Raw genomic sequence first — 72089 nt, forward strand, 5'->3', positions numbered from 1 at the left:
CCTTGCAATGTTGGTAGTAATATCACCTCTCCCCTGTGGTTACTAAGGACAAAATCCCAGGGTGGCTGTACGGTTCCTACTTTATTGGGAGTAATATCATCCACACACCCCCTGGATAAGAGGAACCATATCACCGAAGAGGTGTCCACCCCCTTCGATATTGTCAGTCATGTCATCTTCTTCCCGCCTGGATATTAGGAACTATACCCCGGGGTTGGGGACGGTGTACACTCACTAGCACAAAAAAAAAAAAAAAAAAGGCAAGAAATGCCCGTTAAAATGATGAGTAACATAACCACATTTATTAAAGAGGGTATTCCAGTATCAAATAGCAAATTCCAAGAATGCAAAAACTGCCATTACTTTTGTACTCACCTTACAATAATTTGTGTGATTTCTTTTTTCTTTGTTAGCCTGGCTTGATAGTTACCAATTTTGTTGATCTTTATGAAGAAACAGCTATTGTTCTATTGAGTTCTTCTGTTGATTTTCTGTTTTCAGTGCCACTGACTTGTCATCTTGTTTTTATTTCATTTGAGTGAATTTGGGTTATATTGTTCCTTTTTTTTTGTTTTTTTGAGACTTAGTCTCGCTCTGTCACCCAGGCGACTTCGCTCTTTCGCACGAGGTCGGGAGATCGAGACCATCCTGGCTAACACGGTGAAACCCCGTCTCCACTAAAAATACAAAACATTAGCCGGGCGTGGTGGCAGGTGCCTGTACTCCCAGCTACTCGGAAGGCTGAGCCAGGAGAATAGCTTGAACCCAGGAGATGGAAACTACAGTGAGTCGAGATCGTGCCACTGCACTCCAGCATAGGTGACAGAGCATGAATCTGTCTCAAGAAAAAAAAAAACATATTAGCAGGGTATGGTGATGCATGCCTGTAATCTCAGCTATTTGGGAGACTGAGGCAGGAGAATTGCTTGAACCAGGACCCGGGAGGTGGAGGTTGAAGTGAGCCGAGATCATGCCACTGCACTCCAGCGTGGGCTACAGAGTGAGACTCTGTCTCAAAAATAAATAAATAAATAAATAAATAATAAAAATTTATTTATATAAATACACACACACACAAATATATTTATATTTGAAGCATTATCCAATGAGAGCAGGTGTTCCGGAAGACCTCATTTAAATACAGAATGGGAATTGGGTGCCCATGTCATACCTGCCAGTTTTTCGTCTTTGCAGCTGGGCTTTTCTCCTCTTCTCTACTGGACTCTACTGTTTCTCACAAGGTGGTCAGAGAGTCTGTCCTGAATCCTACAACAAGGAGATGAGCAGCACAGAGTGACACCAGCAGGAGAACATAAAGATGCGGTGACAGTTGTCCTCCTCCTGCAGAGTCCAGAGCAGTGCACTCCTACCGCTGGTGCCCTAGCTAAGCCTGGGGGCCAACATGTCCGATGATACTCTGGGGGTGCTGCAGTCAGGGTCCCCACAATGGGCACCCAGCCTGTGCCCTTGCACTCTGCATGAGTGTGACCATTGTCACCTCAGAGCCCCTGGGTACAGAGCAATGCATCCTACCAGAGCTGCATGTGAGGAAGGACCACGTGAGTCCCGGGAAAGAGCTGAGGCCCTGCGGGGGTAGGTGGCCAGGACCGAGACCTGATGCCTGTGTGGAGAAGCGTCTGTGAGTGTGAGTGGCACTGTGGGGTCAGTGCCCGGGTTCTATTGCTCCCCCTCCTCAAAGATCAGGGCCCGAGCAGGGGCTGGCGTGTGTGTGGCACCTGGAACTGCACGACCACCACCCATGTGTGAGGCCATCATGGGGACCTGAACACGGTGTCGTCTGCAGACCCCATCCATCCGTCAGCCCCAATTCCTGGCCAGCTTCTGCCAAGGTGAGAGGGTGGAATTTGGAAGGTGGGTGTAAGCTGAAGTCTGTTCCCCAGTGGCTGGAGCCACTTTTTTTTTTTTTTTTTGCCATGACTGATATTTGAAAGTACATGGGTTTCTACTGAAAACACAGCTACCACCTGCATGGCTATGACCAAAATAGTCACATTCATATACACAATTTTGTAGTACTATTTTCAGGTAAACTGTTTTCCAAACACTGACTGCTACACTGAAGTATGTTACATTTTGGGTGAAATTTTTCTAAAAAGAAATAAGTGTCAAGTGACTCTTATTTGTTTCGATCGCTTGTTTTTAAGTTTATGACATGTTAAGATTCCTTCAGAGGACTTAATTACCTCTTCTCAGTGCACATTATCTTATATCTTTCCCAGGTTTCTCGAAGTGATCTTCAATATTCTGGTCTTTCCATTTGTTTCCTAAAATGCAGACCCACAAAATTATCATGAATTATTACAAACTGTAGAAACATTACTAGATTTCATGTTCATTGTACACAGTGCCCATGCCTGATTTCTTCACCACATCATTCCCTTGCCCCATTCCAAATCACAAATAGCACTGATGATAGGGCAATACTCCTGTAATTAAGTGAAATGTGTTGTCATTCTTACCTACAGAAGCCAGTTTCCTGCAGGTTTCCTGCATCACTTCTCTGTAGAGATTCTTCGGAGAAGATTCTAGCAAAACCCATTCCTGCTGGGTAAAGTTCACAGCCACATCCTCAAAAGCCACAGAGTCCTGGAACATTCCACATATGTGGATAGAAGGATGGGTGAGACTGAGAGCACTGGGAATCTATATTCAATTCATAAGCTGTTTACATGATTCTCAAATTTCCAAGCATTTATTCTACGACTTGACTGTCACAACTCTAAACACTGTTCACACATGCTCCCTCCCACACAGCAGTACTAATGCTAGAAGTGAACTATTCAAAAAGGCAACAGCAAAGTAGAAACACCCATCTCATTAGAGAATCCAGGGAGTAAGATGTGCTGCTAGGAGTCACCTTTCAACTTCACTTTGTACATTTCTAGTATCTGTCAAAGTAAAATCCTACCTGATGTGCATAAGTGAGTTAATATTATCAGTCCTGAGTCTACTTATTCTTAAAAATGCCTGCTCGCAAACTTCCATCTTTGTTTGTATTAGTAACTTACATTTTGAAAGGGATTCCACCAACCCAAGTTATAAGAATGACTCACTGCTTCTAAATGCCTTATGCAATATATTTGCCAAAACTTCTTCTGCTGAAGGTCTATTATTTTGTGTCACTGCAGTGGTGCTGAGGGAACCAGATACCAAATCACAGTCTGAACACAAAGTGTTCAATGAGTTTCCCTGGTACACAATATTTTAGATGTGCAGTCACTTGTTTACTGGGGAGTTGAGCCCATTGCATGGGATTACACCAAGAGACAATAGGCTGATTAAATTTAATTGAGTAGTAAATAAAACCAATAATTGATGTCTAACAATACTAATACAACAAATTTTAAAATTTCTAATTCACAATATCAAGGCAGAAAGGAATAAGAGGAAATATGACACACGATTTTTAAAATGACATTAATGTCACCACTTCCAGATGCTATTCCTATGAAATCACATCAATTCCCAAATCAGGTGGTTTTAGGCAAGAAAAACTACTTTTTCATACGTAGTAAAAATGACAAATGTCTAATGATTTTTAGTCATCTAAAAAAGGAGTGATGGCTTGTCTAACATACTTCTAAGATTTTCAAGAGAAAATATTCAGGACAGCACAGTATTAGCAGAGAGATGAGCAAGCAGACCAAGGGGAAGAAAAGTCTTAATGACCCAGCATTTATATGGAAAGTTGATGAATGATAGAGTAGGCACTGTACAATAGAAAAAGAAATCACATGCACTTTAAGATATTAGGCAAACCGGCCGGGCGCGGTGGCTCAAGCCTGTAATCCCAGCATTTTGGGAGGCCGAGACGGGCGGATCACGAGGTCAGGAGATCGAGACCATCCTGGCTAACACGGTGAAACCCCGTCTCTACTAAAAATACAAAAAATTAGCCGGGAGAGGTGGCGGGCGCCTGTAGTCCCAAAAACTCGGGAGGCTGAGGCAGGAGAATGGCGTGAACCCGGGAGGCGGAGCTTGCAGTGAGCTGAGATCCGGCACTGCACTCCAGCCTGGGCGGCAGAGCGAGACTCCGTCTCAAAAAAAAAAAAAAAAAAAAAAAAAGATATTAGGCAAACCAGGCTGGCATCTACTTGGGAAAATGCACTGCATTCTTCTCTATTCCATGAACCATAATCAACTTATTATATATCAAATATGAAAGATAAAACCAGAACAATTTTAGAAGTCACAGGAATTTTTTTTTTTTTTTTTACGAAGGATTAGGCAGAATTTTTTCATGTAAGAAAAAAGTGATAAAGGAACAGACAAAGTCAAACATATTAAAATTTAAGGAGTAAAAAGAAAATAGGCCGGGCGCAGTGGCTCACGTCTGTAATCCCAGCACTTTGGGAGGCTGAGGCGGGTGGATCACAAGGTCAGGAGATCGAGACCATCCTGGCTAAAACGGTGAAACCCCGTCTCTACTAAAAATACAAAAAATTAGCCGGGCGCAGAGGCGGGCGCCTGTGGTCCCAGCTACTCGGGAGGCTGAGGCAGGAGAATGGCGTCGGCCCGGGAGGCGGAGCTTGCAGTGAGCCGAGATCGCGCCACTGCACTCCAGCCTGGGCGACAGATCGAGACTCCGTCTCAAAAAAAAAAAAAAAAAAAAAAAGAAAAGAAAAGAAAATAGAGTGGGCCGGGCATGATGTGTCATGCCTGTAATCCCAGCACCTTGGGAGGCTGAGGCGGGCGATCACCCCAGCTCAGGAGGTTGAGACCGGCCTGGCTAACGTGGCAAAACCCCATCTTTTTGTTGTTTGTTTCTTTGTTTTTTGAGACGGAGTCTCGCATTGTCGCTTGTTCTGCGGTGCAGTGGCAAGATCTTGGCCCACTGCAACCTCCACCTCCTGGCTTCAAGCAATTCTCTTGCCTCAGCCACCCAAGTAGCTGGGATTACAAGTGCCTGCCACCACGCTCAGCTAATTTTTTTCTATTTTTAGTAGAGACAGGGTTTCACCATGTTGGCCAGGCTGCTCTGGAACTCCTGATCTCGTGATCCACACACCTTAGCCTCCCAAAGTGCTGGGATTACAGGCATGAGCCACCGTGCCAGGCCTAAAATCCTGTGTTTACTAAAAACACAAAAATTAGCTGGGTGTGGTGGTGGCCGCCTATAATCCTAGTTACTTAAAAAAAAACAAGCAACAACAACAACAACAAACCCTCAGATATCCAGATAAGAGGATACACATGTTTCCACTGTCATAAATTCTTCACCATCCTACAAGAGGGGAACTGACATTTTGGTGAATCTTTGTAAATGATTAATTTATCTATCACACTTTTATTTCACCAGTAGCATTGACAAAGCTAAGTCCTACAATTCCATTTGAAATTACCCTTAAAAAGAACAGACCTTTAAAACTTACTACACTCATTCTGGGGAAGAAATAAATACAAATTTTTAGCAAGTAAAATACATCATTTTACCTTGCCTCTTTGAAATAGTATTTTTGTCTTTCAAGCTGTACTGACCAAATGTATCTTACAGTCAATTCAGAACTGAAACTCAAATAAGCAGACAAGCCTTTTCAAGGTAACAGACTCAGGGAGAGGCAGTGCTGACTCCAATACAGACCTTTCTAAGTGTCACGGCAGGCCATTCTATCCCTCGGGACACCCATCCTGCTCAGTCAAGTACTCAGTGACCACCTAGGAGGCACTGGCACTGCTCTTTGTCCTCCTGTGTGCCTTCAGTGCATTTTCATATTCAGGTGCTTGCACATCCTCTCTGGGGTGGGTTTTCCTTGTCCTTTGGGACAGTTTTTCTCTCTTCACAAGTCTGAGACAAGCTAGAGAGCAGAAATCATTTCTGTCTTTTCCTCTCAATATCAGCATCCAATTGGCAGACCACCAATGTGTCTCTGAGGAATAAAACCTCGGGCTGGATGAACACTTTTAATGACCTAACTTTAACGACATTACATTGTATTGTCCATTCATTTTAATGTCCTAAAATTTTAATGACCCTCAGGGGTCACCATTTTAGATGAAACTATCCCAGGAGATTCTTCTAAGGCTAAGAGCATCCAGCTGCTCCCCTGAGAGACTCTACTCCCTACCTCAGGCTGTCCTTGGTGGTGAGATGACCCCGGGGCTGATACTCACTAGACCCTCCAATACGCATGGCCACTGTGGGTATCCTGGGTCATCCCCAGACGGTTCTAAAATGCCAGGACTAGGAAAAGACAGGAGGGTGGCTGAGGACACAATGCCCTGTAAACTTTTCACGGGGAGACCTCAACCTAAAGAGATTTTGGTAATATGTACACTTAGGAAAGATGAAAAGAAGAGACGCACGAACATTTTTTTTTTACAATAGAGTGTCGGGTGATTTATTCTCCACTTTCCTCTCATGTAAAATGTTTGGAAACAGAAAAATATTTTGGCCAAGGTGGCTCATGCCTATATTCCTAGCACCTTAGGAGGCCGAGGTGGGAGATCAATTAAGGTCAGGAGTTCAAAACCAACCTAGCCAACATGGCAAAACCCTGTCTCTACTGAAAATATAAAAATTAGCTGGACGTGGTAGTGTGCGCCTATAAGCCCAGCTACTTGGGAGGCTGAGGCAGGAGAATCGCTTAAACCCGTGAGTCAGAGATTGCAGTGATCTGAGACTGTGCCATTGCACTCCAGCCTGGCAACAAGGCGAGACTCTTTCTCAAAAAAAAAAAATATATATATATATATATGAAATATACATTTATAATTATTACATATAGATAGTGTTTTAAGTCAGGGAACTGACTGTAAGTAGAAACAAGAGAAGACAAGGAAAGTTTTTATATTTATATTTATATATAATTATATAAAATTAATATACATAATTATAACATATAAATATATCATATAGGCTGGGCACAGTGGCTTACACCTGTAATCGCAGCAATTCAGGAGGCCGAGGTGGGCAGATCAGCTGAGGTCAGGAGTTCGAGACTAGCCTGACCAACATGGAGAAACCCCATCTCTACTAAAGATACAAAAATTAGCCAGCTGTGGGGGTGCGTGCCTGTAATCCCAGCTACTCAGGAGACTGAGGCAGGAAAATCACTTGAACCCCGGAGGTGGAGGTTGCGGTGAGCCCAGATTGCGTCATTGCACTCCAGCCTGGGCGACAAGGGTTAAACTCTGTCTCAAAATAAATAAATAAATAAATAAATAAATAAATAAATAAATAAAACAATAAATATATATATTTGTGTCTAAATATATAATTATAATACATAAATGTGTATATAAATATACATTTATAATAAACTTATTAATATATGAAATATGTTTATTTCTGAGACAGGGTCTGGCTCTGTCACCCAGGCTGGAGTGCAGTGGCACTATCAGAGCTCATTGGAGCCTTGAACAGATGGCTCAAGCGATCCTCCCACCTCAGCCTCCTGAGTGGCTAGGATTGCATGCACACAACACCATGCCCAGCTAATTTTAAAATTTTTTGTGGAGACAGGGTCTTCCGTTTTTGCCTAAGCTGGTCTTGAACTCCTGGGCTCAAGTGATCTTCCTGCCTCAGGCTTCCAATGTGTTAGACGTGGGTCACCGCATGTGGTCTAATGCATTTGTTAATTTGCGAGTTTATATTATTTAATCTTTTGGAGGACTGAATGTGTTGAACAATCAACTTGCAGAATTCCCAAACAATGGACAGTCAGCTCTCATGTCCTGGTTCAAATCGACCCAGCACACCACGGCTAGAAACCTTTTAGCCAACTTCCACTTATGTCTCCTGGGGCAGGACAATGTCACTTGCCCAACCTCCACTAAGAGGGACTCTGGAAAGGCAAGAAACTATTCTTTTCTCTATAATGGAACCTGACCAGGGAGAAGGCAGCTGGGAGGGCCAGCTGGGCCCTCCAACCAGCAGCGTCCACCATCGACCAACTGCCCTAGAACTACACCGTGCTGGGCATTTGGGGCACTGTTATGAGCAAGAGTTTCTATTTTTCTTCTCATAGGACCTTCATGCTAGTGGCAAGAGACAATGTTTGTTTGTTTTTTTGTTTTTCTTGAGACAGAGTTTTGTTCTTGTCACTCAGGCTGGAGTGCAATGCTGTAATCTCGGCTCACTGCACCTTCTGCCTCCTGGATTTAAGCAATTCTCCTGCCTCAGCCTTCGGAGTAGCTGGGATTACAGGATTGCACCACCACGTCTAGCTAATTTTTGTATTTTTAGTAGAGATGGAGTTTAACCATGTTGGCCAGGCTGGTCTGGAACTCGTGAGCCACTGCACCCAGTCAAGAGAGAGATTTTAAGTCAATAAGTATAATTGTGATGAATGTCAGAAAGAAGAATGTGTGTGAAGGGGAGGGGACCTAAGTTATTGTCTCATATTTTAACACTTTCACAGGCAATAACTAAAAACTTAGAAGCTTAAAACACCACACACCTTTAAGCCAATTTTGGCAAGCTAGGAGTTGAGCACATTTTAGCGGGTCCTGTGCTTGGGATCTCACGCTAAGCAGCTGGGCTGCATCCTCATCTGAGGCTCCGCCAGGGCAGAATCCATTTCCACATCCGCTGAGGTTACTGACAGAATTCATTTCCTCGGACCCGCTTGGCAAGGGCCCAGGTTTTTGCTTCCTTGCCTACGGGGCCCCTCCAAAGGTCCTTTCTCAGCACAGCATCTCCCCACTGCAGCGTCTGCAGGCGGAACCTTTCTCTCTAATGTGCAAAGGTGATGCACCGTGACAGTGACATCCCATTGCTTTTGCCAGGCTCTGTGGGTTAGAGGCCAGTCACCGGTTTTGCTCGTACTCAAGGTCAGGAAGACTGCGCAAGGGCATAGGTCATTGGGGGGTCAGTCACTTTAGGGTGTGGTTGCCACCACTGAACTTGGTGAGAATTTAAGGGTTGGTAGGAGCTGGCCAGGTACAGGGGTGAGGGTGTGTCAGGCAGGGGTGAGGGCACGGAGGGGGATGCAGAGGCCTGCACCCTGGAATGTCCTTTCACTCCCTGAGGTTTTGTTCTCCTGATCCCTGAGTACATCCCAGAACACGGTGGGGCCCTAGCAGGGGAGAGGTAGGGAAGCATGTGTTGTTCATCTGGGGACCTTGTTAGGCAAATCAGATTAGGGGCCAGGCTTTCAGTGGTGCGTGTGAGCGTGGGAGTGAAGAGTGTGCAGGTGTGTGTGGGAAGAGCAATGGGGATGGGGTCAGCCCCAGCCACCATGAAGACATTAACTGTGCATCCACCCATCCCAGCAGCCTCCCTGAGTGAGCGCCTTCAGGGCGCAGGTCCTGTTTTACACATGGAAGTGAATCAGAGTGGGACACTGCCTTGCCTTAGAGAGGTCACACTTCTCCTTCTTTTTTTTTTTTTTTAAATTTGCGACAGAGTCTCAATCTGTTGCCCTGCCTGGAGTGCAGTGGTGTGACCTTGGCTCACTGCAACCTCTGTCTCCCAGGTTCAAGCAATTTTCCTGCCTCAGCCTCCTGGGCAGGGTAGCTGGGATGATAGGCATGGATTACCATGCCTGGCTACTTGTTGTATTTCAGTTTCACCATATTGACCAGGCTGGTCCCAGTCTCCTGGCCCCAAGCGATCTGCCCGCTTCAGCCTCCCAAAGTGCTGTGACTACAGGCATAAGCCACCACACCGGGCGAGAGGTCACACTTCATGCCAAGTGGGAGACAGCCACTCAGACAGCACCCCAGCTGGTGCTGGGAGTGAGGGGTGCTCACCGTCCTAGGAAGGCAGAGGGCTGCATGAGAGGTTCGGGGAGGAAGGACTGGAGGAGGATTTGAGATTTTCACCTGAGCAGCTGGGTGGATGGAGGGGCTGTACACAGAGAATCACAAGAACGTGGATGAGCAGGTTAGGGCACTAATAAAGCACTCTGTTTTGGCCCGCGGAAAATTGGAGATGCTTCCCTGTGTCCAGCTGGGGCTTTGGGAAAGGTCAGGGCTGGGCATCTGACTGGGATAGATGTCTCTGGCAGACAGCAGAGCATGTGGATGGTTTGTGAAGCCCGGAAGGGCATGAGATTTCCTGTGGCAGTGCCCACTGCAAATGGAAGGGCATTTGGCCTGAGCCCAGACATATACAAGTTGGGCAGAGCAGCTATGGAGGTACAGGAAAACCGAGGGTGTGGGGGCACATGAAGCAGGAAGCTCAAATAAGATGAGGACAGAGGTTTTAAAGACGATCAGGGCTGGGGACAGTGGTTCATGCCTGTAATCCCAACACTTTGGGAGGCTGAGAGGAGAGGATAGCTTGAGACCAGGAGTTTGAGGCCACCGTGGCCAACATAGGGAGACCCCATTTTTATAAATAAATAAATACCATTGGTACTTGCATTTCAGGCGGGGAACAGCAAGCACATGAAAGCTCTGAGGCAGGAAAGGGAAGTGATTAGTGCTCGCTCCTGGTTCCTTTATCAGACCTTAAAGAGATGCAGAGACATTTCAGGTACTCCTTGGCCGAGCTCCTTCAGGGAAAGCCTAAGTTCGCTTCTACTTCCCATCTATTAATTTTTTTTTTTGAGACAGAGTCTCACTCTGTCGCCCAGGCTGGAGCGCATGCAGTGGCACCATCTCAGCTCACTGCAACCTCCACCTCCCGGGTTCAAACGATTCTCCTACCTCAGCCTTCCCAGTAGCTGGGACCACAGGTACGCACCACCACGATCGGCTAAGTTTTTGTATTTTAAGCAGAGATGGGGTTTCATCTTGTTGGTCAGGCTGGTTTCGAACTCCTGGCCTCAAGTAATCCACCTGCCGCGGCCCCACAAAGTGCTGGGATTACAAGCGCGAGCCACCGCGCCCGGCCCTACTTCACTCCTAACGCCCACCATACGTGCTTCCAAATGTTTGCTGAATGACAAGGGGAACGAGTGAATGGGACTACGTGACTTCGGGCAGCAGGCAATCCTATTCCTTGGACCTGAGTTTCACTTTTTGTAAAGCAAGCCTGTCTCTCGCTCTCTGTCCTAAAAGCCTGAGTTCTGGGCTTGAGATGAGCGCGTCCTGTAGACCAGACTGCAGGTGGACGTTGAGCCAGGTCTTCTAGGAGGCCAGGATCCAGCCAGCTCTTGGGTCCGGTCCTCCCGCGGGACCCGTTACGCCCAGTCCCAGCGCCGCCCCGCCCAACCTCCATTTGTTCCCCCAAGCCCCGCCCTCTCCGCGCGGCTCGCTCTCCATTGGCCGGGGGGCGGGCCCTGGGCGCCCGGCTCCGCTGGGGGCCGGGTGGCGGGCGGCGGGCGGGGCCGTGTGCACCTGCAGGGTGTGTGTCCCGGCCGCAGCCCTGCGCCAGCTGCAGCTCCTTGATCCGAGCCCGATCCTGAGCGGGAAACACTGGCTGAAGCGGCGTCGGCGGCCCCGCCCCGGAACTCCATTGTTGAGGCTGCCTCGGCTCTGTCGGCTGCTCAGCTGCGCTCCAGTCGGCCCAGGCGCCCCGGCGAGTAGCGAGCGCTGCGAGCCGGCGGCCTGAGGTGAGACCGGGCGACGGGTCTCCGGACCGGGCGGGGGTCTCTGCCCCGGGCGTGGCGGCTCCGAGCTGGGTTCCGCAGGGTCCGAGGTCGGGATCCGAGGTCCTTGCGCCTGGGCTTTGTCTCGGCCTCGGGTGGCACCGGGGGCTTCGCGCCTGCTGCGATACCGCTTGGGCCCGCGCGGGGGTCCCGGTCGCCCTGCGGGTGGGGGCCGGTCCCCACTGCTCCCCGGCTCCCCGCGTCTGCCGCGGAGGGGACTGCATGGACCCGGGCGCTGGCTTCCGAGCCGAGATGGCGTCACTGCACTCCAGCGTGGGCGACCGAGTGAAACTCCCTCTCGAAAAAAAAAAAAAACTTGGCAAAGCGTTTTACCCAGCCTAGGTACGTGTGGTAGAGCCGAGTGAAAGCTTAGAAAAAGATGACTGGAGAACTAGCCCAGCAGAGGAATCAGGTGGGATGTGTTGTTACTGAGTAAGTGAAATTTGTACCTGCTTTCTCCCAGGCCTCGTTGAGTTGTGTACAACAGAGAGCTCAGGTGTTGGGGGCAGTTGACCGGTTGAAGAATGCATTGCTATTATGTGAGGAACATTGGGCTTTGAAAAAGCAGAACTGGATCCACGTTCTTGCCTGGTAACTCTAACTATCATCTAGTTTGTAAAGGGGAATGCAGTTCACTGAAAAATTCTTCGGACAGTGGGGAAAGGATTGGGGTGTCTGCATTGGTTTGTGTAATATAGGTCATATGAAAGAGCATTTAGGCTGGAGGGAGACTTTTCATCTCTATAACTTTATTTTCACAGGACAATTCCATCACGATTTGAAGATTTTTGAGTCAAAACTACATTATTCTGCTATGTGTTTCGGGGCACATTTATACACACAATTTGCTAAAATATTTCAGATGATACAAGAATATATGTGTGGGCCGGGCGCGGTGGCTCAAGCCTGTAATCCCAGTACTTTGGGAGGCCGAGAAGGGCGGATCACGAGGTCAGGAGATCGAGACCATCCTGGCGAACACGGTGAAACCGCGTCTCTGCTAAAAAATACAAAAAACTAGCCGGGCGCGGTGGCGGGCGCCTGTAGTCCCAACTACTCGGGAGGCTGAGGCAGGAGAATGGCGTGAACCCGGGAGGCGGAGCTTGCAGTGAGCTGAGATCCGGCACTGCACTCCAGCCTGGGCGGCAGAGCCAGACTCTGTCTCAAAAAAAAAAGAATATATGTGTGAGCTAAAAAGCTGAAATTTGCATTCCCCCTTCTCTAGAAGTAACCATAGTGAATAGTTAAGTCTGTATTCCAGCTATTTTGTATACTATAAATACACTGTGAACATTTGAGTGTGTATATATATGTATGTTACACACAGTTTTAGAGATGGAATATTGCTCTGTTGCCCATGCTAGTCTCAAACTCCTGGGCTCAAGTGAGCCTGTCGCCTCAGCCTCCCAAAGTTTTGGAATTACGGGCGTGAGCCACCACGCCTGGCCTGCATGAGTATATTTAGTAATTGCTAAATTACTCTGTTCTATACGTGTTTATTGAACTCCCCCATGTGCCAAGCATTGTTCTGAATACCTTATATGCACCAATTCACTTTATTTTTAGGGCAGCTCTATTATTGTGGCCCTTTTACAGTGAGGAAACTGAACCACACAGAGGCTGGGGACGTCGTCTAACATCACACAGCCAGTGCTGTTGGAATTGAGGTTTGAACCCAGACAGCTGGCTTCAGATCTCTTAGCTGTTATCATAGACGGCACACCCAAACCTTAGGGCCGCCTCCCAAGCCTTGCCTCTGATATGGGCTCGCCTGAGCTCTGCGAGAGCTGTGTATGTGAGGTTTCTTTCCTCTTTAAGAACACAAGTCTTGGAATTGTCCCAGACCCTAGTAGGACCTCTTGAGGTCCAAAAACAGGGATTCTTCAAGCCTGCCCGAAGGGCCACATCTCTGATTTAGGTACTTGGAAGGTAGATGTAGAAGAGAGGAATTTTGCCAGAACAAAATGTCAGGATGGCTGAGCTGACTCCGCCAGACGCAGTGGCTCGTGCCTGTAATGCCAGCACTTTGGGAGGCCAAAGCAGGTGGATCACCTGAGGTCGGGATTTCGAGAGCAGCCTGGCCAACAAGTTGAAAGTCCGTCTCTACTAAAAATATAAAAATTAGCTGGGCCTGGTGGCAGGTGCCTGTAATCCCAGGTACTTGGGAGGCTGAGGCAGGAGAATTGCTTGAACCCGGTTGGTAGAGGTGGCAGTGAGCTACTATTACGCCACTGCACTCCAGCTTGGGTGACAGAGTGAGACTCCATCTCAAAAAAAAAAAAAAAAAAAAAAAAAGAAGAAGAATGAGGAAGAGGAATGGCTAGGCTGACTCATAGGGTAGAGGCCGAACAGCAGCTGTAGGAACTTGGCCACTTGGGTGGAAAAGAAGGAAGGAAGAGCTTCACTCATGGCGGTGACCTGCACTGCAGAAACCACACTAAACAGTCCACGTCCTGGAGCCTGGCCACCCCATTTGCTTCTCTTCTCCTTGGGTAGAGGGTATGGGGAGCTTTCTACCCCGGAGGCTGAGGAGCGCAGCTTCTAACCAGGGTAGGCGTTTGTCTGTCCCTGGGAATACAGACAGCATTCTCATAAGCAGCCCAAATACTCCTGAACAGCTTTTTGTAGGGTGGGGCGGGGCGGGGCGGGGCAGAGGGTCATTTTGACTCCTAGGTGCCTTTTCCACTTTCACTGCTGATAACTGTGTTACAGATTAAAGTTTTGTTTTTGATACTGAAGAGGGCTTAAGAGAGTGAGCTATTATGGCACATCTAAGTCTGCTAAAATAGAACCACGGGGTAGTGTAGGAAAATCTCTTCTAAATAATGTATCATATATGGTGAACGTTAGAAGCCATGTGTACCTAAGTTGAAAAATCAAAACATGTCTTGCATTTGGGTGACCCCGGTAAGTCTGGATGCCACTGCGCCTTGTGTAAACACAGGATGCTGAGGTGTAGGGATCAACAGGCTTTTTCTGGACATCTTGCGCTTCTCCCTTGGGGTAAAGTGGGGCGGCAGTAGGAGCGCACAGCTGTTGGGCCCCTGATATTTGTCAGCTGGTTTACATGTGGGATTCCGTTTAATGCAATCTTGGAGGGAAAACTATTTTATTGAACATGAAGATAGAGGCTTAGAGAAGTTAAGAAAATTGTTCAAGGTCACGTCATTTGTTTTGCTTTGTTTTGTTTTGTTTTGTTTTGTTTTGAGACAGAGTTTTGCTCTTGTTGCCCAGGCTGGAGTGCAATGGCGCGATCTCGGCTCGCCACAACCTCTGCTTCCCGGGTTCAAGTGATTCTCCTGCCTCAGCCTCCTGAGTAGCTGGGATGACACACATGTGCCACCACACCAGGCTGATTTTCTTTCTTTCTTTTTTTTTTTTGTTTTGAGACAGAGTCTCGCTCTGTGGCCCAGGCTGGAGTGCAGTGGCCAGATCTCAGCTCACTGCAAGCTCTGTCTCCCGGGTTCACGCCATTCTTCTGCCTCAGCCTCTCGAGTAGCTGGGATTACAGGCGTCCGCCACCTCGCCCGGCTAGTTTTTTGTATTTTTTAGTAGAGACGGGGTTTCACCGTGTTCGCCAGGATGGTCTCGATCTGCTGACCTCGTGATCCACCCGTCTCGGCCTCCCAAAGTGCTGGGATTACAGGCTTGAGCCACCACGCCCTGCCTGATTTTGTATTTTTAGTAGGGACGGGGTTTCTCCATGTTGGTTAGGCTGGCCTTGACTCCCATCCTTGGGTGATCCATCCAACTCGGCCTCCTCAAGTGTTGGGATTACAGGTGTGAGCCACCAGGCCTGGCCAAGGCCACGTAATTTCTTAAGTGGAAAGATGAAGTACTTGATGAACTCAGAAGTTTGACTCAAGGCCCTTGATCTTTCCATAACACGTGGTTCCTTCCCTGGTTGTTCGGAGTGACTAAGAACTCCAGGAAGCTGTGTTTTGTGGAAAGAGGACCTGAGGGGTGTATGGTCTTTCCAGGCTTGGAATCGGCCATGCTGGGCTTCTGAATTGTATAGCTTGGCCATATAGAGAGAAGCCCCTCATTGAAGACTTATTCTTTGGGGGAAATAAAGGAAGGCCGCCCACATGAGACAGGTAGAGGCGACTTTCTCAGAGCTGCTGTGGCAAGGGAGTCGGTACCATCACTTGCGTGTGGCAGAGACTGACATGCAGGTGAGTGGCGGATGAGGAGTGGGAAAACTTCAGGATGGAAAAGAACAGCTCTCAGTGGGGCTGTTGTGGGGGCTGGAGGCGACTGTGCAGAAGTGGGGTGTCCTATGTGATTGGTTAGGGGCATATTTGGCTTTCTCTAAATGATCCTAACTGGAAACAGGGGCCAAAATTAGGGTGGCTGTCAGTTTTGAGTCAAGTCCTGGCCACGTGGGACAGAGTCGTGGTTTAGTTTCTGGGTTGTGGAGAGAGAGCAGTCTGACTTCCTGTCTGATGTGCTAGCCTGGCTGGCCTCCTGGCTGTTGACTGTAGATAGGGGATTGGTTTCCTGGGTGGGCAGCTACAGGTTGTGGTCTGAGTTCTGTCTTTATACATATGATCAGGCATGGTCCGTTTGTATATTCAGTCCCGCATTCTTCTTGTCAGTAAACATATCAAATGACAAATTGGATACATTGGGAACATTTGAGATGTCTGTGTCCCCTGGAGGCAGTTTTCACGTTCACATTTAATCAGAATGAATATAAACAATTGGGCATTTATCTTGAAGATTTAAAATAGGAAATCTTCAACAATACTACCTCGGCGCCATTGCCTCTCTGTCTGTCGTTAGGGAATGTGTTTTTATCCACCGCTGGCTCATCGTCCACCAGTTTCTGGTTGATCCACTTCTCTATATGTCTTGTCTTGTGTGCATCTCATTGTTTGCTAGTGTTAGCTTTCCCCTTCATCAGTGTAATTTATTTGTATAGCATCTGTTGGTAGGAAGTTATTTGTGGAATTTGTGAATGGGAGGGACCTTAGAGGTCTGCTAGGTCAGCCCAGTGATTTTCAAGATAAACGGAAATACAGGGAAATGTTCCAGCTTTTTTGGTGGCAAAATCAGGAATAGAAAGCAGTGTTCTTTGTGCCACAATGTCATTGAAAGGCAGCTCAATGTGGGTCTAAAATGCAGAGTAACTAACTTGCATTTATCTCTGCTGCTGACTCTTGTTATCAGACATTTTAAATTGACCTTAATGTGTTAGCAGAAATATGAAAAGTCCTGACTTGTTTACATATAAGGTACTTCTTTGCCTACTCATTTGGTTGTTTTTTTCAACAGGATTGAAAAGACATTGCTATACACTGAATGTTTATGTCTCCCCCAGATTCTTGTACTGGAGCCCTAACTGCCAGTGTGATGGTATTAGGGGGTAGGACCTTTGGGAAGTGATTAGGGTTAGATGAGGTCATGAGCGTGGGCCCTGGTCTGACAGGATTAGTGCCCTTAGAAGAAGAGAAACCAGGCCGGGTGTGGTGGCTCACACCTGTAATCCCAGCACTTTGGGAGGTCGTGATGGGCAGATCACAAACTCAGGAGATTGAGACCATCGTGAAACCCTGTTTCTACTAAAAATACCAAAATTAGTTGGCTGCGGTGGTACGTGCCTGTAATCCCAGCTACTCGGGAGGCTGAGGCAGGAGAGTTGCTTGAACCAGAGAGTCAGAGGTTGCAGTGAGCTGAGATTGTGCCACTCTACACTCCAGCCTGGTGACAGAGCGAGACTCTGTCTCAAAAAAAGAAAAAAGAGAAAGTAGAGAGCTCCCACTGCCCTGGTGTGAGGAAACAAGAAGAAAGGTGGCTGTCTGCAAGCCAGGAAGAGGTCCCTGTCCCGGCACTGAGTTGGCCAACACTTTGATCCTGGACTTCCAGCCTCCAGAGCTGTGAGAAATAAACTAATGTTTCAACCATACAGCCTATGGTGTTTTTGATGGTATTTGCCTATGGTATTATGGCCATCTGATTTGACTGATACAGAGATGGTTCCAGAATACTGTAGCCTGTTGGCATCTAAGTTGGTGATGCCATGAAAATAAATGTGGTAGTTCATTCCTTTATATAAAGATAGTGCTGTGAGCCCAGGGCCTTTGCTCATGTCTTAGTTGAGTCTTGTTTTCTTATAATAGCTTCCTAAATTCTCTTTTCCCCCTCTAATTTATATTATATATCTGGATTAAATCATATATGGTATGATTTTATACTTTATGTCTATACAAACTTGTAGTGATTTCATTTCATTTGATTTGATTTTTGAGACATGCCCTTGCTCTGTTGCTCAGGCTGGAATGCAGGCGTGCCGTTACAGCTCACTGTAACCCTAAATTCCTGGGCTCAAGTGATCCTCCCGCCTCAGCCTCCTGAGTAGCTGGAACTACAGTTGTGCTATCCTGCCCAGCTAATTTTTAAATTTTTTGTAAGAACAGAGTCTTGCCGTGCTGTCCAGAGTGGTTTCAAACTCCTGGCCTCAAGCAGTCCTCTCGTCTCAGCCTCTCAAAGCACTGGATTACAGGGATGAGCCGCCACACCCGGCCCAGTGATTTTTCATTGTTAAGATCAAGGACGGGTTCCCTGGCTTGGCATTCAAGGCTCATGATCAGGGCGTGATACGCAAGTTTGGGCTTCAGTGTTTCCATTCCCGCCGTCAGCCTCGCGCTCCAGCTTGTTGCCTAAGCCCTGTTCTGAAGCCCAGCCTGAGAGCTGCACTTAGAATTTATACCTTCTCATCTCTTCATCGTCTTCGCCTATGTTCTTATCTCCATCTGGGGCATCATCTCCACACTTCTGCCTCTTTAAATCTTCTCCATCCTTCAAGACTTGAAATACTCACTTCCTTTACATGATCCCCGCTCTGACATCCAAGCTAGAATTAATCTTTCTTCCTTTGAACTCTGATAGTGCTTAATGTTTTTCATCCTTTAATTATACAGCAGTCCTGTGTGTTAGATATTATTATTCTCCCAGTTTTTCATAGTTACTTTGAAAATATTTACTGTAGTCATATTTTGAAGATGTAATATGAGTGACGTTCAAAAGGTCCTGGAGAGTGAAAGGCAGTCCTACTCCCATCACTGCCCTGTGACCACTGTTGCCAGTTTTTGTTTGTTTTTCCAAGGCAGAGTCTTGCTCTGTCACTATGGTGGCGTGATCTCAGCTCACTGCAACCTTCGACTCCCAGGTTCAAGCGGTTCTCCTGCCTCAACCTCCTGAGTAGCTGGGACTACAGGTGTGCACCACCACGCCCAGATAAGTTTTGTATTTTTAGTAGAGACGGGGTTTCACCATGTGGGCCAGGATGGTCTGGATATCTTGGCCTCGTGATCCACCTGCCTCAGCCTCTCAGACTGCTGGGATTACATACGTGAGCCACTGCGCCAAGCCTATGTGTCTTGTTTTTAAAAACACAGATGTTGGCATAAGATAAACACGGTTGTCCACCGGTAAGTATTTAGGTTGTTCCCAACCGTTTCGATTAATCAATGCTGAGTTCTAATTCTTGCATATTTGCGTGAATATGTTCATAGGATGCATTGCTAGAAATGGAATTGTGGGATCCAGGGTTCTGCGCATTTTAAATGTTGATGGGTGTTGCTGGATTCCCTTCCATTAGGGCCATACTGTTATCTCACTGTCAATGTGTAAGGGCGCCTATTTCTATTTCCTTGCCAACAGTTTCTTCTCAGCTGTTTTCTTTGACATCACACACACACAAATAGCACCCTTGTTCCAAAAACATGGACATTCTACATTTCTCCTTAAAGTGTGCGCACACTGACTGAAGCTCTGTGTTGCAGTGATGTGTGCTGCTAGGATTGTGGCTCTGTTTCGAATTTGCTAGCCAGACTATGACTTTCCAGTCAGGTATTTTTTGTTTTGTTCATGCTGTTGCTGAGGTTGCGCTGTGTGAATTTCCCTCCACTGCCCAGCCAGATTTCCTTTCCGGTGGGTGGGCTTAGTGTCTCATCCGGCAGCCCTGTTTCCTAGTGACCTGGGCCGAGTGTCTCATCCAGCAGCCCTGTGTTCTGGTGATCTGGGCTGAGTGTCTCATCTGGCAGCCCTGTTTCCTGGTGATCTGGGCCGAGTGTCTCATCCGGCAGCCCTGTTTCCTGGTGATCTGGGCCGAGTGTCTCATCCGGCAGCCCTGTTTCCTGGTGATCTGGACTGAGTGCCTCCATGGGAAGTTGCACCCATCTTCTCCAGTAGTGCATCTTTTCACAGCAAGCAAAACATTTTCACCACGTTTCTAGCGGGACAGGCACTAGCTCTTTTCTGGGCATCAGGAGACCTGGCTTTGTTCTGGTTCAAGCAACAGCTGGTGAGTTACCAAAGACAAGTCGCATCTGGCCCCTGGTCCTTTGCTTTATAAGTAGAATCACAGTCCGAGTGGGCATCACTGCCCTGGTCTCTATACGGGGCTGAGTGTTGTGGGGATGATGGCTAAATGTCAGGGTGCATTTGCGCCACTAGGGGATTACAGGCCAGCCAAAGACACAGGAGGAAAGCTAACAGCCCCGGGCAGATATACAGAACCAGAGGAGTGTGGAAGGGTGGTTCCAAGCTCCTTGGTGTGATTACAATAAACATTTTATCTCTAAGTCTTGGGCCATTGGACCAACAGAAGAGAGAGCTGGTGTTGAGTTGTAGTGAGAGGTGTGTGGTTCGTGTGCCTGCCGAGCCTGGCTTGGACTCAATTCCATTGAGTCCCATTCCATTTTACCTTCTGTTTCCACCTTTTTCCTGCTCCTGCTTGTTTCTCCAGAAAAAAATGCAATAAATTCCTTTCAAAAACTTTACAAAAGCCATAGATGCTTATTGAAAATAGTTCAAATGCTATGGAAGACAGAAAGATAGTGAGTGTTTTTCTGTTGTGTGTTTGGATGAATGTGTCTTTGGGGTAGTCACGATTAACACTGGGTGTATTTCCTTCCAGATCCTTTCCAGTGTACCTACAAATATATATGTACACATTCTAAAAAACAAAATAGTACCTGATAAACATTGAGTCCCCCCACTCCCACTCAGCAGTCTACATGGACATCCTTTCATGGTGATACGATGAGACCTGATCGACTCCTTTTGTTCGCTGGAGTCGCAGGTAATAATAGCTACAGATAACTCACCTTCAGTGGGCATTTACCATGTGACAGGGTCTGTGCTCCAGGCAGGCTACATGAAGTGGGTCTTAAGGCTGTTTACAACAATGCTATGGGTGAACACAGTAATTGTTAACATTTTGCAAGTGACAGAATTGCAGTAGAGAGAAGCAAAGCTGCTTGCTCCAACTCATGGCACGATTCCCGAGAGAGAGAGAGAGAGAGAGAGAGAGAGAGAGAGAGAGAGAACACTTTTAAAACAATTCTTGTTATAGTAGGTGATTTATGATCATTTCAAGAAATAGTGCATTCAGTGAATACATTTCAGGGTCTGGTACAGTCTGGGAGCTGTTCCTGAAAATGCACTGGGCTAGGGGTAAAAGAGTGGTCCATTGTCCCTGGGCCCCTAGTGCAAGGAGGGAGGTCCCGCGGAGAGGGGACATGGTGAGGAGGTCTCTCTGAACAAACCGTGCAACATCCATTTCTGCTGAGTCTGGTCCGAGGTCTGGTTCTTTTTTTTTTTTTTTTTTGAGACGGAGTCTCGCGCTGTGTCACCCAGGCTGGAGTGCAGTGGCGCGATCTCGGCTCACTGCAAGCTCCGCCTCCCAGGTTCACGCCATTCTCCTGCCTCAGCCTCCGAGTAGCTGGGACTACAGGCGCCCGCCACCACGCCCGGCTAGTTTTTTGTATTTTTAGTAGAGACGGGGTTTCACCATGTTAGCCAGGATGGTCTTGATCTCCTGACCTCGTGATCCACCCGCCTCGGCCTCCCAAAGTGCTGGGATTACAGGCTTGAGCCACCGCGCCCGGCCTGGTTCTTGACATGAACACTTTTCAGAAATACTTGGTTTTGATTTTTATCACGGCTTACCTGAGCAGCCATGGTTTCAAACTGCCTGGAGATGTGGTCTGGCAGGCCAGTGCTCTGCCCATCCTTCCGGCTCCTGCAGGAGGGGAGTCATCCTGGACTAGAGGGCTTCACCTGTAATCAGCTATCTCATAATAAGTGGATTTGATGCTGGTTTCGCTAGGTCAGGAAATTTCCCATTTGGAAGGAAAACTGATACTTGTTTTTGGGTTTTGCTGAGGAGCCACAGGGTTTAGAACAGAGACTGGAAGTTTGTTGAGACGCACGTGAGTGCACTCAAACATCTTCCATGAAACATGGAAATAAACAGTGTTCCAGAGAGGTCCCTGGCTTTGGGATAAAAATATTTCTGTAACAGAATGGCACTGGATGTCTGCTGTATCTTTTTCTCTGCTATTTTGGCAAGTTTTATTTGGGTGTGTGTCTACTGTACAGAAGGTATGACATCAGTTTTTGCCACCAAGTATTTAACAGCTGTTGGTACCTCCTATGTGGGTCACTTTTGTGCCGTGGTTTCTTTGGGGAAATTGTAGGTCTCCTACCCAAAGCACATTGCCCATTTCAAGGTACTCCTGGTTTCTGAACACCTGTGGCAGTGCCTTCCATGTGGGTGAAGCCAGCCGAGAAAGTACCCCTCCCCAGGAGTTGGGGACTCGTGATTGCCAGAGTGAGGAGGCTGGGGATGGACCCTGGACTAGATGCTACCCCCTACCCACCCTTTTTTTCCATTTGTAAGGGACAAGGATCCAGGAAGGAAAGTATCAGCTTACAAAGGCTTTTGTTACAATTAATCGTTCATGTTCTTTCTTTTGGTATCTTATTCTCTGTTTACATTTTTTTAATTTAATTTTTTTTTTGAGACAGAGTCTTGCTCTGTCACCCAGGCTGGAGTGCAGTGGCATGATCTCGGCTCACTCCAACCTCTGCCTCCCAGGTTCAAGTGATTCTTGTGCCTCAGCTTCCTGAGTAACTGCGATTACAGACATGTGCCACCACATCCAGCTAATTTTTATGTTTTTAGTAGAGACAGGGTTTAGCCGTGTCGGTCAGGCTGATCTTGAACTCCTGAACTCAAGTGATCTGCCTGCCTCAGTCTCCCAAAGAGCTGAGAGTACAGGTGTGAGCCACCGCGCCCGGCCGCTGTTTCCATTTTGTAATGCTAGCATCACCCCAGTGTAGGGTGGCTAGGGGTATTTTTCTTTCCTGTTTCTTGGTGTATTTTCCTCTACAGCATTGATCACTCTTTAACATACTTTTTGGTTGTCTGTCTCTACCTACAAAAATATATGTTCCCTGTTATATCACCAGTGCCTGGCACATAGATAGTCAGTCAATATTTGTTAATGGATGAATGAATGAATGGGCTGAAAGAACCTTATTCTTCTTTCTTCTGTCACTTCACACCAAATGCTTTTGGAAAATGCTATGTGAACAGGGATCGTAAGCAGGAGAGGTTACACACATGGCTGTGGGATAGCCCATCATCCTCAGAAGGACGTGGAGTACTTGAGTGGAAATGATACAAGATAACTTCTTCAGGAAATCAGCCAAGTGTCAGAGCTTTTCACATAGGCGTGTGATGTTAGTGTATGTGTGTATGAAGAGCTGTCGTGGCCTAGAATCACGGGCTTTTAGATCCCTTGTACAGATAGAAAAGTAAAGGCAGAGGCCCAGGAATGCTGTAGGCCACCGAGGTAGAGTCCCTGTCTGTCCTTCTCAGTGTCCGGTCACTTCTCACTGCACTCCCCTCTTTACTGCTAAAGCCACCTTCCCTGACTCTGAATGTGTAACCACGAGGGAGAAAATGTACTCCAGGCTCACAGTTTGTGGAGAAAAAGCCCAGCAGCTGAAAATAATGTTCATGAGTTTGTACCTAGAAAAAGTGGCCATTTCCATCATGTCTTTGAATATCCCTGTTTCTCATACATTTTATAAACAAGACAGTAGAAGGAGATTCGGGAACAGCCACTTTCGAACAAGGGGGAAAAAATCAAACCTAGAGCATTCCAGTTCCTGTTTTCTTCTCAGTTTAGTGCTGAGGCACTTTAGCTTCCTGTCTAAGGGACTACTCAAATCTGATTAGAAGCCATTGTGGGCTGGTAATTATCTGTCATTTTAGGAAGACAGATGCAGCACCAACTCTGTTCCCTAATAGCAGGCGTATTAATTTCAAATTTGGATGGCAGGAGAAGCAGATGGCGAGGTGGGATAAGCGTTCAGATGCTTGGTCATTGATAGCTTTTTTCTTCCAGTATCACATGGGGATTTGGGACCCGGGAAGCCCGCTGAGAACTGATGGTTATCTGTCCCCTAACCAGCTGGGTTCTTTTTCCTCCTGAGCTCAGAAAGATTGCTCCTACTGCAGCCAGGGAAGACAGGTTGTTGACTGGTTAGAAATCATGGCAGGTTATTTTCTCCACCCACAGTTCGCAGTTGGAAAGCAGAGCTATCAAAAAGTTGTCTTCTCTGTTGTATTTCAAATCTGGGTGTTAAAAAAATTATGTAAGCAAATTAAGCATTTCTTGAATGGTAGTTGTGTGTGTTCTTGATGCGAATGAGAGGTGCATTCCCCCGTAAAATCCCTGGGACTTTATAGGAGGATGTGAGCCTTAGAACAGAAGTTGGTTTTCTAGATGATCACGTAGACATGATGCTGAGCACTAGACAAAAATGTTGATTGAAGTGATTTAAAAAAATTTTGTCTGAGTTCAGATTTTACACCAATATTTAGAAAATCAGCAAAAGAACTTGTAGGAATTTCTCAGGCATCCAGTTCAGCCCCCTGCGCACATTGTCATAAAATCCGAGTGTGTGTACAGGGAGACGCATTCCTTTCCGTTCTCATCACAAGTCCTTCCCTGGCTCTGCACCTGCCTGTCATGCGTGTCCGTGTGAAGAGACCACCAAACAGGCTTTGTGTGAGCAATAAAGCTTTTGAATCACCTGGGTGCAGGTGGGCTGAGTCCGAAAAGAGAGTCAGGGAAAGGAGATGAGGGTGGGACTGTTTTATAGGGTTTGGGTAGGTAAAGGAAAATTGCAGTCAAAGGTGGGTTGTTCTCTGGCAGGCAGGAGTGGGGGTCACAAGGTGCTCAGTGGGGAAGCTTTTTGAGCCAGAATAAGCCAGGAAAAGGAATTATCATCCCTTAAGATAATATCATCCCTTAAGGCAAGGACCAGCCATTTTCACTTCTTTTGTGGTAGAATGTCATCAGTTAAGGCGGGACAGGGCATTTGCACTTCTTTTTTTTTTTTTTTTTTTTTTTTTGAGACGGAGTCTTGCTCTGTCACCCAGGCTGGAGTGCAGTGGCCAGATCTCAGCTCACTGCAAGCTTGTGATTCTACAGTTACTTCAGGCCATCTGGGTGTATACCTGCAAGTCACAGGGGATGCGGTGGCTCGGATTGGGCTCAGAAGCCTGACATTGGCCTCTTCCCTACCTTCCCTACCTTTTCCCTCCTGTGTGGTTCTCTCACAAAGTGAATGGCCTCAGCCACAGCTTCTCTGCAGCTGCATCAGACTGTGGCGACAGGAGTGGTGGCTGCTGCAGGGCCTGCTGTCCCCACGGAGCCCAGTCTTGCTTGCCGCTGCAGCCTGGTGATCATTTTGCACCAAAAGTATGTAATTCTACAGAATGAGAGCCCACATGCTGGGGTTGGAGGCCTCTTTATCACGGTGCTCTGCATATTTTAATCTTGGGTAGAAAGTATGGGAAAGTATGGGATACATGTGGTTTGATGTCAGAAGGACGTTGTGAACTTGACGTGGACTGAGGATGCTCAGGTGCAACGGGCACCCCGGCTTCATTAAATGAGACTTCCCCATCTCCCTGCCAGGCATGCACAGGTGTATGGCCACATCTTTTGTGTTATCCTTATCTAGAGTGCACCTTGTCGACATGCTTAAAGTTCCATGATGATATTCTGCCTCATAGAGTAGGTCCCAAACCGCATTCAACACAGAAATGTACTCCTGCTATTCTACATAGAAAGTGCTTTCATATACCAAGTGGGAGAGCAGTCCTAAAATCTAGGCTGGAATCACAGAAGGAAGGCTTTGGGAAGCAACAGATTCCCTAATCCAAAGCGGGTTTTTGATGAACCTAGAAACAGGACCAAGAGAAGTGAATTTGCCTAAGGCCCTGACAGTGTCTCACGGTAGCATTTGAACCTAGCAGTTTCTTGACCTATTTCTTTAAATGGTTAGTCATGCTTCCTCTGATTCCTATAGAAACGTATTCCTCATTCATTCTTTTGTTTCAGTGAATTCTTGCGGTGCTACCACGTAACAGTATTTGAGTCAAAATGTGGCAGTGTTGATCCCTTTCCAAGGTTTTTAGTTGCACAGTTTTTCAAAGTTGTGCTCACAGTTTCTTGTTGGTTGCAAGGTGTCCTTTCAGAAGCCAATTGTGTGGTGTATTTACGTTGATTGTTGGAGGTAGTTTGGTTAGAACCTACTTCGAGTGGCTGGCGTGGGCCTGGGGACAATGACAGCTGCCTGCTTCGTGGGCAGAGATGGAGTAATTGCTTCCTGGGAAGTACCATCCTCCTGGCCACACTCTCCAGCCCATTTCGTTTGTGTGGGTTTCCTCGCATCTGCACGTTTCTGGCTTCATGTGAGTCTCATTTATTTTAGCATATGACTTCAGGCTGTGGGGAAGAATGGCCATTTTAGCACAGAGATGCACACAAAGGAACAACTGGCTAAATGTGACTGAAGACATTCTTAGGGCGGTTTCATTTCTTTCATTCTGTAACAGGCAATCTGGGAAGCAATCTGAACATGTGGCCTGCACTGTCACAGCTCCTCCCTGCAGGATTGCAGATGTTTGGAGATTGTAGTGATAACTGTTATCATTGAGAAGGGCATTCTCACAGGCTCTAATCAGTCCGGATTTATTCCGTGTTAATTTGTTAAAGACAACTGTATTTCTAGCCAAATCCATGGGAGACGTTTCTCCTGGCAGTGTTGCTGGGGGTATTCCCGTGGCTTAGTCTTAGGGCAGCGCACGCCTTTGAATACTGCTGAAGCTGTGAGTACCCAAAGCGCACGGGAGTACTTTTGTCATACGGGGTGTTAGTCACTGATACACGTCTCAGTCAGACCTGATGGATTCTTGACCCCTTCCTTTTCTAATTTTTTAATTTTTATTTTTTATTTTTGTTTTTTAAGAGCACAACCCCTCAGGTGGCCACCATGAATCTCTGGTGTTTTCGGTTGGCTGCAGCCTATTTGCCACCTCTGGTTCAAACCTACTCGAAGCCTGATGATGCTTGCCTCGGTTGTTCTGCTGTGTGACCTCCGCGCCCGCAGGGTTCAAGACTGTCAGAGCTCGGAGCCACCTTCACAACTACCAGGGTTTCCGGAACCTCCTTTCTCTAGCCCTGGGGATGGAAGAGATGTCATCAGAAGTGAAGGCTTATTAGGTTTACATGCCATTGATAACGAAGGAGGTTTTCTTTTATATAAGGGGAGCTTCTTATGACGTGCTCTAGTAGGGTAAAGAAGTTTTTGAGGTTTGCTTTCTCTGGAAAGATAATTTGTGATCCTGCTGTTGCTTTCAACAAAAATGGAATTTGCATACCAGTGCATGTTGTATTACTGAGCACTGGCTGACAAACGGTTCTTAACTCGTCATTCACTCCACCACTGTTTCTTGAATGGCATATGTGTGCCAGCTGTAGTAGGAACTTGCTAGACTCTAGGACTAACCCTTATGAAATAGGGGTCCTGGGGGAAGCAAATGCATATAACTATAAAGGTTGGAGGGGATATCAGAGGGGGTGCCTGTAGGTGCAAAACTTTGTTCATTCATTGCCCCATCTAGGAGGTTTTGTGTCTTAGCAGCGTGTTCCATAGCAACACATCCCTCTATCAAAATGTTGATCATATTATTTTGAAATTCTCTGCTTAGGTATGTGTTTTTCCGACTAAGTTTAAAACTGGTTAAGGACAGGCTATGGCGTATGTATTATATATATCTACACACACACACATATATTTATATACATACACATTACCATATAAATAAACAATATATATTTTTATATATATGTTCATATATATATATTTCCCTCTCTATATATACATACACATCACACACACATATATACACACACATATATATGAAATACACACACAGACACACACATACTTCTACTGCCAAGCACAGAAAGTCAAAACTAGGCAAGAGTTCTTTTAGTGTTCATGAAAAAATAGATGTGCTTAGTCGAGAGCGTCCTTAAGTTGCCAGGGGAAAGACAGGATGGATTCACAAAGGGAGATAGTGTTTTTTTGTTTTGTTTTTTTTCTCTTTGTTTAACTCTTGAATTCGAAATAATTCATACTTATTGAAAAGTTGCAAAAGTAGTACAGACAATTCCCATATACTCTTCCCTCAGATTCCCCAAACCTTTCACCCCATTTGTACTTTCTCTCTCTGTGGATATAATTCTTTTTTTTTTCTGAAATATTTGAGAGTGGAAGGTAGAATGCAGGGCAGGGTGAAAGGCGGAAGGAGACAGGTGAGTTGGGAGGCTTTTTTTGTTTTTTTTTAACCTTCTGAGATGGAGTTTCGCTCTTGTCACCCAGGCTGGAGTGCAATGGCAGGATCTCGGCTCACTGTAACCTCTGCCTTCTGAGTTCAAGTGATTCTCCTGCTTCAGTCTCCCGGATAGCTGGGATTACAGGCGCCCACCACCATGCTCGGCTAATGTGTTATATTTTTTGTGGAGGGGTTTCACCATGTTGGTCAGGCTGGTCTTGAGCTCCTGACGTCTGATGATCCACCTGCCTTGGCCTACCAAAGGGCTGGGATTATAGGCGTGAGCCACTGTGCCTGGCGATTGGGAGGCTTTTGCAGTAACCCAGAGCGCTATGATGAGAGCTGGACCTGGTTGGAAATGATAAGAAAGGTGAGAAGTGGTTAGGTCTGGCACATATTTTGAAAGGAGAGTTTAAATGGGTTGGATGACAAGAGAGAGAAAAAGAAGTTTTAAGAATGATGTCAAGGACTTTGGCCTGAGTAACTGGAAGACTAGAGATGCTGTTATTGGGATCGGGAAGACTATGGGAGGAGTGGGTTATAGCAGGGGGAATCTAAAGTGTGTTTTCGGCATGCTAAATTTGAGGTCCAAAAAGGGATGTCAAGAAGTGTTGGCCGGGCGCGGTGGCTCACGCCTGTAATTCCAGCACTTTGGGAGGCTGAGGCGGCAGATCACCTGAGGTCAAGACTTCGAGACCAGCCTGATAATTATTAAAATCGATCATTGATGTTTACTAATTAATCATATTATTGCTTCTAATACTGCCGGGGGTGAACACCTACCTGTGATGTTGTTCCTAATATCCAGGGACAGAGAGCATGATTTTCGTTTCAATACCACAGTAGGGGTACAATCACCCTGTGACACTGATCCTAATATTGAGAGGGGTAGAATATGACATGACTCCCACCATAGCAATGAATGGACAGCCACCCGGTGATATTACTCCTAATATTCACAGAAGCAGCATATGATATTACTCCCAATATCGCAGGGAGGGTACAGCTCTTCTGTGATATGGTTCCTAGTATCTGGAGGAGGAGAGGATGATCATAATTCCAGTATCGCAGGCTGTGTTCACCCACCCTGTGATATTGTTATTACTATCCTGGAAGGGAGAAGATGATATGACTTCCCATAGAGCAGGAGGCGTACACCCAGCCTGGGATATTGTTCCTAATATCCATGGAGAGGAGAGGCTGATATTACTCCCAATATGGCAGGGGGTGTACATCCACCCTGTGATATTCTTCGTAATATTCCAAGGCTGAGAGGTTGATATTACTCCTAGTATCGGAGACACCGTACACCCCCGTGTGATAGTCTTCCTGATATCCGGAAGGGGAGAAGATGGTGCTAATCCCCATATCGCAGCAGGTGAACACCCACTCTGTGATATCTTTCAGAATTTGCGGGGGGAGAGAGGATAATTTCATTCCCAATACTGCAGAAGATGTACAAGCCCCACCCCGTGATATTGTCCTGAATATTCCAAGGCACAGAAGACGATGTTACTCCCAATATCGCAGAAAGTGTCCACCCCCCAGTGATGTTGTTCCCATGATCCAGGAGGGAGGAGGATGATATGACTTTCCACCCTTGAACCCTGCGATGCTCTCACCCTGCAACACCGACACCAGCTCAACCTGACATGGGCCCAGAGGTGCTGGCTGGGGGTGTTGATTGCTTCTCTTTTCTCCCTTGCCAGACTCAGTAGAGGAAGCTGAGACCGAGCAGCCTCGGGAACAAAATAGGTTTTGCCCGTGGCTCAGGCTTCCTCTGGTTATGAGCTGGGCCTTGGAGTAACGCCGGGGGAGGGGACAGAGCTGAGTACGGTGGGCATTGGATGCGGCTGTCACCCCTCTGTGGTGTGGGCCGGGGACTTGAGGGACGTCGCCTGAGGTGGGCCTGAACCTCCCGTCTACTCTGGCACTGGAGGCCGTGGGGTCCCACACTTCTTCCAATGAACATGCTGACCCCCGCCTGGTCCCCGACCGAGGTGGGGCATCCTTTCCACTGCTGGGGCCCACATGTAGCTGTGGGTTCCTTTTTCATGACCTGGAGAAGCTACAGTTCACCCTGTGCTCCGCCTCAGAGATGGGAGGCCACACTGTCCTCAGCGGGTAGCAGAATTCAGAGCCTTAGGTTGCAGGGGCCTCAACTGAGGTCCTTGAAGGGTCTGCTCCTTCCTGAGGGGAGCCAGAGAGGAAGGGAAGGCTGTTGTAGGTTTGCCTCGGGGAGGGGGTAGTTCCACCCTCTGCCAAGGTCTCTGGAGCCAAGGCACGTGGCTCTCCAGCTGCCCCGGAGGCCAGGGTAGTGGCTGGGAGGGGCTGTGTGCCTCCGCCGGGTGGGGGAGATTTCTTAGCTCATCTAGTGTAGTCAAGTCAGACATTTGCCTCGAAATCGTATTTATTTACTTTTTTAATTCCAAGGCTTTACAGATGAATAAGGAGGCAGTTTGTATTGAAAATATTTTTTACGTGTGAGCTTGAAACAGAGAGTCTGTTTCAATCTAGGTTTTTCCTTCCCAGTAATGCCTCCTTTCATCCCAGGTTTTCCGACAGGAAATGCGCTTGTTTGCTCACCTCTGGGAGGGGGATTTGGCTAGGAATCCACCAAAGCCAGCAGGCACCAGTGGGTTGCTTGAGCAGGCTGGCCTTTGTTAACCCTTTAGGAACTGAGGGCTTCAGGTTTTCAGACCATCCAAGGTGAAGGTGGCCACAGGGGCCTGGAAGCTTTCCCATCCTTCCTGCAGGGATGGTCCGTTTCCCTGCACGGAGCTGGGTACATGGGTACAACACCCCTGTCCTGTGCCGTCGGTGGCTTTACCAATTTTGCATAGCAGCTTTTGAGCTGATCCATAGCTCTGATTGGCTGTTGAGGGTTTCATGGATTCCTGTACCGCACCGGGGGGCCCAATATGCTGACAAAAGTTGCATTTGTAGTTGTAGTGCTGCATATACATGGGTCCAGTTAGAAGGCTTTGATTCTTTCTAAAGGGAAAGGCATCTCTGAGGGATCACTGAGCTGACATAGTCTCCTCAAACCATGCTGTGAGGTGGCGACAAAGCAGGACAGAAGGGTGATTTTGTAGGAGAGTCGGGCCACGGGCCTGCGTGTTCTCTGTGTCCCCATAGTGCCGGAGTTCCTCCGTGCTCCAGGCCCCGGGTTTGCATTGCACATAATTCTCAAGGGCTCATGGCAAGCTGCGCCAGGGACACAGAGGGCGGGGATGCGGGGACCCTGCCCCCAGTGGACCAAGGACTCACTGCTGGACTCTAATCTGTCTAGGTGTTCTTGTGACTTGCAGAAATACCTCCGCCTTGCCTGGGCCCGGAGCCACAGGAGACCCTGCCGAAGGTGAAGAATGTTCTGGAACAATGCAAGACCTGCCCAGGCTGCCCCCAGGAGCCAGCGTCCTGGGGTCTCTGTGCGGCATCCAGCAACGTGAGCTTGCAGGACCCCGAGGAGCCCTCCTTCTGCTTGGAAGCTGAGGACGACTGGGAGGACCCGGAGGCCCTGAGCTCACTGCTGCTGTTCCTGAACGCCCCCGGGTACAAGGCCAGCTTCCGTGGCCTGTATGACGTGGTGCTGCCATGGCTGAGTGGCATGTTCTGCAGCTTTAGCAACGAAGAGGAGCTGACTGGGTGCCTGGCACAGGCCCAAGGGGCAGCCAAGAAAGCTGGCCTCCTCATGGCCCTGGCCAGACTCTGTTTCCTTCTGGGGTGGCTGTGCAGCAGGAGACTCAAGCTGTCCCAGGCCCGGGTGTACTTTGAGGAAGCACTGGGGGCCCTGGAGGGCAGCTTTGGGGACCTGTTCCTGGTGGTGGCTGTGTACGCCAACCTGGCCAGCGTTTAAGAGAAGCAGAACCGGGAGAAGTGTACACAGGCGGTTCCCAAAGTTATGGCCCTGCTCCTGGGGACGCCCGGCAACATCTGCAGCACCGAGGTGGAGGGAGAGCTCCTACAGCTGGCGCTGCAGCAGGCGGTGGGTGGCCAGAGCCTGCCGGCCGAGGCCCGGGCCTGCTTCCTGCTGGCCAGACACCATGTGCGCCTCAAGCAGCCCGAGGAGGCCCTGCCCTTCCTAGAGCGGCTGCTGCTTTTGCACAGGGACTCGGGAGCCCCAGAGGCTGCGTGGCTCTCAGACTGCTCCCCACTCCTGGCTGACATCTACTCCTGGCTCCTACTCCTGGCCGCAAGTGCCTGTCCCACCTGGTGCTGAGCTGTGTCAAGGTGGCCTCATTGAGGACACAGGACTCGCCGGCCGGATCGCTGAGAAGCATGAACCTGGTGCTCCAGAACGCCCTCCAGCCCCACAGCCTCCTCACCCAGACTTCCCACTACCTCAGGCGAGCGCTGGCCTCCCTAACCCCGGGCACAGGCCAGGCGCTGCGCGGCCTTCTCCACGCCAGCCTGGCCCAACTGTACAGCCACCGTGGCTACCACGGCCCAGCCATCACCTTCATGACGCAGGCGGTGGAAGCCAGTGCTGTTGCCGGAGTCCGTGCCATCGTGGACTGCCTGGTGGGCCTGGCCTGGCTGCACGTGCTTCATGGACAGAGCCCTGTGGCCCTGAACTTCCTGCAGTCTGTCCAGGACGCAGTGGTGGCCAGCGAGGACCAGGAGGGTGTGATTGCCAACATGGTGGCCGTGGCTCTGAAGAGGACGGGCCGGACGAGGCAGGCAGCCGAGGGCTACTACTGTGCCTCACGTGTGGCTTGGGACCTGGGCCAGCGGAGGAACCAGGCAGTAGTGCTGGCCAACTTCAGGACCCTGTGCCTGCCCTGCAGGGAGTGTGGCCGGGACTTCACCCACGTGCTCCTGTAGCTGGGCCACCTCTGCACCCGCCAGGGCCTGGCCCAGCAGGGCAAGGGCTACTATGAGTGAGCCCTTCTGGTCGCCGTGGAGATGGGCCATGTGGAGAGTGAGTGCCCCAGTTCCTCCTGCGCACCTTCTGGGGCCACTCGGGTCAGGGCACACTTGGGGTTTGTGATTCAGAAACAAGTGGTGGTTTTTCCACCATCGAAAGTGCTGAGTCATGGCCAGCAGCAGATGTTGGCAAGCGCCCTGGAGACAGGCGGTTCCCATGCAGGGCCAGGCCCTCTGTGCCCTTCTGAGGCAGCCAGCTCCTCCTGGTTTGCCCAGGGACCATCTTGCCTTGAGCACTGAAAGTCCTGCATGCTGGGAATTCCTAGACATAACCCTGGGATCAAGACAGGATCTGCTGCGCTGGGACTTGGGGCCCCTCCATGAGCCAGGCCCTGAACGCCAGTTCTTGTGCCCGTGTTATCTGCTTGGTATGTCGGCAGCCTGCGCACCTGTCATCCCACTTCACAGAGGACACGGGCGGGTGATTGCCCAAAGCCGCAGAGTAGTTCATGCAAAAGCAGCTCGTTGTGCAGAGTGTGCCAGGCCCCACCCACAAATGGGGCTTGTGGGGTCCGCGGGTGACAGAGACTGAGCGTGGGAATGTGAGCTTCAGGCCACAGAAGCCGCAAAAGGGTGAGTGGCGTGATGGTGGGGCAGCACTTGGCCCCGGGTTAGGGAAGCCTCTTTTATCTAGGACCAGAGGGTTGAGAGGATTTAGTCTAGTAATAGGTGGTGGATGAGGGGCTGGTGGTGGGGGAGGGGCTGGTGGTGTAGCCTGTGTGAATGCCCAGGGGTGAGCGAGTGGGGGTGAGTGAGTGGGGTTGAGTGGGTTGTGAGCGGGGTTGAGTGGGGTGTGAGCGGGGGTGAGTGGGGTGTGAGAGGGGGTGAGTGGGGTGTGAGCGGGGGTGAGTGGGGTGTGAGTGGGGGTGAGTGAGTGGGGTTGAGTGGGTTGTGAGCGGGGGTGAGTGGGGTGTGAGCGGGGGTGAGTGGGGTGTGAGTGGGGGTGAGTGAGTGGGGTTGAGTGGGTTGTGAGCGGGGTTGAGTGGGGTGAGCGGGGGTGAGTGGGGTGTGAGTGGGGGTGAGTGAGTGGGGGTGAGTGAGCGGGAGTGTGAGCGGGGATGAGTGGGGTGTGAGCGGGGGTGAGTGAGCAGGGCTTATGCAGGGAGGTGCAGAGTTGGGAGTGGGTGGGTTGGGTGCTGGATGGTGAGCTCTTCTGGAGAGCTAAGCAGGGCCTGAGGCCTCAGACTGTGGCTTGGCCTTTTCCCCAAGAGCACTGGGGAGCCATGGAGTGCTATGGAACAGTCACTGCAGACTGAGCAGTGAACGGACAGTAGGTGGGCAGGGCTGTCCGAAATCTAGGCCACAGAGGATAGATGAGGAAGTTGAGTCCAGGGAAATGGCTGAGACAAGGGATACTGTTGTGGGTCCCCTCTGCCTTGCAGCACTTTGGCCATCCTCCCAGGATGGACGTCATGGCACAGTGAAACCACTCAGAGGTGCCTCCTGTTGCCTGGACCAGAGCCCTAGGGGCTGTGGTCAAATCTGCCCATTTCCCAGCGCAGGCCTGGCACCCACTCCTGGCCCTAGGAGGGATGAGATTTTGGAAAGGACCGTGTGAAGGGGCCCCGGTCCCACACATCTGCCCAAGGAGGGTTGGGGGGTTCAGACCCAGGCTTCTTCCCCAGGGGCATTCTCTGACTGGAAGGAGACCCTGCAGGAACCCAGTGCCCCAGCCCCCACTGCAGCCTCCGGTGGCTCCTGGCACAATGGCCTGTGGCACCTCCTCGTACGAGGCCCTCCCCCGGGTGCTGGGGGATTCAGACTTGGAAATGCAGGCCAGGGAACGGGGATCATGCTTCCCTGTCTCCCCACCCTGGGCTGATCGGTCGAGGAGACCGAGGGCGGGGCTGATACCCCACGTGCTTACCTGGGGTCATTTTTGAGTCACTTTCCGTAGTTTGTGTCCTTCTAGGAGTTTGGCTGTTGTGTCTAGATGGTCAGATTTGTTGGTGTACGATTGTTCGTAGTGTTTTCATGGAATCCTTTTATTTCTGTCAGGTTGGCAATAATGTTTCCTCTCTCATTTCTGATTTGAGAAACTTGGGTTCTTATTTATTTATTTATTTATTTATTTATTTATTTATTTATATTAGAGATGGGGTCTCATCATGTTCCCCCAGGCTGGTCTTGAATGCTGGCCTCAGCGATCCTTCCCCCTAGGCCTCACAAAGCGCTGGGATGACAGGCGTGAGCCATGGTGCTCAGTCTGATTTTAGTCATTTGTGTCCTATCTTTCTTTTCTTGGTCAGTCTGGTGAAAGATTTGTCAATTTTGTTATTATTTTCAAAAAACCCACTTTTGGTTCTGTTGACTATCTCTTTTGTTTTTCCATTCTCTGTATTTTTACTTCCCGTTTCCACTCTTATGTTTATTATTTTCTCCCTTTTATTCGCTTTGGGTTTAGTTCATTCTTTTTTTAGTTTCTCAAGGTGGAAGGTTAGGTTTTTGATTTCAGATTTTTCTTCTTTCTTTGAATGTAGACATTTACAGTAATAAATTTCCCTTTCAGCACTGCCTTAACTGCATCTTGGAATTTTTGATGGGCTGTGCTATTTTTTTTTTTTTTTTTTTTAAAGACAGAGTTTTGCTCTATTGCCCAGGCTGGGGTGCAGTGGTGCAATCTTGGCTCACTGCAACTTCTACCCAGGTTCAAGCCATTCTCATGCCTCAGCCTCCCGAGTAGCTGGGATTACAGACGTGCACCACCCCACCCGGCTAATTTTTGTATTTTTTTTTTTTTTGTAGAGACGAGGTTTCACCGTGTTTCCCAGGCTGATCTCAAACTCCTGGACTCAAGCGATCCTCCCACCTCGGCCTCCCACAGTGCTGGGATGACAGGCGTGAGCCACTGCGCTGGCCCGGGCTGTGCATTTGTTTGCATTCTTCTCAAATTAGTTTTCGGTTTCCCTGATGGTCTCTTTGACTCACTGGTTGTGTAGGAGTGTGTAGTTTCCACATATTTTTGAATTTCCCACATTTCCTTCACTGTCGATTTCCAGTTTCATGCCAGTACAGCTGAAGAACACCTCTGCTTTGGTCTCAGTCCTTCTCCATTCACTGAGGCTCGTTTTGTGGCCTGGCACATGGTCCGTCATGGGGAATGTCCCGTGGGTGCTCGAGAGGACTGTGTATTCAGCTGTTGTTGGGTGGCGTGTGTGACAGATGTCCATTCGGCGTACCTGGTTTCCTGTGTGAATCTCCGGAATGTTTCTGACACTAGAAAATCAGAAGCTTTCCACCGTTCCCAGCACACTGGCTTTGGGAGAGGCCAGTGAGCCTGTGGGTTTGGAGACTGGTTGCATCAGAGAAGCATGTGTGGGAACGCCAGGGGCTGGCTTTGAATCCCATTCCCCCAACATGATGCCGTGTGTGGCAGACATGACGCTTGGCTTTGCTCTCTCAGGGTTCCATCTGCGACAGCGGCTACTTGTGCCCCTGGCCTCATCAGCTCAGGCTGAAGGCGGCCCTGGTCCTAGCCAGAGGGGCTTTGTGAAGCAGAAATAGATGGCCTGGTGCGGGGGCTGAGACTGGCCAGGACCTCGGCCCTGGGAGTTGTAAAGAAGGCCGGCCTGTACCATGAGCATCTGCACCAAGCTGTGCCCATTTCACGGTGTGCTTGGCATCTATCCTGGCACAGGTGCATGGCCTGTCTGCGCTCAGGCTCCCCGCCTATGGGGCCCAGGCTCACAGAGGTGTGAAGGAGGCAAGCACGGCGCAGGGGCCTCCGAGCCCAGCCAGCCTCGCTTCGATGCTGGGAGACTAACTAACATCTTGCATTTTGTCTTCTGCCCAGGCCAGCTGCGGACCGTCCAGCGGCTGTGCTACTTCTACAGCGTCGTCATGCCCAGGAAGGCCCAGTGTGTCATCTACCATGAGCTCCAGCTCTCCCTGGCCCGCAAGGTGGCCGACAAGGTGCTGGAGAGGGCAGCTCCTGGAGACCATCAGTCAGCTCTACCTGTCCCTGGACACCGAGCGGTGAGGGCTGGCTTTGCAGTGGTGGGGGTGGGGGACAGGGCAGGGAGGGGGGCACAAGGAAGCTGGCCCAGGGCCCCAGCAGCCCCTCTCCTTTTGATCATTTGGTTCCTTGGCATCAGATGCTTTGAGCTGGCGGCTCTGGGGTCGTCCCAGGGCTGCTGCTAGCCCATGAGTCCCAGCTTGAGCCTCCCTTGTTGGGTCAAAGGTCATCTCCACCCCAGCAGAGGCAGTAGGTGCACTCTGGACTGTTCTTCCTACTATGGTGGCTTTTGTCATCTGACCTGTGCCTGCCCCGAGTCCCCGAGTCTTCACTCCTGGCCTTCATCTGTCCCCTTAAAAGTGACCACAGCAGCCACCTGTGGCTTCTCTCCCACAGAAGACAGAGCCAATTGTGTCACCTGCTTCCCTGGGGCAGGGTTTCAAGGTCTCACATCCCATATGTGGCCCACTCGACTTCCCCTGAGCATCCTGACCTGGTGGGGTAACCGTGGCCCTGGCCACCCGACCCACAGGGCCTAGTGACATTGCTGCAGTCACACCCCCTGGAATGTTGGACTTACTGAGAGAGCAGGGAAGGAGCCAGATTCCATGGGGACCTGGGAGACTGGCTCCAGTCTTGGCCTCAGGTTCACAGAGGGAAAATGGGCCAGTGTGCTAGAGCAATGTTTCTCAAAGTGTAGTCCCTGGACCAGTAGAGCAGCATCCATGTCACCTAGGAGCTTGTGGCAAGTGGGAGTTCTAGGGCCTGCCCCAGGCCTGTGGAGCCGGAAGGTCTGGGGGGCAAAGCCAGCAAGCTATAAGGGCAGGCCTCCGGGTGACTGTGATGCCTGCACACCTTGAGAACCATCGGCCTAGATAGCCTCTGAACACTAACGGCTCCTGGTGCGTCTGGAGAAGACACCGGCCATGTCTGGGAGGCAGGGGAGATGGACTAGCACACTCCTCCTGCCACAGGGCAGCATGATGCTCGACTCCCTCAGAAGGATGTCCTTCATCTTTTCCATGCCGTGTGTGTTCACCCTGGCCCTCCCAGCAGCCTGGGAAGGGCAGAACACTGCACACACAAGAGGGCCGTTCCCAGTCTGCACATGCCAGATTCATCTGTCACCAGACCCACGGGAGGAGGCAGACTGGTTCCAGGAGGATGAGAGCCCTTGTTCTGACACCTGTGTCTGATTCCAGGCCCTACAGATCCGCTCTGGACCACACCAAACGAAGTCTGGGGATTTTCATTGACCTCCAGAAGAAAGAGAAGGAGGCGCATGCCTGGCTGCAAGCAGGGAAGATCTATTACATCCTGCAGCAGAGCGAGCTGGTGGACCTGTACATCCAGGTGAGCGGCAAGGGATGCAGGAGGGCCCCTGTGCTATTCACTCTCTGTCCATCCATCCATCCGTTCATCCTTCCATCATCTATTTACCTGTTCATCCTTCCATCCATCCATCCATCCATCCATCCATCCATCTGTCCCTTCATCCATCCATCATTCTTCCATCCTTTTATCATCCATCTATTCACCCGTCTGTCCATCCATTCACCTGTCCTTCCGCCCATCCATTCATCCTTCCATCATCTATCTGTTTACCTGTTCATCCTTCCATCCATCCGTCCATTATCCATTCATCCATCCATCCATTCTTCCATCATCTTCCCATATACCTGTGGGTCCTTCCTTCCATCCATCCATCCATCCATCCATCCATCCATCCATCCATCCATCCATCATCCATCCATTCACCTGTTCATTTTCCCACCCATCCATCCATCCATCCATCCATCCATCATCCATCCCTCCGTCCATCCATCCATCTATCATCCATCCATCCATTCACCTGTCCATCCATCCATTCACCTGTTCGTCCATCCATTCATCCTTCCATCTATCTTTCCATCATCCATCCAACTGTTCATCCTCCTATCCATCCATCCATCCATCATTCTTCTGTTCACCTCTTTGTCCATCCATTCACCTCTTCGTCCATCCATCCATCCATCCATCCTTCCATCCATCCATCCTTCCGTCCATCCATCCTTCCATCCATCTTTCCAATATCCATCCAACCATCTTCCATCCATCCATGATCCATCCATTCACCTGTCCATCCATCCATCCATTCAGTCATCATCCGTCCTTTTATCATCCATCCTTTTATCATCCATCCATCCATTCATTCACCTGTTCATCCATCCCTCCATCCATTCTTCCATCCTTCCATCATCCATTCACCTGTTCATTCTTCCATCCATCCATCATCCATCCTTCTATCATCCATCCATTCACCTGTTCATCCTTCCATTCATCCATCCATCATCCATCCATCCATCCAACCATCCATCCATTAGTCCATCCATCATTCATGCATTCCTTTATCATCCATTCATTCAGCCACCATCCATCCATCCACCTGTTCGTCCATTCATCCATCCATCCTTCCATCATCCATCCATTCACCTGTTTATCCTTCCATCCATCCATCCTTCATCCATCTATCCATTTATCCATTCATCCATATATCCATCCATTCATCTATCATCTATCTATCCTTCCATCATCCATCCATTCACTTCCTGTTCATCCTTCCATCCATCCATTTATCCATTCATTCATCCATCCATCCTTCCATCATCCATCCATCTTTCCATCATGCATCCTTCCATCATCCATCCATTCATCTGTTCATCTTTCCATCCATCCATCATCCATTCAGCCATCATCCATCCATCTGTCTATTCATCCATCCATCCTTTTATCATTCATCCTCCATCCATTTATCATCCATCCATTCGCCCGTCTATCCATCCATTCACCTGTTCATCCATCCATCCGTCCATTCATCCTTCCATCAACCATCCATCCACCTGTTCATCCTTCCGTCCATCTACCATTCATCCATCCACCATCCATCCATCATCCATCCATCCATCCATTTATCCATTCATCCATTTATCCATTCGTCCATGTATCCATCCATCATCCATCCATCCTTCCATCAACCATCTACTCACCACCTGTTCATCCTTCCATCCATCCATCATTCATCCATCTATCCATTTATCCATTCATCCCTCCATCCTTCCATCATCCATCCATTCATCTGTTCATCCTTCCATCCATCCATCATCTATCCATCCATCCATCCATCCATCCATCCATCCATCCATCATCCATCCCTCCATCATCCATCTGTCCATTCATCCATCTGTCCATTCATCCATCCATCATTCATCCATCCTTTTATCCATTCACCCGTCTATCCATCCATTCACCTGTTGTTCCATCCATCTGTCCATTCATCCTTCCATCATCCATCCATTCACCTGTTCATCCTTCCATCCATCCATCATCCATCCACATATCTATTTATCCATTCATCCATCCATCATCTATCCATGCTTCCATTATCCATTCATGCTTCCATCATCCATCCATCCACCTGTTCATCCTTCCATCCATCCATCGTCCATCCACCCATCCATTCATCCATCCTTCCATCATCCATCCATCCCTCCATCATCCATCTGTCCATTCATCCATCTGTCCATTCATCCATCCATCATTCATCCATCCTTTTATCCATTCATCCGTCTATCCATCCATTCACTTGTTGTTCCATCCATCTGTCCATTCATCCTTCCATCATCCATCCATTCACCTGTTCATCCTTCCATCCATCCATCATCCATCCACATATCTATTGATCCATTCATCCATCCATCATCTATCCATGCTTCCATTATCCATTCATGCTTCCATCATCCATCCATCCACCTGTTCATCCTTCCATCCATCCATCGTCCATCCACCCATCCATTCATCCATCCTTCCATCATCCATCCATCCTTCCATCATCCATCCTTTCTCCCATCCATCCATTCACCATTCGTCCATCCATCAATCATTCATCCATCCACCCACCAGTCTACCTATTAATCCATCCCTCCATTCATTTTTCTGTCCATTTGTTTATCTATACATTCGTCTGTCCACCATCTATGCATCCACATGTACATACATCATCTACCCTCCACCCATCCATACATTATCTACCCACCCATACATACAGACAGACATACACACATCATTCCACCCACCCACCCGCCCATCCATCCATCCATCCATTCATCCATTCATCCATCCAAGCATTAATCTATCCACATACCCATCCATCCGTCCATGTGTCTACGTCTCCTCATCCATTCATCCATCCATCCACTCATTCCTAAGCCACTGCAGAGCACCTGTGGTGTGCCTTTTCCCTCCCTCCAACTGGTTCCTTCACATCCTCCCCCAGTGGCCAGCATCTTCTCCCTGAGGGCAGAGGCGTGGCCCCTCACAGTGCACAGCACCTACTGGTATACAGCACATGCTCAAATAATGTGACCACTCAGTTAACACACAGAAGAACTTGCTCCAAGCGACATGTGGCACATCTCCTTACAAAATGAATCTATCATAGTGGCTGTTTTCAGAGGCTTTCCCAAACACAGTGTGATCTGGAACAAATTGTGAAGCCCACGAGCCTGGTGAAGCTTTCATTATTGAGCACCTGCTGTATACTTCCTTGAGCTGAGGAGAGGGATCAAGAGCTCATGGTCAAGAGGGGACCAGGCCCACCCACAAACACTGCTGCTGTGGCAGGGATGTAGCAACGCAGAAAGGAGCCAGTGGCTGGGCTCCCAGCAATCTGGGGGCCACGGAGACTGGTTTGAGTGCAGGGGGAGTGGGCTAGGGCTAGCCCTAGTGGTAGGATTCATAGGTGTCGGGCTCCTGGGCTGCAGCTGCTCAGTCACCTCCTGGCACTCAGGTGCATCAGTTCATTGTCCTCATGCCAGTGGTGGGGGCAGCCCTGATGCACAGGGTCTGAAAAATGCTCAGGTGTACCTGGAGTGTGTGAGAGGAAGGAGGCTGGCAAAGGTGCGCGTAGCCACCTCGCCAGGTGTGGGTCTTGAGGAAACTGCTGTCTCCTTTCAGGTGGCACAGAATGTGGCCCTGTACACAGGCGACCCCAGCCTGGGGCTGCAGCTGTTTGAGGCAGCCGGAGACATCTTCTTCAATGGGGCCTGGGAGCGGGAGGAAGGCATGTCCTTCTACCGGGTGAGCTGGCCTGTGGGCTGATGTGGGTGGGCCTCAGGGGGGCACCTGGAGGGCTGAGGCCTCCCACCTGGAGGCAGGGCCACCCATGCACATGATTAGTTTCCAAGTGGTCTTACCGGGAATGATATTGACCGTGCCCCTGCCCGGGACAAATGCTCAGGGCCTGGACGTGACAATGGCTCTACCCTTGTACCTGACGACCTCCAGCAACTATGAGTGGGAAATCCTGTCCCCATCTTCCAGATGAGGAAACTGAGGCTTAGAGAGGCACAGGGACATGTCAAAGGACACACAGCATGTCAGTGGGAGGCCCAGGTCTGCGTGCACCCCGAAGTGGCACGGCTTCTCCCTTCCTCTGAGCTCACGGTGTGGCTCGGCCCTGGGCACAGATAAATGTGGTGTTTTTAGAGCAGAGAGGAGTGCTGGCTCCCCCCAGTCAGACCCCCGGGGCCCAGGTGGGAGAGGCTGGTCTGAGGCTGTCGGGTGTAGCTGGATGGGCCTCGGGTGACTCTTCAGCCCCCAACTTGGGTGTCTGAACTGTGTGTTAACCCAGAGCACAGAGCTGTGTCGAGGTGCAGGGGTAGCTGGGGCGTGGGAAGCTCCAAGCACATGTTTGAGCTCTGAGGAGGGCGCTGGGCAAGGTGGGTGCTTCGGGAAACCTGGCCCCACCTGCCTGTGTGGTAGGACCTGGCCCTGCCCCTGCAGTGACTACGGGCAACCATAAGGCGGAGCTGCAGCTACAGCTGTGCTAGAAGCTGGTGGCACTCCTGGCCACACTGGAGAAGCCCCAGGAGGGCTTGGAGTTTGCCCACATGGCCCTAGCACTCAGCATCACTCTGGGTAAGTCCCCTGAGCCCCCACCCTGCCAGGACCCACACTTTGCCAGAGCCTAGCCTCCAGGTCTGCAGGCCAGGAGCTGAAACAGCTGCTGGATTTTCCTGGTCTCCTGTCCAGGCAGGCAGATCTGCCCAACTGGCTTCCTCGTCCGGCCGTGGGGCACAGCCCGGGGTCTCTCACACAGTGCAGAGCTCCCTGCCTGACTGAGCTCTGCTTCCTCTACCTGTTCCCGCTGCTGACCACAAGGGCCGCCCAGTGTGCCCTCTGCCTTCCAGACATGCCAGGCATCTCGTTGGTCCCTGTATGTGCCAGGCTGAGTGGCACATTCCCTTTCTCTTGTGCCCTTCCCACCCTTATCAACCACATGGCTCTCTGGCTGATAAAATCCAAGTTCCCCTTCCAGCAGCCTGCCCCTTAAGGCCGGGCATCCCCTGGTGCTGTGCCAGGGTTGTCTGTCCCCCTCCAGAGACAGGGAACCCTATGCAGGCCACATGCCCCAGCCCCTTGTGCCCCGTGGCCCAGTACACAGTAGGTGCGCAGCTGACTCCCCGAGGTAGGGGTCTCTGATCGTGACACACCCCAGAGGAGTTGGATGTCACGTCTGTGGGTTGCCTGGAGCCAGGGTGCCCGGGAGCACCTGGACTGCATGGCTTTTGGGCTCCCCTGGTGAAAACCAGTGAGCAAAGGCAGGTGGCTATGTGTAGGCACAGAGCTGGGCCATCCAAGTCCAACTTTACCAAAGCCTCACAGTAGACAGGGGCAGGCCTTATTAGTTCTGCTTTGCAGATGGGAAAGTGAGTCTGGGAACCTGGAAGGGAATGGCCAGAGCTGCCCAGGTGACCACAGGTGCCTGGCGGCAAGCCAGGTGTGCTGCCTGGAGTCTGCATACCTGCTCCGGAGGGGCCTGTGCCCTCCCTGCCCCAGGGAGCCACATCCTCACACCTGCCCCTTTGGCCTGTACCCCAGGGGACCGGCTGAACGAGCGCGTGGCCTACCAACGGCTGGCCACCCTGCACCACCGGCTGAGCCAAGGCAAGCTGGCGGAGCACTTCTACCTCAAGGCCCTGTAGCTCTGCCACTCGCCGCTGGAGTTCAAAAAGGAGACCCTCTACTACGTGAAGGTGTACCTGGTGCTCGGTGACATCATCTTCTATGACCTGAAGGTGGGTGGGAGGGGCAGGACTCGGGGTGTTCCCGGCCCCCTTGCAGTGGGATCTCCACCCAGAACCCAGAGGCCTGGGTTCCAGCCTTCCTTAGGAATGGCCCAGTGGCCTCCCTGGAGCTCTGCACCCAGCAGAGGAGAGGAGGAGCCGGCAAGGTTAGCAGACACAACCCAGCTCCCAAGATGGCCAGGCCCCACCCTCAGGAACTCAGTCTCAGCCAGGGAGGCTGACACATGAGTGGGCAATGGTGGCCTCTGGGTAAAGAAGGGGGATTGTAGTCAAGGTGGCCCTCCTGGAGGAGGTGACACCAAAGCTGAGTCTTGACAGTCAAGTGTCAAGTTGCATTTAAGAAAGAAGACAGGGTCGGGAGAAGGATATTTCGGAGGACGGCATCATCCTCACATTGAATCCACGTTGCAAGATCCAACCCAAATACTGGCGCCTCCTCTAGGAAGCCTGTGCAGGGTGTCAGGCTGCACTGAGCAACTCCTTCCTGGAGTCCTGAGACACCTTGAATCTTCACATGACCCAGGAAGGGTGGGGTAGGACCAGTGTCTTACCATTGGGTTCACAGACAGGGAAACCCCAGCTCAGGGCAGGTGCAGTGGGGCGGGGCCCCAGCCAGCCAGGCCGAGGACTTGCTGGGTCGGGTGTGTCTCGAGGGGAGGTGCTGTGCTCCCTCTGCCCCCAGCCCTGCAGGGGTGGAGAGCTGGGACTGGCAGACTCAGACCTGGGGTGTCTCCACCCCTCTGCCCAGCAGGCACCGCCCCTCCTCAGCATCGCACCGGCACCGTGTCAGTGCTCCTTATGGGCTGAGGGGCCAGGACGCTCCAGTCCAGGGTCCGAGATCTTGGGGGCCTTAGAACAACATGAGGAGCTGGGGCAGCCCTAAGACCCCGCCCCGTATCCCCCACCGCAGGCCTGGGGCTGCCCGGGAGGCCCCCGCCCAGTGCTGGTGACACCTGCTGGTCAGAAGTGGTCCCTGTGGCCTCCCAAGTCCCAGCCAGACAGGGAGGTGTCAGGTGTCAGGCCCAGAGGGACGCTGCTCACCGCTCAGGGGCTCGCCTGGGACCCAGGGGGACGGGCCTGCCAGAAGAGGCCTTTATCTCTCTTGGTCAAGCCTGCCGCCCACTCCGCCTGTCCAGGAGAAAGGAAAGGGCCAAGTAATACCTGAGAGGCCAAAGTCCACGGTTGGGGTCGAGGGACAGAGGGCCTCCTTCACCTCCTTCCCACGCACAGCCCTCTGGGCCTCATCGTGACTATGCTGTCAGCGCAGGCCAGCTTCCCACAGGGAGGCCCCCTTGGAATTCCGCAAGGGCGGCTGTCTTTCCAAGGCTATACCCTCCTCCTTGTATAGGAGGCTCTGGACCCAGGGCCCAGAGGAGTGGGAGAAAAAGCCGGGCTGGATGGAGCCTGGAAGGCTGGCAGAGAGGCAGGGGTAAGTGGGCATCTTTGCCAATTGCCTCTAAAATGGGGTCCCCTTTAGTCTACACGTGAGAGTGAGCCCTGGAATAGAGTGGATTATGTGTGTCCTGGCTCAGCCCGCCACTCACTAGCTGCTGCACACACTACAGGCACATGGAAATGTACACGCAAATGCACACGGGCACAGGCACACACACACACAGGCGCACACACAAGGACATACACAGGCACACAAACACGCACAGGTACATGCCCAGGCACACGCAGAGACTTATGCGTTGGCTGGCTCCTTCCTGTTTCGTTGGGAAGCCCCCACCCCTTCAGGAAGCCTTTGCCTTCCACCCCCGGCTGAGTCTGGGGCCTCCTGGGCCCCCCACAGGCTCCTGGGCTTCCCTCTGCCACAGCCCGGGCCACCCTGTGTGGTCAGTGTTCACTCCCAGGTCCCTCAGACTGGGAGCAAGGACGTTAGGCTCAGTCACGCACCCAGCACAGAGTCCAGTGTTCGGCTGGGCCGGGGGCATTGGATGAGCGGTGGCGGTGACTCGGGGCCTTCTCACGCTCCTGCTCCGTGTGTGGGGCGGGGCAGTGAGGGAATGGACTGCTGCATCTTGGACTTGGTCATTGGCCCTGGGAGCCATCTTGAGGTGGTAAAGAGGGACAGGCCAGGCATGGGTCTTAGAGAGGTTCCTTGGGTGACCCCCATGTGGAGGAGGCGCCTGGGGAGAAGCCGGGTGGGGGATGGGAGGGTGAAGGAGGAGGTCTGGGAGGCGGCATCCCAACCCAGGGATGGTGAGTCTGAGCCAAAGACGCATTGAAAATGGGAGTGGATGTCTGGGGAGTCACACTCCGTCAATATTTCAGGGAACATTGCCAGAGAGGACCCCTGTGAGATGGTTTTGTACCTGGCCTGGCCCGTGGAGGGCCTGGAAATGGTCAGCATGGACAGGGGCCAGAGGGGAGCCTGGGTCACTCAACACCGTGGCCCTGCTGTGACTTGGAGCCACGGGTCCTGCATGGAACTCTCAGAGCAGGCAGGATCTGCCCTGACCTCAGCCCATGGGGAAAGGCCACTGCCTGCAGAGAGGGTGGGACTGGGGCAGGAGGCTTGGGGTGAGTGGGGCGTAGGGACAGTCAGGAAGGCTTCCAGGGGTGTCAGGGTCGTCCCCACCTCCTGCAGCTGAGACCACAGCAGTGTCACCGGCTTCGGGGCTCATGGGGTGAGCCAATGGCTGGACATGTGGAATGACCTGGAGACAGGAACGGCCTCTGGGAAGACGGGCTCCGAGTCCCCTTTTTGCTGAGCATGGCCTGTCCCCTTCAGGACCCGTTTGATGCAGCCGGGTACTACCAGCTGGCACTGGCATCCACCGTGGACGTGGGCAACAAGAAGGCACAGCTGAAGATCTACACGCGGCTGGCCACCATCTCCCACAACTTCCTCCTGGACCGCAAGAATTCGCTCTTCTTCTACCAGAAGGCCAGGACCTTCGCCACACAGCTCAACGTCCGCAGGGTCAACCTACCTCCTCTGCCACTCTGCGGGTGGGCTCCCTTATTGGCCCCCAGCCACCCTTGCTGAGGACAGCATCCGAGGGAGTGGGTTTTGTGCAAGGAGGATGGTCTCCTGCCTCTCCTGGTGTCTCCCGTGGCTCATTTTCTGGGTAATGGAAACATGAAAGCAGGGTTCAAATAGCAATAAATTTTTTTTTGCAATAACATACCCAAGTCCCCAGGGCATCCTTCCCTGTGTGTTTCCTGGGCTGTGTCTAGGGGCCAGCTCCTTCCCTGGTGGCAGCCCTCTGATCTTGGGGATGAGAAGGACCGTGAGCCTGGGCCAGGTCACCATGAGCCTCGGTTTCCTCGGTGGCCAGAGGGGAGACGGTGGTGGAACTCCCTGGGCAGCTCCCTGTTCTCCCTGCTCAGAGCTTTTGCTGTGGGTCTCGTGCCACCGTTGCCTTTAACGTTCAGGGCACTGTGCCCAGATGTGGGGGCTGCTAGTGTCCCTGTTCACCATTGAAGAAACAGAGGCACAGAGAGGTTAGCTGACTGGCCCACCGTCACACAGCAGGTAGGGGCGGAGACGCAGAGCCCAGTACACTGACCACCACACCACCCTGCCAGCCTGCAGCCAGGAAGGTGTCCCCCATTAGGACCCAAGGGCAGCTCGTGGACTTCTCTTGTGGTGTCAGGAGAGCCACAGGCCAGTGAGGGTAGCCCTGGGGATCCCTCGACTCAGTGTCCTCTGCTCCCAGACTTGGTTGAGCCAAGCCTGGCCAGTTCCACCTCTGGCCACTGGTCAGCCCTGCTGGAAGTGAGATGCAGGGATCCCCGCCTGTGTAGACGCTGCTACCCAGTATTGAAAGCCTTATCTGGGCTGCCCCCCAGCGGTCCCCACATACCCCTCCCTTTCCGGCCCCCGGCCCTCATCCCAGTCCCAGGAATCCCAGGTTTTCCTTCTTGGAATCTCTTGGCCCCAGGGAACCCGGCTCACACGGTCTCTTTGCCAGTTTACACAAGGAGACCGAGGTCCAGAGACTGTGGGTGTCCCACGTGATTCTCACATACACTGCACTCTCCCAGGCCCCTCTTTTAAACACTTTAAAGGAGGTGACTTTCACATCGCATGCAATTAACTATTTCAACGCGAATAATGTGGTGGCATTTGTGCATCCACAGTCCTGTGCAACCACTCACGCCATCTAGTCTCAAAATGAATTCATCTCCCCAGAAGAAACCTCCCATCCTCACTAAGCAGTTACCCCTCCTTGGTATCCCCCAAGCCCCTCGTTGAATGGAAGGGGAAACTGAGGCCCGGAGAGAGACTTGCCAGTGGGTGGAGCTCTGATAATAAGGAATCAGGCACCCATCTGCTGGTTCAATCCTGGCTTGGTTTTCCACCCAGCAGAGGTGACAGAGCCGGGAGGTTCTGGGAGCGCCACAGGAGAGCCCCATGCTTGCAGCCAGAGCCCTGCCCCGAGCCTGCCCACCAGGGGGCAGCAGAGAGCTTTCCAGAACCGGCCGCGGGACTGGCGGGAAGCAGCGGGTCAGAGCTGCTGACAAACCTCAGGTGGACGCCAGATCGCTGTCTCTGTGGGTTGGGTTTGGGAATTGGAGGGGAGGCCGCCTGATTGGAAACGTGAAGACAGCACGGCCTGGCTGGAGCAGCCGGAAGCGCCGTCACGTTGACTGAGGACACAGACTTCCTGCCCGCTGGGCCGGGCCTGCAGCCATTCTTCTCGGGGTGGGGTCCGCACGTCCGGCTTGCTCTCGGCCCCCGACCTGCCTCAGAGTCCGGGGGGGCTTTGGAACTCTGCCTCGCCATCTCCACCCACCCTGGCTGGTGCCATGAGGGGCCTGGATCCTGGGATCCTGTTCCTCTTGGGCAGCAGAGACTGGGGGACCAGAGGAGATGATGGGTCTTCAAGCCCCACATTCAAACCCCAGCCCACCACTGACAGTCTGGGGTTTCGGGATGAGGGAGTTGATGTCTCTGAGCCCCAGTTTTGTCACCACTAAAATGAGGCCGACATACTGGGGCAGAGTGCCAGCCCCCGGGCTAACAGAGGCCTCTTTCCTACTGACAATACTCCTTACTCCTAGGAACAGCTCCAACCACCACACACTAGGGAACACTCAACCCAGGCCAACTTGTCAGAGGCACGAGAACCAGAGCGACTCCATCTTGAATGGGGGCTGGGTAAAGGGAGGCTGAGACCTGCTGGGCCGCATTCCCAGGAGGCTAGGCATTCCTAGTCACAGGATGAGATAGGAGGTCGGCACAAGATACAGGTCATAAAGACCTTGCTGATAAAGCAGGTTGCAGTAAAGAAGCCGGGCAAAGCCCACCAAACACAAGATGGCCACGAGAGTGACCTCTGATTGTCCTCACGGCTCATTATGTGCTAATTCTAATGCATTGGCTGCTACAAGACACTCCCACCAGCGCCATGGCAGTTTACAGATGCCATGGCAACATCTGGAGGTTACCCTACATGGTCTCAGAAGGGAGGGCAGAAACTCAGTTCTGGGAATTGCCCACCCCTTTCCTGGAACATTCATGAATAGTCCAACCCTTGTTTGGCGTATGATCAAGAAATAACCATGAAAATGGGCAACCAGCGGCCTTTGGGGCCACTCTGCCTATGGAGCAGCCATTCTTTCTTTTCTTTTCTTTTTCTTTTGAGATGGAGTCTTGCTCTGTTGGCCGAACTAGAATGCAGTGGCATGATCTTGGCTCACTACAACCTCCACCTCCTGGGTTCAAGCGATTCTCCTGCCTCAGCCTTCCTAGTAGCTGGGATTACAGGCACCTGCCACCACTCCCAGTTAATTTTTTGTATTTTAGTGGCGACAGTGTTTTGCTGTGTTGGACCAGGCTGGTCTCGAACTTCTCACCTCAGGTGATCCACCTGCCTCGGCATCCCAAAGTTATAGGATTCCAGGAGTGAGCCACTGCGCCCGGCCAGAGTAGCCACTCTTTTATTCCTTTTCTTTCCTAATAAACTTGCTTTCACTTTATGGACTCGCCCCAAATTCTTTCTTCTGTGAGATCCAAGAAACCTCTCTTGGGATCTGGATCGGAACCACTTTCCAGTAACAAACTTGCTTAACCTCTCAGACCCTTCGTCTCTTCATCTGTAACCAAAGACAAAGCCTCCCCCGAGGTTCCAAAAGTGTGGAGAGAACGCATGGGAAACGAGGGGCACAGAGTTGGTGTGCAGAGCCAATATCACAGACTGGGTGTCAAGCGACTGTCATACTGGAAGTAATATCATGCTCTCCCCCACAAGTTATGAGGATCAATATCACAGGGGGGCGTGTACCTTCTCCGGTAGTGGGAGTAGTATCATCATCTCTTCCTTTAGATGACAGGAACGATGTCACAGGGTGGGTGGACACCCCGTGTGTTTCTGGAAGCAATGTCATTCTCTCTTCTTCTAGGTTTTATGATTCACATCACAGGTGGGGTGTACACCCCTTGTTATACTGGATGGAGTCTCATCCTCCTTCAACCTATAACTTTAGAACAATATCCCTTGGGGGTTGTGTATCTCTTCAATACTGGTAGTAATACCATCTTCTCCTTTCCTGGATATAAGAATATCACAGGAGGGGTGTACACCCCTTGCAATGTTGGTAGTAATATCACCTCTCCCCTGTGGTTATTAAGGACAAAATCCCAGGGTGGCTGTACGGTTTCTACTTTATTGGGAGTAATATCATCCATTCACCCCCTGGATAAGAGGAACCATATCACGGAAGAGGTGTCCACCCCTTCGATATTGTCAGCCATGTCATCTTCTTCCCGCCTGGATGTTAGGAACGATACCCCAGGGTTGGGGGCGGTGTACACCCACTGCGATATCGAAAGTAAAACCAGCCTCTTTCCCGCTGGATAGTAGGAACTCTATCACAGGTGTGTGTGCACCTTCTGGGATATTGGCAGTACTATCAGCCTCCACCCCGCTGCATATCAGGAACAACATACAGGGGGCAGGGTGGTTACACCGCCTGCGATATTAAGAGCAGTACTCTTTTCTTTCCCCTGTACAGTAGGAACTACATCACAGGGGTCTGTACACCTTCAGCGATATTGGGATTCATGTTACCCTCTCCCCCATTGAATGTCAAAAACGATATCACAGAAGGGTGTACACCCCCTACGATATGGCCAGTAACATCATCGTCTCTACCTTTGGATACTAGGAACAACATCACAGAGGGTGTGACACTCCCCTGCAATATTGGGCATAATGTTATCCTCTCTTCCCCTGGATATTAGAAACGATATCCCTGGTGGAGGGAGGTGGAGTACATGAAGAACAACATCACTAGGTGGGTGTACTCCCCCTTCGATATTGGGTGTAGTATCATCCTCTCTTGCCTAGGATATTACGAAGAATATCACAGGAGGGGTGTACAGCCACAGCCCCTGCGTTATTGGGAGTAATAGCGTCTTCTCCCACTCTAGATATAAGGAACAATATCCCAGGGTTTGTGTACATCCCTTGCGATATTGGGCATATTGTCATCGTCACACGACGTGAATATTGGGTGCAGTGTCTCAGGGGGGTGTACACCTTCTTCAATACTGGGAGTAATATCATCCTCTCCCCTCAGGATCGTAGGCTAAATATCGAAGGGGTTTTACAACTCGTGCGATATGGGCAGTAATATCATCCTATCCCCACCCGGATGTTGGGAACTATATCACAGGCGGCTGTACACTTCTTGGCATACTGGGAGTCTTATTATCCTCTCCCATCATGGATATTATGAAAAATATTAGAAACGAGGTGTACACCCGCTGAGATATTGAGAGTAATATTATGCTCTCCTCCTCGCGATATTACGAACAATATCGCAGGAGGTGTGTACAACCGCTGCGATATTGGGAGTAATATCATTCTCTCCCCTTAAATATAAGAAACAATATCACAGGAGGATGTACCCCCCTGTGATACCGGGAGTCATATCTTGTTATTCGGAAAAATAGCACAGTGGGTGTGTAAAATCCCTGCGATATTGTCACCAGTATTACCTTCTCCATCCCAGGATATAGGGAACAATATCACAATGGGATGTACACCCCTGTGATATTGGGGATAATAACTTCCTCTTCCCGGCTGGCTATTAGTAATATCTTCCTCTCCCCGGCTGGATGTGAGGGAAAATATCACAGTGGAGGTCCAGGCCCCTTGCGATATTGGGAGTAATATCATCCTCTCGCACACTGGATAGAAAGAACAAGATGACCGAAAGGATGAAGACACACTGCGGTAGTTTTCATAATGTCATCCTCTACCCCCTGGTTATTAGGAAAACCATCATAGAGGAGTGTACACTTTCTGCGATATTGGGAGTACTATCATGTTCACCCCGCCGGATATCAGGAACAAGTCTATTAATTATTAATATTAATAAATATAATAATAATTAATAATAATCATTCACAATGATAATGACAATAAATATACTAACTATTAATACTCACTTAAATTTTAAGGATTAGAATGAATTAATAAATTTAACACTATTAATAATAAAATAATGATATCAACAATTAATATTACTTAAATCAATTCTAAGCGATACAGGCAATGAAACAATGATTAACATTAAGAATTAATATTAATCAATGACATATTATTAAAAATTAATTTTTGGCATCCATCATCATCTACTCAAAAAATTATCAATAGTAATGGAAAAATATTAATTGATAGTATTATTGATAATTATTACAATTGATTCTTGATATTTAAAAAATAATTATATCATTGTTCCCTGAGGAATACACTGAAGATACACACCCGTCTGTGAAGGAGTTAATTATGTCTGGAGGGAGAGACGACACTACTTACAATATAATAAACAGGCTGTGAGAACACCATGGTTCGCAATAGCCAAGGGGGGGAGAGAGGGGGTGGCTATTGGTCCCCACCTCGCGGGGGGTGGCTCACCCCCCTGCGAGGTGGCTCCCAATAGCCAAGGGGGGGAGAGAGGGGGTGGCTATTGGTCCCCACCTCGCAGGGGGGTGGCTCACCCCCCTGCGAGGTGGCTCCCAATAGCCAAGGGGGGGAGAGAGGGGGTGGCTATTGGTCCCCACCTCGCAGGGGGGTGGCTCACCCCCCTGCGAGGTGGCTCCCAATAGCCAAGGGGGGAGAGAGGGGGTGGCTATTGGTCCCCACCTCGCAGGGGGGTGGCTCACCCCCCTGCGAGGTGGCTCCCAATAGCCAAGGGGGGGAGAGAGGGGGTGGCTATTGGTCCCCACCTCGCAGGGGGGTGGCTCACCCCCCTGCGAGGTGGCTCCCAATAGCCAAGGGGGGGAGAGAGGGGGTGGCTATTGGTCCCCACCTCGCAGGGGGGTGGCTCACCCCCCTGCGAGGTGGCTCCCAATAGCCAAGGGGGGGAGAGAGGGGGTGGCTATTGGTCCCCACCTCGCAGGGGGGTGGCTCACCCCCCTGCGAGGTGGCTCCCAATAGCCAAGGGGGGGAGAGAGGGGGTGGCTATTGGTCCCCACCTCGCAGGGGGGTGGCTCACCCCCCTGCGAGGTGGCTCCCAATAGCCAAGGGGGGGAGAGAGGGGGTGGCTATTGGTCCCCACCTCGCAGGGGGGTGGCTCACCCCCCTGCGAGGTGGCTCCCAATAGCCAAGGGGGGGAGAGAGGGGGTGGCTATTGGTCCCCACCTCGCAGGGGGGTGGCTCACCCCCCTGCGAGGTGGCTCCCAATAGCCAAGGGGGGGAGAGAGGGGGTGGCTATTGGTCCCCACCTCGCAGGGGGGTGGCTCACCCCCCTGCGAGGTGGCTCCCAATAGCCAAGGGGGGGAGAGAGGGGGTGGCTATTGGTCCCCACCTCGCAGGGGGGTGGCTCACCCCCCTGCGAGGTGGCTCCCAATAGCCAAGGGGGGGAGAGAGGGGGTGGCTATTGGTCCCCACCTCGCAGGGGGGTGGCTCACCCCCCTGCGAGGTGGCTCCCAATAGCCAAGGGGGGGAGAGAGGGGGTGGCTATTGGTCCCCACCTCGCAGGGGGGTGGCTCACCCCCCTGCGAGGTGGCTCCCAATAGCCAAGGGGGGGAGAGAGGGGGTGGCTATTGGTCCCCACCTCGCAGGGGGGTGGCTCACCCCCCTGCGAGGTGGCTCCCAATAGCCAAGGGGGGGAGAGAGGGGGTGGCTATTGGTCCCCACCTCGCAGGGGGGTGGCTCACCCCCCTGCGAGGTGGCTCCCAATAGCCAAGGGGGGGAGAGAGGGGGTGGCTATTGGTCCCCACCTCGCAGGGGGGTGGCTCACCCCCCTGCGAGGTGGCTCCCAATAGCCAAGGGGGGGAGAGAGGGGGTGGCTATTGGTCCCCACCTCGCAGGGGGGTGGCTCACCCCCCTGCGAGGTGGCTCCCAATAGCCAAGGGGGGGAGAGAGGGGGTGGCTATTGGTCCCCACCTCGCAGGGGGGTGGCTCACCCCCCTGCGAGGTGGCTCCCAATAGCCAAGGGGGGGAGAGAGGGGGTGGCTATTGGTCCCCACCTCGCAGGGGGGTGGCTCACCCCCCTGCGAGGTGGCTCCCAATAGCCAAGGGGGGGAGAGAGGGGGTGGCTATTGGTCCCCACCTCGCAGGGGGGTGGCTCACCCCCCTGCGAGGTGGCTCCCAATAGCCAAGGGGGGGAGAGAGGGGGGTGGCTATTGGTCCCCACCTCGCAGGGGGGTGGCTCACCCCCCTGCGAGGTGGCTCCCAATAGCCAAGGGGGGGAGAGAGGGGGTGGCTATTGGTCCCCACCTCGCAGGGGGGTGGCTCACCCCCCTGCGAGGTGGCTCCCAATAGCCAAGGGGGGGAGAGAGGGGGTGGCTATTGGTCCCCACCTCGCAGGGGGGTGGCTCACCCCCCTGCGAGGTGGCTCCCAATAGCCAAGGGGGGGAGAGAGGGGGTGGCTATTGGTCCCCACCTCGCAGGGGGGTGGCTCACCCCCCTGCGAGGTGGCTCCCAATAGCCAAGGGGGGGAGAGAGGGGGGTGGCTATTGGTCCCCACCTCGCAGGGGGGGTGGCTCACCCCCCTGCGAGGTGGCTCCCAATAGCCAAGGGGGGGGAGAGAGGGGGTGGCTATTGGTCCCCACCTCGCAGGGGGGTGGCTCACCCCCCTGCGAGGTGGCTCCCAATAGCCAAGGGGGGGAGAGAGGGGGTGGCTATTGGTCCCCACCTCGCAGGGGGGTGGCTCACCCCCCTGCGAGGTGGCTCCCAATAGCCAAGGGGGGGAGAGAGGGGGTGGCTATTGGTCCCCACCTCGCAGGGGGGTGGCTCACCCCCCTGCGAGGTGGCTCCCAATAGCCAAGGGGGGGAGAGAGGGGGTGGCTATTGGTCCCCACCTCGCAGGGGGGTGGCTCACCCCCCTGCGAGGTGGCTCCCAATAGCCAAGGGGGGGAGAGAGGGGGTGGCTATTGGTCCCCACCTCGCAGGGGGGTGGCTCACCCCCCTGCGAGGTGGCTCCCAATAGCCAAGGGGGGGAGAGAGGGGGTGGCTATTGGTCCCCCACCTCGCAGGGGGGTGGCTCACCCCCCTGCGAGGTGGCTCCCAATAGCCAAGGGGGGGAGAGAGGGGGTGGCTATTGGTCCCCACCTCGCGGGGGGTGGCTCACCCCCCTGCCTTATTGCGAGTAATGTCAGCCTGTCCTCTCCATTGATATTAGGAACACACTTCCAGGCTGGGTGTACGCCTCCTGCTCTATGGGGAGTCATATCATCCTCTCCCTTCCAGCATATTAATAACAATGTCACAGGGCGGGTGAACGCAGCCTGCGATGCTGGAATTATTATTATCCACTCTCTCTCCGGATACTAGTAACCATATCGCATAAGAGCTGTACCCTCCCTGGGATATTGGGAGTAATATCATACGCCTCTTCCGTGAATATTAGGAGCAATATCACCGAGTGGCTGTCCATTCGTTGTTATGTTGGGTGACATGTCATCCTCTTTCCCCCTAGATATTAGGATTAATGTCTCAGCGTGATTGTACACCTACTGTGATATTAAAACTAGTATCATGATCTCCGTGCCTGGATATTCGGAATGACATCACAGGTAGGTGCACACCCCATGCGGTATTAGGAATAATAATATGATTAATTATTAAACATAAATGATCGATTTTAATAATTATCAATGACACTATTAATTAGTAAGATACCATTATTAATTTTGGATAACTGTTTTACATATGTGATTATACACACTTAAAATTACTTATTAATATTAATGTCAGTTAACAATATTATTAGTACTTAATATGAATCATTATTTTATTACCAACATCTCTTAGTAATGATTTAAGCAACATTATTTGCTGATATCATTATTTCATTATTAATAATGATATGACTATTAATTATTAATACTAATCATTAACATTTTTAACCTGTCTCAATTTTACTATCTTTACTATGATTATTAATATCAAATATTATTATTAATTTTTATTATATTTATTAATATTAATAATTAATGGACTTGTTCCTGATATCCGGCGGGGAGATGATATTACTCCTATTTTCGAGGAAAGTGTTCACCTCTGTATGATGTTGTTCCTAATAGCCAGGGGGTAGAGGATAACATTATTGAAACTATCGCAGTGGTTGTCTGTCCCCTTGGTGGTCTTGTTTCTTATATCCTGGGTGGGAGAGGATTATATGATTCCCAATATCGCAGTGGGATAGTGTCAAAATCCCGTCTTGAGGGTTAGGAACCCAGAAAGGTCACCACACCTGGTGAAATGGGGGGTTGAGACTCCTTGCCTTGGATCTCTGGCTCCAGGACTGATGTCCATTGGGACATAGCCAGGCCAGCATCCTGGGGACGGCTGCATTCCCTGCCTGGGGAACCTTGCTCCCAGTTAGGAGTCACTGGAGTTGAGGCCCCTAATGGATTGTGGAAGGCACAGGCGTAGAATGGAGGTAGCCCTATCATACGGGCCTGTGTAGACAGACCCCAGAAAACAAGCATTGAGGTCAGACTCTTGTCTGAAGCTGGCCACCTGAAAGTATTTGGGCTCTGGGGTGTGATGAGGGCCTGGTTTCAGGGAGCAAAGTGTGCTCGTTTGGACACGCAGGAGGTTCTCTGCAGCTCTCTCAGGTACAGGATATGTTGCTAAGTATATACTTTTAAAATCCCTAGGAGGAGGGGACACTCAGAAGGGGCCCTAAAGCCAAGGGCAAAGCCCAGCCTTTCCACCTCCCCAGCTGAAGAGAGGCTGGAGGACAATTCTCCGGAGTTTCCTAACAAAGAAGAGAAAAAAGAAATCAAAAAGACCTGGAGGATAGGCAAGTTAATGAGGGCTGACTGGGATTACCCTGCCTAATCCTCAAAACAAGCCTTCCCTATCTGTCCTCTGGGCCAGGTGAGGAAACAGGTCACAGTAGGACATTCAGACCCTGGGCAGGCAGCTGGCAGCCTGGAGCCCAGGAGGTCCAAACAGACTGTCCCAACCCCAGCCCTTAGCCAGGAGCGGCTCCGCCCACAGCTCATTCACTGCTAAATCAGGCCAACTGGGCTACCCGCCCTTCCCCAATCCCCCTCGCTCACCGTTCAACAGCCTCCCTGCTCCTGCCTGCCAGACTGCAGATGGCAGTGCACGCCCCCTTCATTCTGGACTCTCAGCTGCCCACCAGGCCACCCCTCTCTGCCAGGCCACCTGGAGCCTGGCCGTGTGCATGCGGGATGGGCAGCACCTGGAATACTTGGGCCGGCTTGGCTGGGGGCTGCGTTTCCTGTGCAGGGTGGAGTTACCGCTCCATCCCATTCCCTGGCCACTGCCAGGCCTTGACCACCAGTAGCCCCACATCCAGGAGGTATCGACGTGTTCACCTTTGATTGGCAGTGGGCATGCAATCCTGGGGCAGACCCCTTAGAATCCCAGGTATGAGAAAGCTAGGTGAGGGCAAGCGTGGCATCAGAGTGAAGGGGGCCTGCCCCTCCACACCTGTGGGTATTTCTCTAAAGGTGGAGATGAGAGACGGAGAAAAGAAATCAGACACAGTGACAAAGTCTAGAGGAAGAAAAGTGGGCCCAGGGGACCTGTGCTCAGCATATGGAGGACCCACACCATCTTCCGGCACTGGTCTCTGCAGTTCCCTCTGTATTTACTGATCACTGTCTCTACTATCTCGGCAAGGGGGATGTGGCAGGACTACAGGCTACATAATATTAATATTATTTATTAATATTAAGAATTAATGGACTTGTTCCTGATATCCGGCGGGGAGAAGATGATATTACTCCCAACATCGAAGAAAGTGTACACCTCTCTATGATGTTATTCCTGATAGCCAGGGCGTATAGTATAGTCCCTCCCAAGTAGCTGTGACTACAGAGGTGCACCACCACATCCAGCTATTTATTTTGTGTTCTTGATATAGATGGGTTTTGACATGTTGTCCAGGCTGGTATAGAACTCCTGAACTCAAGTGATCTGCCCACCCCCGTCTCCCAAAACGCTGGGATTACAGGCATGAGCCACTGCACCAGGCCCAAATACATTCTGATATGCTATTTAAACTAGAGGCAAGATTCACCTGGAGTCTCCGGGGGAAAAAGCCTGAAATTGTGTAAAGAGCATGAATTTTGGATTTCAGAAGCTCTAAACTTCTGAAACTATTTCCTTCCCCTCCTCCTCCTCCCCCTCCTGCGGCAGAGGCGGCGGCTGCTGCTGCTGCTGCTGCTGCTTCTTCTTCTGCCTCTTCTTCCTCTTCTTCCTATTCTCCTTCTCCTCCTCCTCCTCCTCCTCCTCCTCTTCCTTCTCCTCCTCCTCCTCCTCCTCCTCTTCCTCCTCTTCCTCCCCCTCCTCCTCCTCCTCCTCCTCCTCCTCCTTCTTCTTCTTCTTCTTCTTCTTCTTCTCCTTCTTTTTGAGACAGAGTCTCATTCTGTCACCCAAGCTAGAGTGCAGTGGCATGATCTTGGCTCACTCTAAACTCTAACCTCCACCTCCTGGGTTCAAGTGATTCTCCTGCCTCAGCCTCCCAAGTAGCTGGGATTACGGGCACCCGCCACCACAGCTGGCTAATTCTTGTATTGTTAGTAGAGATAGGGTTTCACCATGTTGGCCAGGCTGGTCTCGAACTCCTGACCTCAGGTGCTCTATCTACCTTGGCCTCCCAAAGTGCTGGGAGCCACTGCGCCCGGCCCCATTGAGCCGCTGCACCTGGCCCCATGTCCTTATGCTTAAAGTGAGAATAAATAACATCTAGTAGTTAGAGTTGCACGAAGATTACATGAGTAAACATATAAAGCACACACTTAATATCTGACGTTTAATAGATGTTTCTGTAATTTTTTTTTTTTTCTTTTGAGACGGAGTCTTACTCTGTCACCCAGACTGGAGTGCAGTGGCGCGATCTTGGCTCACTGTAACCTCTGCCTCTTGCATTCACATCATTCTCCTGCCTCAGCCTCCGAAGTAGCTGGGACAACAGGCATCTGCCACCATACCCAGCTAATTTTTTGTATTTTTAGTAGAGACGGGGTTTCTCCATGTTAGTCAGGATGATCTCTATCTCCTGACCTCGTCATCTGCCCACTTCGGTCTCCCAAAGTGCTGGGATTACAGGCATGACCGGCCTTCTGTAATGTTAATTGCATTCTTTTTCACTTCCACACCTTACAATAAACCCACCTGATAAAAGGAGAGAAGCATAAAAATTCCATGCCGACAAAAGTCCTTATCTGGGCCAACTACCACCAGACCTAAACTGTTTACAAAAGCCAAACATTTAAGGGGTAGATAAATTGATTGATTAAAAGAAAATAAGGGAATAAAATTTTCACTTATTAAGAATTACCATTTTGAGTCTGGGCGCAGTGACTCATGCCTGTAATCCCAGCACTTTGGGAGGCCAAGGCAGGTGGATCGCCTGAGGTCAGGAGTTGGAGACTAGCCTGGCCAACATGGTGAAACCCCATCTCTACTAAAAATACAAAAAAACAATTAGCTGGGTGTGGTGGTGGGTGCCCGTAATCCCAGCTACTTGGGAGGCTGAGGCAGGAGAATCACTTGAAGCCGGGAGGCAGAGGAGGTTGCAGTGAGCCAAGATTGTTTCATTGTGTTCCAGCCTGTGCAACAAGAATAAAACTTCATCTCAAAAAAAAGAATTGTTATTTTGGATGGCCACGGTGGCTCATGCCTGTAATCTCAGCAGTTTGGGAGGCCAAGGCGGGTGAATCACTTGAGTCCACGAGTTCGAGACCATCTAGGCAACATAGTGAGAACCCACCTCTGCTAAAAATACAAAAAAATATTTAGCTGGGTGTGGTGGCACACGCCTGTGGTCCCAGCTACTTCAGAGGCTGAGGCATGAGAATCACTTGAGCCCAGGAGGCAGAGGTTGCAGTGAGTGGAGATCACACCCCTGCAGTCCAGCCTGGGCAATAGAGTGAGGCCGTATCTCAAAAATAAATAAATAATAAAAAACAAAAAAAGAATTGCCATTTGGCTTAGGTATTAGCCAAAATGGGCTTTATGCATATTAATTGTGTACTTCGTTACCAGGAATATTTTTCTGGAGATGGAATCATCATTTGTTTTGCTGAATCTCCTTTTGGGCAGTGCTCAATAGGGCAGTCTCGCCCCTGCACCTGTGGCAAGAGGTGGTGGCTTGACTGGGGGCTGCAGAATCTGCTCTTCAGGACGGCTCACTCACATGGCCAGCAAGGAGGTGCTGGCTCCCAACTCAGAGTTCAGGGGGTTCAGGGGCTGGGAGGAACATGGAGTGGGCCTCTCCACAGACGGGATTTCTCAGGGTGCGTGACTGGATTCTAAGAGTGAGCATTCCAGGAGAATGTCAGAAAGCTGTGTTACCTTCTATTTTATTTTATTTTTTCAGACAGAGTTTTGCTCTTGTTGCCCAGACTGGAGTGCAATGGCCAGATCTCGACTCGCTGCAAACTCGGCCTCCCGGGTTCAAGCCATTATCCTGCCTCAGCCTCCCAAGTAGCTGGGATTACAAGCGCTCGTGACCATGTCCAGCTAATTTTTGTATTTTTAGTAGAGAAGGACTTTCACCATGTTGGCCGGACTGATCTCGAACTCCTGACCTCAAGTGATCCACTTGCCTCGTCCTTCCAACGTGCTGGGATTACAGGCATGAGCTACTGCGCCCAGCCTGTATTGCCTTTTATGACCTAGCCTGAGAAGAAAACATAGCCTCGCCTCTCACTGGGAGACTGTTGAAGTCACGTGGAAGAAGAACATGTGGAACCGGTGCTGTTGTTGCAGCGGTTTTTGGAAAATGCTGCTGGCCACAGAATACTGACCATCTGGGCCAGGAAATGAAGTGCCTGGCAGCTTATGGTGTGCTTCACGTGGAACACAGGCTGAAATGGGAAGGATATGGGTCCTGCAGAGTGGATGTGGTGATTCCGAGGCCCTTCTACAAGTGGAGGTGGGTGGGACACTCAGCTAAGTTGGAGGCTGGCTTCAGGAGGTTGGGAGCATTTTCCTCAAGCATCTTATGGTGGTATTAGTAACTCGGCCAGCTTCCAAATCTAGTCATAACATTGTGTGTCTTTGAATTCCCCTGCGATCCTCAGGGGATCAAGTATTCTTTCTGTTTCCTGTCCTTGGCTATTGTGTGATAGTAGCTGTACTATTGATCCAAGCGCTGTCACTCTGCCCACCAGAGAAAGGTGCATTTAGGCATATGACTTAATACTTTCACGGGATAATTCTTAAAAAATAAGAATAATGCTAACATTAACTGTTTACTCAACCGAGTGCTGAGGGTTTCCTATGCAGTGTCTGTCTCATTTAGTTCTCAAGAGGATTCTAAGAACCGGGCACTAGCATCGTCTCTATTTCACGGGTAGGAAACTGCGTTTTAGAGATGTGAAGGAATTGGCAAGGTTCAGGAGTCTCCGATCCAAGGCTGATTGCAGTACCTCTTAGCTGTACCATCTTATTATGGCTAAATCTATAATTTCATTAACGTAACGCATATTTATTAGCCCCTATTAGGAGTGAGCGTTGTTCTAAGCACTAAGAATACATTTGTGAACGAAAGAGATAAAGTCTATAATGTCACGAAGCTTACAATAAAATAGCAGGTCACATGTTATGACGACATTACATGAGAGTGATGCTTGATAATGACTTTATGTCGATAACTGAGTGACAAGAAAAAGCCCTTCATGGCTAAGGCTGGGGGAAGAGCAATTCTGGCTGGTGTTGAGATAAACTTAGGTACATTTAAATTTTGAAAAGTGTATTTCAGCAGAGAGTGGTTCATGAATCAGGGGGCACAAGAATCCAAGAAGTTCAGGGCTCCACTAGGGTAATGTGCAAGAGCAAAACCTTCCTAAGGTGTTCTCAGAAGCAAGACGAAGACAATCTATCTGACTGGTTACATTGGAAAGTCCCTAGTTAAAGGTGAGTTGGAAGTTTCTGAGCAGTAAAGTCCCTAGTTAGGGTTGGTTGCTGACTTCTGAGTGATTAAGCTGAAGTTTCATCCTTTACATGGGCTTTAGTTTGCTTCCTGAGAAACCCATGGCCCTGAAGCTGTTTCAGCCTAATGTTCTCCAAAATCAAGTCTTTTAACACTGGGCACAGCAAATACGCAAAGGTCTAGAGGTGGGAAGGAGTTTGGGTAATGGGTCAAAGGGAGATTCATACAAGATGTAGGGAGGGAGGGCAAAGACCTTGTAAGCCAGGGTAAAGATTTGGGGGTTTATTCTAAGTTTATGGGACCCCCCATAAGGTGGACCATCCATAAAGGACCAAGGGCACTTTTGAGATTTCAAGCAGGGAAATGACCTGACCTGAATAGAAACATCACTCCGGTTGTTGTACAGAGGAAGGATTGTAGAGAAATGTGTGGACGCAGCGGCACCAGCTAGGAGCTGAGAGATGGTAGTTTAGTGAAGTTGGTGAGAAAAGAACAGATATGGAAAATGTGTTTATAGACAATCTATAGAGGATCCGAACTGTTGGACGTGACCATAGTTTGGATAATGGTGGTAAAGAAAGGAATCAAAGATAATATGTGGGTTCTTCAGTTGAGTAAGCGAGTAAATGTTGGTGTTTGTTACTGAAGTAGGGAAGACAGAGGCAGCAGCAGGTTTGGAGGAAATGGAGAGGTCTGATTTTCTTGGATTTGTTTGTTGGCTCTGACACCCAGGCTGGAGCTGCTCTCCATCATAGCTCACTACAGCCTCGAACTTCTGGGCTCAAGCAATCCTCTTCCCTCAGCCTTTTGAGTAGCTAGGACTATAGGCACATGCCACCACACCCTATTTTTGTTGTTTTTGCTGTAAAGATAGGGTTTTGTTATGTGGCCCAGGCTGGTCTTGAACTCTAGACCTCAAGCAATCCTCCCTTCTTAATCTCCCAAAGTGTTGGAATTATAGATGTGAGCCACCTCACCCAACCAAAGTTCAGTTTCAAATGTGTTCATATGTTACCTGTTAGGCATCCAGATGAAAATGTCAACTTAATAGGTGAATCAGAAGTCAGGACAAAGAGTAGAGCAGAGCTAAAAGTATACATAAAGAAGTCATTGGCATATAGATATTATTTGAAGCCATTGGAGTAGAGAAGAATGAAGTATAAATAGAGAAGGAACCCCAACACGGAGTCTTGAGCACTCCAACACATAGAAGCAAAACAAAGAAGAAATAAGCAAAGAAAATTGAAAAAGAGGGGCCGGGCACGGGGGCTCATGCCTGTAATCCCAGCACTTTGGGAGGCCGAGGCAGGAGAATAGGAAGAACCCGGGAGGCGGAGCTTGTAGTGAACTGAGATTGCGTCACTGCACTCCAGCCGGGGCGACAGAGCGAGTCTCCATCTAAAAAAAAATAAATAAATAAACAAAATAAAAATAAGAATAAAAAAATGGCCAGGTGCAGTGGCTCATGCCTGTAATCCCAGCACTTTGGAAGATTGAGGAAGGTGCATCACAAGGTCAGGAGATCGAAACCATCCTGGCTAACACGGTGAAACCCTGTCTCTACTAAAATACAAAAAATTAGCCAGGCATGTTGGCAGCTTCCTGTAGTCCAAGCTACTCGGGAGGCTGAGGCAGGAGAATGGGGTGAACCCAGGAGGTGGAGCTTGCAGTGAGCCGAGATCGCACCACTGCACCCCAGCCTGGGTGACACAGCAAGACTCCATCTCAAAAACAAACAAACAATCAGAAAACAAAAACACAAACAAACAAACAAGAAAATTGAAAAGCAATGGCCAGGCTGGGTGCAGCGACTCTTACCTGTAATCCTAGCACTTTGGGAGGCTGAGGCAGGAGGATTGCTTGAACCAGGACCTGGGAGGCAGAGGTTGCAGTGAGCCGAGATCATGCCACTGCACTCCAACGTGGGCTACAGAGCGAGACTCTGTCTCAGAAAAAAAGAAAAAATACAAAAAATACATATATATATATATTTGGAGTATTATCCAATGAGAGCAGGTGTTCCGGAAAACCTCATTTACATACAGAATCTGAACGGGGGCTCAAGTCACATCTGCCAGTTTCTCATCTTTGCAGCTGGGCTTTTCTCCTCTTCTCTGCCGGACTCTGCTGTTTCCCACAAGGTGTTCAGAGAGTCTGCCCTGAATCCTACAACCAGGAGACGAGAAACACAGAGTGACAGTTGTCCTCCTCCTGAACAGTCCAGAGCCATGCACTCCTACCGCTGGTGCCCTAGCTAAGCCTAGGGGCCAGTATACCTGAGGATAGTCTGGGAGTGCTGCAGTCAGGGTCCCCACAATGGGCACCCAGCCTGTGCCCTTGCACTCTGCATGACCATGGCCATTGTCACCTCAGAGCCCCTGGGTACAGAGCAATGCATCCTACCAGAGCTGCATGTGAAGAAAGACCACGTGAGTCCTGGGAAAGAGCTGAGGCCCTGCAGGGGGAAGTGGCCAGGACCGAGACCTGATGCCTGTGTGGAGAATCATCTGTGGGTGTGAGTGGCACTGTGGGGCCAGAGCCTGGGATCTGCTGCACCCCCTCCTCAAAAATCAGGCCCCGAGCAGGGGCTGGCGTGTGTGTGGCACCTGGAACTGCAGGGCCACCACCCATGTGTGAGGCCATCATGGGGACCTGAACACGGTGTCTTCTGCAGACCCCACCCATCCATCAGCCCCAATTCCTGACCAGCTTTGGCCAAGGTGAGAGGGTGGAATTTGGAAGGTGGGTGTAAGCTGAAGCCTGTCCCCCGGTGGCTGACATACAGCGGTGACACTCTCTGTGTGGGGGGAAGAAAGAGAGATCAGACCGTTACTGTGTCTATGTAGAAAGACGAAGACATAAGAAAGTCCATTTTGATCTGTACTGAGAAAAATTCTTCTGCCTTGAGATGCTGTTAATCTGTAACCCCAGCCCCAGCCCTGTGCTCACAGAGGCATGTGCTGTATTGGCTCAAGGTTGAATGGATTTAGGGCTGTGCAGGACATGCCTTAGTGAAAATGTGCTTGCAGGCAGTATGCTTGGTAAAAGTCATCGCCATTCTCCGGTCTTGAGTACCCAGGGACACAGTGCACTGCGAAAAGCCTCAGGGATCTCTGCCCAAGAAAGCCTGGGTGTTGTCCAAGGTTTCTCCCCCCTGAGGCAGCCTGAGATATGGCCCCGTGGGAAGGGAAAGACCTGACCGTCCCCCAGCCCGACCCCCGTAAAGAGTCTGTGCTGAGGAGGATTAGTGGAAGAGGAAGGCCTTTTTGCAGTTGATATAAGAGGAAGGCATCTGTCTCCTGCTCATCCCTCGTAATGAAATGTCTCGGGGTAAAACCTGACCATACATTCTATTTACTGAGATAGGAGAAAACCGCCTTATGGCTGGAGGCGAGACATGCTGGCGGCAATGCTGCTCTTTAGTGCACGGAGATGTTGGTGTAAAATCAAACATCAATCTGGCCGACGTGCACATCGAGGCACAGCACTTTTCCTTACACTTATTGATGGCACACAGTCCTTTGCTCACATGTTTTCCTGCTGACTCTCCCCACCACCACTACCCTGTAGTCCTGCCACATCCCCCTTGCCGAGATAGTAGAGACAGTGATCAGTAAATACAGAGGGAACTGCAGAGACCAGTGCCGGAAGATGGTGTGGGTCCTCCATATGCTGAGCACAGGTCCCCTGGGCCCACTTTTCTTCCTCTAGACTTTGTCACTGTGTCTGATTTCTTTTCTCCGTCTCTCATCTCCACCTTTCGAGAAATACCCACAGGTGTGGAGGGGCAGGCCCCCTTCACTCTGATGCCACGCTTGCCCTCACCTAGCTTTCTCATACCTGGGATTCTAAGGGGTCTGCCCCAGGATTGCATGCCCACTGCCAATCAAAGGTGAACACGTCGATACCTCCTGGATGTGGGGCTACTGGTGGTCAAGGCCTGGCAGTGGCCAGGGAATGGGATGGAGCGGTAACTCCACCCTGCACAGGAAACGCAGCCCCCAGCCAAGCCGGCCCAAGTATTCCAGGTGCTGCCCATCCCGCATGCACACGGCCAGGCTCCAGGTGGCCTGGCAGAGAGGGATGGCCTGGTGGGCAGCTGAGAGTCCAGAATGAAGGGGGCGTGCACTGCCATCTGCAGTCTGGCAGGCAGGAGCAGGGAGGCTGTTGAACGGTGAGCGAGGGGGATTGGGGAAGGGCGGGTAGCCCAGTTGGCCTGATTTAGCAGTGAATGAGCTGTGGGCGGAGCCGCTCCTGGCTAAGGGCTGGGGTTGGGACAGTCTGTTTGGACCTCCTGGGCTCCAGGCTGCCAGCTGCCTGCCCAGGGTCTGAATGTCCTACTGTGACCTGTTTCCTCACCTGGCCCAGAGGACAGATAGGGAAGGCTTGTTTTGAGGATTAGGCAGGGTAATCCCAGTCAGCCCTCATTAACTTGCCTATCCTCCAGGTCTTTTTGATTTCTTTTTTCTCTTCTTTGTTAGGAAACTCCGGAGAATTGTCCTCCAGCCTCTCTTCAGCTGGGGAGGTGGAAAGGCTGGGCTTTGCCCTTGGCTTTAGGGCCCCTTCTGAGTGTCCCCTCCTCCTAGGGATTTTAAAAGTATATACTTAGCAACATATCCTGTACCTGAGAGAGCTGCAGAGAACCTCCTGCGTGTCCAAACGAGCACACTTTGCTCCCTGAAACCAGGCCCTCATCACACCCCAGAGCCCAAATACTTTCAGGTGGCCAGCTTCAGACAAGAGTCTGACCTCAATGCTTGTTTTCTGGGGTCTGTCTACACAGGCCCGTATGATAGGGCTACCTCCATTCTACGCCTGTGCCTTCCACAATCCATTAGGGGCCTCAACTCCAGTGACTCCTAACTGGGAGCAAGGTTCCCCAGGCAGGGAATGCAGCCGTCCCCAGGATGCTGGCCTGGCTGTGTCCCAATGGACATCAGTCCTGGAGCCAGAGATCCAAGGCAAGGAGTCTCAACCCCCCATTTCACCAGGTGTGGTGACCTTTCTGGGTTCCTAACCCTCAAGACGGGATTTTGACACTATCCCACTGCGATATTGGGAATCATATAATCCTCTCCCACCCAGGATATAAGAAACAAGACCACCAAGGGGATAGACAACCACTGCGATAGTTTCAATAATGTTATCCTCTACCCCCTGGCTATTAGGAACAACATCATACAGAGGTGAACACTTTCCTCGAAAATAGGAGTAATATCATCTCCCCGCCGGATATCAGGAACAAGTCCATTAATTATTAATATTAATAAATATAATAAAAATTAATAATAATATTTGATATTAATAATCATAGTAAAGATAGTAAAATTGAGACAGGTTAAAAATGTTAATGATTAGTATTAATAATTAATAGTCATATCATTATTAATAATGAAATAATGATATCAGCAAATAATGTTGCTTAAATCATTACTAAGAGATGTTGGTAATAAAATAATGATTCATATTAAGTACTAATAATATTGTTAACTGACATTAATATTAATAAGTAATTTTAAGTGTGTATAATCACATATGTAAAACAGTTATCCAAAATTAATAATGGTATCTTACTAATTAATAGTGTCATTGATAATTATTAAAATCGATCATTTATGTTTAATAATTAATCATATTATTATTCCTAATACCGCATGGGGTGTGCACCTACCTGTGATGTCATTCCGAATATCCAGGCACGGAGATCATGATACTAGTTTTAATATCACAGTAGGTGTACAATCACGCTGAGACATTAATCCTAATATCTAGGGGGAAACAGGATGACATGTCACCCAACATAACAACGAATGGACAGCCACTCGGTGATATTGTTCCTAATATTCACGGAAGAGGCGTATGATATTACTCCCAATATCCCAGGGAGGGTACAGCTCTTATGCGATATGGTTACTAGTATCCGGAGAGAGAGTGGATAATAATAATTCCAGCATCGCAGGCTGCGTTCACCCGCCCTGTGACATTGTTATTAATATGCTGGAAGGGAGAGGATGATATGACTCCCCATAGAGCAGGAGGCGTACACCCAGCCTGGGAGTGTGTTCCTAATATCAATGGAGAGGACAGGCTGACATTACTCGCAATAAGGCAGGGGGGTGAGCCACCCCCCGCGAGGTGGGGACCAATAGCCACCCCCTCTCTCCCCCCCTTGGCTATTGGGAGCCACCTCGCAGGGGGGTGAGCCACCCCCCTGCGAGGTGGGGACCAATAGCCACCCCCTCTCTCCCCCCCTTGGCTATTGGGAGCCACCTCGCAGGGGGGTGAGCCACCCCCCTGCGAGGTGGGGACCAATAGCCACCCCCTCTCTCCCCCCCTTGGCTATTGGGAGCCACCTCGCAGGGGGGTGAGCCACCCCCCTGCGAGGTGGGGACCAATAGCCACCCCCTCTCTCCCCCCCTTGGCTATTGGGAGCCACCTCGCAGGGGGGTGAGCCACCCCCCTGCGAGGTGGGGACCAATAGCCACCCCCCTCTCTCCCCCCCTTGGCTATTGGGAGCCACCTCGCAGGGGGGTGAGCCACCCCCCTGCGAGGTGGGGACCAATAGCCACCCCCTCTCTCCCCCCCCTTGGCTATTGGGAGCCACCTCGCAGGGGGGTGAGCCACCCCCCTGCGAGGTGGGGACCAATAGCCACCCCCTCTCTCCCCCCCTTGGCTATTGGGAGCCACCTCGCAGGGGGGTGAGCCACCCCCCTGCGAGGTGGGGACCAATAGCCACCCCCTCTCTCCCCCCCTTGGCTATTGGGAGCCACCTCGCAGGGGGGTGAGCCACCCCCCTGCGAGGTGGGGACCAATAGCCACCCCCTCTCTCCCCCCCTTGGCTATTGGGAGCCACCTCGCAGGGGGGTGAGCCACCCCCCTGCGAGGTGGGGACCAATAGCCACCCCCTCTCTCCCCCCCTTGGCTATTGGGAGCCACCTCGCAGGGGGGTGAGCCACCCCCCTGCGAGGTGGGGACCAATAGCCACCCCCTCTCTCCCCCCCCTTGGCTATTGGGAGCCACCTCGCAGGGGGGTGAGCCACCCCCCTGCGAGGTGGGGACCAATAGCCACCCCCTCTCTCCCCCCCTTGGCTATTGGGAGCCACCTCGCAGGGGGGTGAGCCACCCCCCTGCGAGGTGGGGACCAATAGCCACCCCCTCTCTCCCCCCCTTGGCTATTGGGAGCCACCTCGCAGGGGGGTGAGCCACCCCCCTGCGAGGTGGGGACCAATAGCCACCCCCTCTCTCCCCCCCTTGGCTATTGGGAGCCACCTCGCAGGGGGGTGAGCCACCCCCCTGCGAGGTGGGGACCAATAGCCACCCCCTCTCTCCCCCCCTTGGCTATTGGGAGCCACCTCGCAGGGGGGTGAGCCACCCCCCTGCGAGGTGGGGACCAATAGCCACCCCCTCTCTCCCCCCCTTGGCTATTGGGAGCCACCTCGCAGGGGGGTGAGCCACCCCCCTGCGAGGTGGGGACCAATAGCCACCCCCTCTCTCCCCCCCTTGGCTATTGGGAGCCACCTCGCAGGGGGGTGAGCCACCCCCCTGCGAGGTGGGGACCAATAGCCACCCCCTCTCTCCCCCCCTTGGCTATTGGGAGCCACCTCGCAGGGGGGTGAGCCACCCCCCTGCGAGGTGGGGACCAATAGCCACCCCCTCTCTCCCCCCCTTGGCTATTGGGAGCCACCTCGCAGGGGGGTGAGCCACCCCCCTGCGAGGTGGGGACCAATAGCCACCCCCTCTCTCCCCCCCTTGGCTATTGGGAGCCACCTCGCAGGGGGGTGAGCCACCCCCCTGCGAGGTGGGGACCAATAGCCACCCCCTCTCTCCCCCCCTTGGCTATTGGGAGCCACCTCGCAGGGGGGTGAGCCACCCCCCTGCGAGGTGGGGACCAATAGCCACCCCCTCTCTCCCCCCCTTGGCTATTGGGAGCCACCTCGCAGGGGGGTGAGCCACCCCCCTGCGAGGTGGGGACCAATAGCCACCCCCTCTCTCCCCCCCTTGGCTATTGGGAGCCACCTCGCAGGGGGGTGAGCCACCCCCCTGCGAGGTGGGGACCAATAGCCACCCCCTCTCTCCCCCCCTTGGCTATTGGGAGCCACCTCGCAGGGGGGTGAGCCACCCCCCTGCGAGGTGGGGACCAATAGCCACCCCCTCTCTCCCCCCCTTGGCTATTGGGAGCCACCTCGCAGGGGGGTGAGCCACCCCCCTGCGAGGTGGGGACCAATAGCCACCCCCTCTCTCCCCCCCTTGGCTATTGGGAGCCACCTCGCAGGGGGGTGAGCCACCCCCCTGCGAGGTGGGGACCAATAGCCACCCCCTCTCTCCCCCCCTTGGCTATTGGGAGCCACCTCGCAGGGGGGTGAGCCACCCCCCTGCGAGGTGGGGACCAATAGCCACCCCCTCTCTCCCCCCCTTGGCTATTGGGAGCCACCTCGCAGGGGGGTGAGCCACCCCCCTGCGAGGTGGGGACCAATAGCCACCCCCTCTCTCCCCCCCTTGGCTATTGGGAGCCACCTCGCAGGGGGGTGAGCCACCCCCCTGCGAGGTGGGGACCAATAGCCACCCCCTCTCTCCCCCCCTTGGCTATTGGGAGCCACCTCGCAGGGGGGTGAGCCACCCCCCGCGAGGTGGGGACCAATAGCCACCCCCTCTCTCCCCCCCTTGGCTATTGCGAACCATGGTGTTCTCACAGCCTGTTTATTATATTGTAAGTAGTGTCGTCTCTCCCTCCAGACATAATTAACTCCTTCACAGACGGGTGTGTATCTTCAGTGTATTCCTCAGGGAACAATGATATAATTATTTTTTAAATATCAAGAATCAATTGTAATAATTATCAATAATACTATCAATTAATATTTTTCCATTACTATTGATAATTTTTTGAGTAGATGATGATGGATGCCAAAAATTAATTTTTAATAATATGTCATTGATTAATATTAATTCTTAATGTTAATCATTGTTTCATTGCCTGTATCGCTTAGAATTGATTTAAGTAATATTAATTGTTGATATCATTATTTTATTATTAATAGTGTTAAATTTATTAATTCATTCTAATCCTTAAAATTTAAGTGAGTATTAATAGTTAGTATATTTATTGTCATTATCATTGTGAATGATTATTATTAATTATTATTATATTTATTAATATTAATAATTAATAGACTTGTTCCTGATATCCGGCGGGGTGAACATGATAGTACTCCCAATATCGCAGAAAGTGTACACTCCTCTATGATGGTTTTCCTAATAACCAGGGGGTAGAGGATGACATTATGAAAACTACCGCAGTGTGTCTTCATCCTTTCGGTCATCTTGTTCTTTCTATCCAGTGTGCGAGAGGATGATATTACTCCCAATATCGCAAGGGGCCTGGACCTCCACTGTGATATTTTCCCTCACATCCAGCCGGGGAGAGGAAGATATTACTAATAGCCAGCCGGGAAGAGGAAGTTATTATCCCCAATATCACAGGGGTGTACATCCCATTGTGATATTGTTCCCTATATCCTGGGATGGAGAAGGTAATACTGGTGACAATATCGCAGGGATTTTACACACCCACTGTGCTATTTTTCCGAATAACAAGATATGACTCCCGGTATCACAGGGGGGTACATCCTCCTGTGATATTGTTTCTTATATTTAAGGGGAGAGAATGATATTACTCCCAATATCGCAGCGGTTGTACACACCTCCTGCGATATTGTTCGTAATATCGCGAGGAGGAGAGCATAATATTACTCTCAATA

At 50.9% G+C, this 72089-nt stretch overlaps 1 pseudogene; it reads left to right on the forward strand.

Annotated features, from left to right (window-relative positions):
- The first annotated feature begins 15586 nt into the window (after positions 1–15586).
- LOC139361159 (SH3 domain and tetratricopeptide repeat-containing protein 1-like) lies at positions 15587–47135 on the forward strand (annotated as a pseudogene).
- The last annotated feature ends 24954 nt before the right edge of the window (positions 47136–72089 follow it).

The sequence above is a fragment of the Macaca nemestrina genome (genome assembly GCF_043159975.1).
Source record: "Macaca nemestrina isolate mMacNem1 chromosome 11 unlocalized genomic scaffold, mMacNem.hap1 SUPER_11_unloc_3, whole genome shotgun sequence".
Taxonomy (NCBI): Eukaryota; Metazoa; Chordata; class Mammalia; order Primates; family Cercopithecidae; genus Macaca; species Macaca nemestrina.